General features: G+C 41.1%; 1 long non-coding RNA gene across 1 annotated transcript; it reads right to left on the reverse strand.

Annotated features, from left to right (window-relative positions):
- Positions 1-40,489: 40,489 nt before the first annotated feature.
- On the reverse strand, positions 40,490-48,810 carry LOC119541797. Its single transcript, XR_005218353.1, has 3 exons — positions 48,699-48,810; positions 46,978-47,297; positions 40,490-40,597 (listed from the first exon to the last, which is right to left on the reverse strand). It is a non-coding gene; the product is annotated as an uncharacterized LOC119541797 (long non-coding RNA).
- Between the last annotated feature and the right edge of the window lie 23,279 nt (positions 48,811-72,089).

Genomic DNA, 72,089 nt, shown 5'->3' on the forward strand with positions numbered 1-72,089 from the left:
AAGGTGGTGATTGGAAATGGAGACCGAGAGGTTGGAGTGATGCACCTACAAGCCAAAGGGCGCCGAGGATTGCTGGCCACCACCAGAAGCTAGGAGAGAGGCAAGGAACAGATCCTCCCTCAATACCTGCAGAAGACACCAATCCTGTTAACCTGTTGATTTCAGACTTCTAGCCTCCTGAAGTATGAGAGAATAGGTTCTGTTGTTTTAAGCTACCAAGTCTTTGGTAATTTGTTATAGCTGACATAGGAAACTAACACAGGGGTAAAAAAGTTAATAGTTTATAGGGCATACCATGCACCGGATGCTGTATCTAAGTGAAATTATCAATCTAAAAACCCAGTAGGCACAGAGAGGTGAAATAACTTATCCAAAGTCACAGTGCTAATAAGTGGCAGGGCTGGGATTTGAATCCAGAGTAGTCTGGTGCTGTTGTATTACTTCTGAAGAGGTAAAAAAGTTAGAGGTCATGGATCATTTGGGGCTAAGCAGGTCTAGGCCTTTCTAGACAATATTTGTTAAACATCCTAAAGTAGCTGAAGAGCTATAGTTGGAATCCATGCCTCCTTGTGAAAGCAACTGCCTTGAGTGAGCAAAAGAAGAATAGCAGAAGGTGGAAGGCTCAAGCTCACAGCTCTGCTGCAAACAGCAAGGGCTTCCCTCCTGCACAGAACCTAGGCCTTTTCTAGGAAAATCACTAGAAAAAGAAAACATGGCTGAAAACCAGCACTGGCCTAATCAGCCCTTTGCAATCTGGATTCCTTGGAAAACTTTCACATGACGTTAGGCCTTGACAATCCTACAGTTGAGATGCTTAGTGTTCTCAATAAATCACCCATAATTCATGCAGGGCTGTCTTGAATGGTTCACATTAAGCTGACGTCTAAAGCTGTGAGTCTAAAGAGATTTCAGTAAATTGGAGATGTGTCAAAAATGCTGAAGAAAGGACAAACACAAATGTGTTTGACTATTTTTCCCCAATCATAATTTATCCAGAGATCCCTGGTTTTCATATGACTCAGGAAGTGTGTTCAAGGGGTAACTAAGTAAGGAGTAATCATACTTGCACTGTTGCAAAAAAAATAAATCTCTAAGCAAAATAGAGGGCCACAGAGGGGCAGATGGCATGTCTTCTTGCCCTGCATCCCATCTCTTCCCTCTACACCACCAAGAAAGTCCCTCTGACTCTTCTTTACCTGGGGGATAGCCTGTTGTACTTAACTAGCATTCAGTAGTCACACCCAGAAATGGGCAAGCCGCTTCCTCTGCCAGGCTGTTAGTGGAGGTTGAATCAAACTAGTAAGGTGTAGAGCTGGGTTTGAGATTTGTTATCCCATTGATACTGTTGGCTGTCCTCTGGCGGTGGGCTTCAGCGTTGCTTCCTCTCCTCCCAGTGGCAGCCAAAGGCTGTCTTGAGTCTGTGCTTGATCTTAGGTGGGAGGAGTTTCTTTTCCCTCCTCCAGTGATGGCAGATTTCTGCTTGGTACGGTTCAGGATCCTGGGCCTGAGGTGGCTTTCAGTTCATATCCCAAGGGCAGAGGGATTTTGCTTCTCCCCCTGTCCCAGAAACAATGGATTTTTGCCTAGGCCCTGGGGCCAAAAGGATTTTCTCCTCCTTTCCCCAGCAGTTTAAAGCTTTTGCTTTCTAAAGAGAAGGGTCGGGGAAGCAGTAAGACTTCCTGCCTGTTCTCCTGCCCACCCAAGCCACCGTGGAAGGCTCTCTTCAGTCTCCTGCCTGCCTCTGGTCACCCAGGGGAAGCCCATGGAACAAAGGTTGTAAGCAGGTGCTTTCCCTCACTGAGTCTGGGTTTCCTGTCTCTCCCAAACCATATTAATCTTTAAGAATTTGTTAAAATTTTTGGCTGATTTTTTTCCTATGCACTTGCAGAGTGGCCACAACTTGCTCCCATGTTCCACCAAAGGCACGATGGCCCATGTGTCCTGTCTCTCCTTAGAGGGGCTTGTCCCACTCTGGAATGCAGTTTACAAGGTTGCTCTGCAACCTCAGCTCTGTAATGGGCTCAGAAAAAGTGATGATTCTATAAATTATCCAGATTTTTCTTCATCATTACATGGATCAAGGTTCTCTTAGGGCTTTCAACATTCTAACCAGAAGTGGAACTCCGTAACTGGTGTTTATACTAGTTGTAAATTAGTACTATTTCTTGGGGGACTGGGTTTGAATCTTGGCTCTAATACTCACTAGCTTTGGGACCTTTGCCAAGTTGTCTAACCTCTCTGAGACTCAGTTTCCCCAAGTCTAAAGTGAAAAGTTGGACAGGATTGTTTCAAAAGTTCCATTCACTTCTAACAGCCCATTATTTTAAGAGAGCTTGCTGGAACAATCTCACAAATTGATATATTCATAGAGTTGTCTTATTTTAATGTCGAATATGCAGTGTACCTTGTCTTGATTGGATAAAAAGTGTTTTGTTTTGCTTATTTCCCAAGATGGGGGTGGGTGAAAGGTAAAATGATTTTCCATTTTCAGATTGCTTCTTGTCATACATGAGGTGTGGGTTCTGGGAGCAGATAGAGCATGAACCTTGAGCACATCTTGAACTTACCATAGTAATTAAGGAATTACTTTAATATTTTTAATCCTTTTTAATTTTATATTTAAATTGATTTTATTTTTAGCATTTAGGGCAAGTTGTCTTGGTGCAAGATAAGGAGAAATCTGTCAACAGGGAGTTTACCATTTGCTGTTACTCCTGAGATGCTCACACTTGAAGCAGCTCTAGCAAAGCCAGGGCATGTACAGGAATGATGGAAATGAGGAGACAGTTTCCCCAAGTAGACATTTCAGCACCCCCTCCTCTGGCCTGAATGTTTTAAAAAAGGGTTTCTGTCTTGGGGGCATGCCAAACCTTGGCTCCTCCCTAAAATAAAGCAGCCCCTGTAAGCTGCTGTATAAAGAAGAATGTCTGCAGCCTTTTGGCCTAACAGAACTTTCTGTGATGGGTGTTCGTTGGGATGAGAACAGTGTTTCTGAGGAATCCCTATGAGCCTTCATCAGGGACTGCAGAGGGAGACCCAGAAATGAGAATATCAAGCAAGAGGGTACAGCAGGATTTGGAGTTTAGTTTCAGTAATGTCACTAAAAAGATGTGGAAGGTGGGAAAATCATGTCATTTATGTGTTCATTTAGTCAATGCATATTCACTGGATACCTATTATACGCTGGCACTATGCTCAGTGCCAGAGATACAGCAGTGAGCAACACAGACAAGGGCTTTGTCCTCATGAAGCTTGTAGCCTAGTTGGGAAGAAAGATATTAGATAGATGTTTACATAAAATAATAATTTAATTTATATTTGGGATAAGTACTGCTAATAAGAAGTATGGATGTTTATAACAAGGGCTCAAAACCAAGTTTGGGAATTAGAAAAGACATTCCTGATGAAGTGCAACTTCTACTTAGACTAATAGTAGAAGTAGGCCCTGAATAGATGGTGAGAGAGGAGGAAAACATATTCCAGATAGAGGAAACAGCATGTGCAAAGGCCCTGAGGCAAGAAGGAGTATGTTGAAACCAAGTTGTACAAGAGAAAATACCTACAGATATTGATGTTTGTGGAGTCCTCCCAATTAAATGGATAAATCAGCTCTAAAGTCTTCTATAAGGCCTACAAGTAGTAAGTCCTATTTATGCACACAGTCCTTCCATTCAGTGTTATGGGACCCCATTCTTAAAATAAACAGAAAACTAAGGAATCTCCAGATTTTTCAGGAAGCCCTTTAACATGAAATTCAGTGTGACAAACAGGAAATAAAGAGGAACTCAGAGGAACAATCTAATTTTCAGAGAACAGAAAGAAATTTAAAAGTAAAACAGAACTATACTGAAACTTTCAGAGAGATGAACAAAGTTATTACATCAGTAATATAAGAATGAGTTACTCTGTTAAACCCCATCTTGTCTGTTGCTACTGCTTCCTCTAGTTTAATTACTTTCCCAATCTTCAGGGATGTCTAGGCAGTGACCGCCCTAACCTGTTCATGTTGAAAAGAGGTATCAACTTTGTGAGCAAAGGGGACACATCTAGTTGATGTTCTTGAAGAGGCTATTGCCTCTGGGTTTTGGAACTTAGCTGGCATAAGAGTTTTGGGGAGGATTTAAATTTCTGATGAATAAACTTAGTGAGTGAAGCTTTTATAGAGTCTCACATAGGAACCTGGGTATTCTTTAGTGTTTTCAGGACTGCTGTTGACTTGAACTTATCATAATGTGGTCATTTGGTAAATCTAGCTGAAGCTTGCATAGGAGTAACCTCTAGGACAGCTTCTGTACTCAATTTGAGTTCTTTAGCCACTGAAACCTTATTTTGTTGCCTTTTTCCCCCCTTTAGGTCAAAAAGGCATTCTCAACCCCTCGATGACAGGATCTGGCTCATTCCTGAAATCCGTGTCCCACATCACCAGGGAGCCTCATTCATCTGAGGGATCCTGTCCCACGTCGGGGGGAGGGTGATGAATTTATTTGCTGAGGTAGGCTTAGAGAGAAAATCCACATTTGAGCAACAAAAAAGGTTCTCTGGAATTGACTCCTAGGCATAAATATAGTGGGCTTAGCCTCCCCTTTACAACCATAAGTTTCACCAGAGCAAGCCTCAAGATCAAGGGCTTGACTTTATAAAGTAGGAGGTTCTTAAGTTCACATAGCACATGTTATGTCCATGATAATCCATCCATATCCCACAAGGATTGTGAATACTGAATCGCTATATAAATTTCTTCTTCTTAGTTGCTAGGGTATTAGAATAGTTAGAAGGAAAGAATTGAAATGGCAGAACTGTAACCCAATGCATCCTTTGAAATTTGTTCTATAGCTACTTGTCAAATTGTAATTTGAAAGTTGTCACCTTTTTAATTATAGTTACATTTTACAGTAAGGAAATAACTGAAACTATGGTACTATAACTCATAACATTTTTGGAAATTTCCTATGTAACTACTTGTTAAATCATACTTTGGGAGATATTACCTTTTTGCATTTATGTTATATTTCACAATGAGGAAATAACTGAGACTGTGAAACTGTAACCCATAGTATTCTTTGAAATTTGCTCTCTAACTACTCATTAAATTGCACTTGGAAAGTTATTACTTTTATGTATATATGTTCTACAATAAAAATATGATAAAAAAGAATGAGTTACTGTAAAAAAAAAAGTTAACATTCAGAGAATAAGAAAGAAAGAGTTCTTGGATATTAAAATTATGACCGGTGAAATGAAGAAAAAATCTATAGAAGGATTGGAACTTAAAATTGAAGATATCTTCTAGAAATTAGAAAAAAGAGAAGAAGATGGAAAGTAAGAGAAAAAGATAAGGAAATAATACTATCAACACTGGGGATTCAATGATCTATAAAAGAAGGTCCAGAAAGAGACAACAGAGAGAAAGAGACAATGAAAGTAATTAAGGGAATAATATAAGAAAATATCTGAAGGTCATGTAAAAGTGATCACAATGTCGCAGGTCCTTCCATTGAGAGGTGGAGTCTATTTCTCCACTCATTGACTCTGTGCTGGTCTTGTGACTTGCTTTGGCTAATAAAATGTGGGAGAAGTTCTGAGCCTAGATCTCAAGAAGCTCTTCAGGCTTCCACTCTTGCTCATGGGACCTCTTATAACTACTGCCATTTAAACAAGTCTGGGCTAACCCTCTAGAGGATGAGGGGTCATTTGGAGCAGAAATAGATGAATCCGGTTGAGCTCAGCCTAGTCAGCTGAGCCTAGCCAGATCAGCAGAACTGCTCAGTGGAACCCAAACTACACAGCTACCAATAACTAAATTTTGGGGGTGATGTGCATGCAACAAAATCCAACTGATACAGTACATTTCTAGGTTGGAAGATTCCACTAAGAGCCCATCCCAATGAATGCAATAAAGGCCCACACAAAAGCACATCATTCTGAAATTTAAGAAAAATGTGGGATCATGAAAACATCCTAATTAAAAAAAAACCAGATCACATAATAAGGACCAGAAATGAGAATGACATTGGAATTCTTAACAGCAACGCTAGATGTTGGAAGACACTAGAGCATATCTTTAGAATTCAGAGGGAAATGATTTCTAACCTAGTTTGATCTAAACAAGATGTCTTAGTTTTCTGTTGCTGATGTAGCAAATTACTAAAAACTTAGCAGCTTAAAACAATACAAATGTGTTATCTCAGAGCTCTGTAGGTCAGAGGTCAGGCAGACTTGGCCAGGTACTCTGCTTTGAGTCTTGCAAAGCCAAAATCAAGGTGTTGGTAGAGCTGTATTCCTTTCTGGAGACTCTGGAGGAGAATCTTCTTCCAAACGCTTTCAGGTTGTTGGCCAAAGTAAGCTCTTTTCTATTGTAGGACTGAGGTCCACATCTCCTTGCTGGCTATTGGCTGGGGGCGCCAAGCTCAGCTGCTAGGGGCTTCCTGCCTTCCTGGTTTCATGACCCTCTTCCTCCATCTTCCAAGGCAGCATTGCCACATCAAGGTCTTCTCATGCTTTGCATCTCTCTAATATTCCCTTCTGCCTCATCTCTCCCCTGTTCTCAGCCAGAGAAAGTTCTCTAATTTTAAAGGATCATGTGATTATATTGGACCCTTATGAATAGTCCAAAATAATCACCCCATCTCAAGGTCTGTAATCTGAATCCCATCTGCTCAGTCCATTTAGCTATGATATGTAATATAGTCACAGGTTCTTGGGGTTTGGGTGTGGACATCTTTGAGGGGCCGTTCTTCTCTCTACCACACAAGCTATCAATCAAGTGTAAGGTTGAACAAAGACATTGTCTCAAAAATGTAGCCTCTAATCTTCCATTTCTCAGGAAGTTACTGCAGGATGAGCTCCATAAAAACAAAGAAGTAAAAAAATGAAGAAAACTTGGAATCTGGAACAGGATGATGATGATGAAAGGAAGTCTCAAGACAACAACTCTGTGGCAGATTGAGGTAACAACTGGTTCATATTAGTGCCGGAATGTACAGTGATCAGACAGAGTCATCACTAATAAAAGGAAAATGAAACAGATGGATTGTCTGATATATTTAACTATACTAAAAGGACTTTTACAATTCTTTTGGCAATTCTTAGTTATAATTCATCAGAGGTAAATAGGAAGCTAAGCATATGGAAAAGCAAAGCAATGATTAACTCCAAGAAAACCCAAAACCTGGATAGGAAAAGAAATTAAATCATCATATACTATGTGGCTTAACTTAGAATAAAATATGAATGGTCATAATAATGTAAATACAGAATAATATTTAACCAAAATTGTGATATAACTATATGAGGCAGATGGGGCGAAGAGAAGGGTGTACATGAATGAAGGAGGTGGTAGTATAAGAGAACTATCCTCACCTACCAGAGTAAGAAGAAATTTGAAATGTGTAAAATTTTTATATCAGGAAATAACAATATAAGCATGTTATTTTGAAAGATATAGCTGTGCTTGACTGTTACTTTTGTGGCCCTCAGTGAATCACCTCTTCAGGTGTTCATGCCCTTGGGTAGTTCTCTCCCCTATAATCTGCTTTAACCAATAGAATGTGGTAGAAGTGACTCAGTTGCAATTCCAGGTCTAATCCTTAGGGAGCCCTGGCATCTTCTGCTTAAAGCAAGCAGAAGAAAATTAATAAAAATAAGAGCAGATATCAATGACATTAAAAACAGGAAAATAATAAGGAAAATTAATGATGCTAAAGCTGAATTACAGTTAGAGACATCAGTATGAACTCACTAATAGCTTCATATAGAAACACTAAGGTTCCATGTAGAAATATTTATAGTTATGGGTACACATGCATGTTAGTAAACACATATCTGTCATTTTCTGTCAGTTGAGAGTGAAACCGCCACCTACTAACCCACTTTTCCACTGAAATAGTCCCTCCATTACTGGCTTGCAGAAGTTTTCATTTCCTTTGTTTGAGCTACCACCTGCTCATGTTTATTCAGAAGCAGCTTGCTTCACTGTAAGAAAAGTTAGTGTTTCCTCTCTCCCTTTGCAGCACCTGCTAAAGCTTGTTCTGGCCAGTTTTAGCCATAGGGCATGTGCAGTCAAGAGAAACCCTGACCTAAAGTCACTTTTGGCTGATAATAGTAGTAAAAGCACACCCACCTACATGCTAAACTGCTAGTTTTGAACATGTGATGCAGGACGTAGCATGATATGGAAGTGCATATGTTCCACTTTAGCCTACCCCTTAGCTCATGTCATCTCACCCCATCCTTTGCCACTCCTTCAGCCCGCCTTCCCCAAACGGTGTGAAACTCCCAGAGCCCTTCTCCTCAGGGAGAGAGATCTGAAGTTTATCTCCCTTACCTCCTGTCTCCTTGCTGAGCTGCTCACAATAAACTTTCTACCTCGAAATCCTGGTGTCATGGCATTGACTTCTGTGTGCATAGGGCAATGAGCCCGCTTTGCGTGGTAACAAGAGGGCCTAGAAGCAAATGACACCCCAATAGCAATGAACACACCTCATGCCCAGATCTTGGTTTCTCATACTATTTCCCAATAATAGAAATGAGGGAATCTTTGGAGAAAGGACTGATTCTAGGACTGGGGCAGGAAATGTACAAGATGAGACTGGAGCATCTTGTTTAGTGCCATTGAGTAAGAAAGTGCTAAAAAAATAAAATAAAATAAAACCCACAATGATGGGAGTATATTGAAAGCTTAAAGGTGTCAACTGAAAGATAATCTGAAGGCCAAAGCTGGAAAAATTTGAGCAAGAAAATAAAGTATTGTTGGACTATAACCCAAAATATAAAATAAATATCTATGGATCCATACTGATATAAATAAAGGATTGAATAAGTTAATAAATGGCAGAGAAGAGACAAATCTCCCATGCAGAATTTCAAATAATTTATGTAGCAACTCTACCCTTAAGGAAAAGGAGCCTTATTCTCCACTCCTTAAGTGTGGGCTGCATGTGGTGACTTTCTTCAAATGAGCACAGCAGTGAAAGGCAGTGAAAAAGGTAACTTTGCAGTAAAGAAACCTAACAAACACTACCTTGAGCCAGGTAATCAACATCAATATCAATGATAAGACCTATTGATAGTATGTCCCCTTGATATGATAGGATGAAAATGGCACTGTTTCTGTGTCTTCTTCCCCAAAATGCATTACCCCAGTCTAATCATGAAAAATACATCCTACAGATCCCAGTTGAAGGACAGTCTACAGAATATCTGAACAATTCTCCTCCAGATTGTTAAAGTCATCAAAAACCAGGAAAGGGAGAAATTGTCACAGTCTAGAGAAGCCTAAAGAGACATGACGAGTAAATATAAGGTGGTATCCTGGAACCAGAGAAGGACATTAAGGAAACATGGAGAGGAAGTCTGAATAAAGTATGGACTTCAGATAATAATAATGTATCAATATCAGTTCACTAATCATAACAAATTACCATGCTAATTTAAGATATTCATAAGTGAAGCTGGGTGTGAGGTATACAGGAATTTGATATACTATCTTTGCTATAATTCTGCAAATTTAAAACTATTCTAAAATTTTTAAAGTTGATTAAAGTATATAAAATGTCGGGTGTATTAAAGGATAATTATTATTTCACAAAACTCCTTTTTGTTTTGTTTCACTTAACTATAAATATATGTGTATACACACATACTGGGTCTTGATATAAAATGCATTTCTTACTGGGGATTGTGGCCAAAAAAGTTCAAAAACACTGAATTACCATGATTGCTCTTTGCTCTAGTATTTCATAAAATGGATTCACTGTTAATTGGCTATTGAGAGATGTTGAACATTCATTCATTCACTCGACAATCATACTGTGATTAACCACCATGTGCCGAGTGCTGTACTGGGGACTGCAGGGGATGTCACAGATGAACAAGACATAGGGTTTCTGCTGTTGGAAGCTGAAGCAGAAAAATAAATACACTGTCATTCTAAAGGCTGTGAAATAAGTGCTAAGTACAGGTTTTTAAAGTGCCCTGAAAACACAGAGGACAAGGGGGTACATGTTGACTCAGGGTGTGTGTCAGGAAAAGATGAATAGAGGAGCTGACATTTTAGTTAAAAACGTTAAGAATCTCTAGCGCTTACTCAGTGTTTCCTACATTGCCAGGGTCTCTATGAGGATGTTAAAGGGATTACCTTATTTTCTCCTCACAGATCCTACTGGCTAAGGGCTAGTTTTACCCCTTCTTTTCAGGAGAGCAAACTGAAGCCTAAGGAGGTGAAGGAATTGCTTAAGGATTCATAGCTATGAAGTGTGGGGTTGAGGCCTATACTAAATCATGTATCTGGGGGTTGTTTACCCCACTATACTGTCCCCCCACCCCACCCCAGCCATACTCTCTGATTGTTCCACCTTCTCTACCTTCTTCTAGACACAGAGCATGATTTAGGGTTTATGCTCCCTCAAGACATTGTCCTTTTCATTGACTTGGCTCCACCTGCTCCTTTGCACAACCTTCAGAGCCCAGATCAACTGCTGTCTCCTTTCCATAACTATTTCCCATCTTTTCCAGAAGAATTTACTTCTTGCTTTCTTTCATTGAAAAGTCTACCTCCCTCATGTCCACCCCAGCCTCTCCACTCAAGTCTGTTGTCTTTCTCTTTGTTTCTACCTCCAAATACAGTGTGTGGCGCACTGTATTTCCCAGTAAATAGGAGGGAAGAAGGGCAGAACTGTAGGGTTTCCATCCATGACGAAGGAGACAGGGATCCCAAGCTGAGGAGAACAATACAAGTAAAAGTGGAGACATGAGTGGGAGGAATTATCTGATGGCATTGGGGTATAAGTGCCCAGATGCTTGTAGCAGAAGAGATAGCTAATTATACCAGCTTGGAGCCAGACTGCAAAGCTGAGATGCTTTATCAGGAAGTTGGGTTTATTCTATAGACACTGGTGAACCATGAAGGGGTTTCAGAGTTGAAAGATGATCTGAACTGAGCAACACATTCTGATTTATTCTGTTTTATTTTCACCTCTGAAAGGGTTGGAGGACAAGAGGAAATGTGAAAACTAGTATTTATTGCATACCTATCATATTTTAGGCACTAAGAGTTTTACACAAATCCTCCCATTAATTCTCACAATAACTTGATAAAACAGGTATTTCCTCCCTTGCTATACAATTGAGAAGATGAAGCTTAGGTAGGTTAAGTAACTTATCTAAGACCAAACCACAGAGAAATGACAGATCTAGGATTCGACCCAAGTTTGTCTGTTTCCGCAGCTCATACTTTCCTTCTAAATCATCCTGTCTCCTTAAAAACTCTTGAACATCTCCCCACCTTCCTCTTGTCTGCTCCCCTTCTTCTCTTGCAAATCCTCTTTGACTTCTTCTGAAGTGGCAGCTGACTGGGAAAGGGTGACCTGAGCCTTAGCAGTAAGTACCACAGCAATGGCTTGTTTCCCTCCCTTCATCAAGGACAGGGGTACAGAGCATGGAGCAAGATCACAGGCCAGGGGGACACAGTGGTGTGTGTACGGGCCCAGAAATGCTGCATATGTCCTTGGCTCCTGGGACTCTTTCTGACTTTTTGAAGGAGACCTTCCCTCTGGCTCTTGAGTAACACAAGATAGCGAGGCTGCTGATTTTAGTGTGCTTTGTACATCTGATGGCTTGAAACTTCCTTTGGATGTAATTTTTGTTACTTTATTTCTAAAATGACTTTTTCTTTCAAGATGACAACATAAAAGGAGTTCTGTACTGAAAAAAAAAATGGCCAATTCTCTCTTTTATGAAACTGATTATTATGACTCTGGCATTCTAATTCAAACTTCTCCAAAGTTTTCAAGTAATGTATGCTTTATGTGTGCTTGTGATTAAAATATGATGTACCTTAAAAGCCATTCCAGCCTCCTGTGATGTGGTCATAAAAATTATTTCAGCATTAAATACCTCATTCCTGTCATGTCAATTGTTTGACCACTGCTAGATGAATCACTGGAGAAATGAAACGCTTAGCAAAATGTTTTTCTTTCTGATTGCAGGGCTGAGGCTTATTCGATTAAAGGATAAAGGTAAATTGATCAAATATGTGGACACTTGGAGTTTATTTTTATCACTGCTGAGCACATTTTGAAATGCAGTGATCTGATTAGATTTTCCTCTCCGTGTTTCCCTGTTAAAAAATAAAAAAAAGAAAGAAGGAAAGAAGGAATCACTGATGAGAAAGGCCTGGTGACAGAGCTACGTGGATGAATGCTTGGCCAGTTCCCCTTTTTAGTTTTCCTGAAGCTGCTACGTATCTGAAGAGCTCAAACCAGCTTCAGGAAAGCCCCCTACTAGCAGAGCAGCCAGTGGTTTTATGACAAGCTAATTTTGAAGCTTTCTTAGAGCTAATAAAAACATTTTCAGCTTTTCAGGATTACCTGCACATCCAATTTTCCATTAACCTTCCTCCTTTTAGGTAGGTCCCTGTAGCCCTACCCTCTTTTTCCACCTCTGTCTCCTTCAGTGTCCCATTACCCAGGTGGTTGAGGTTTCAGGAAAATTAGATGAGCCTGAGAGAAAGCTGAGGGACTGTGGCGGCCAAACAGAGACTGTTGGTTTTATTTTCAAATGTGTTCTTAACCTTACCCTCAGCCGGCTTCCAGGGGCTTCTCTGGCTGGGATAGTAGCCAGCTGCCTCCCCGCTCCAAAACCCCCACCATTTATTAAACTTTATTTTTTTTTTGAAATTTCATTAACAACAACATTAATAGCAAAATTGTGAGTGTTTTCTACGTGCCCAAACTGCACTGAGCCCTGACATGCCTCATCTCCTTTAATCCTCACAACAGCCCTATGAGGTATTATTATACTTACAGGTATGGGATTACTGAGGTACGGCAACTTAAGTAACTGGTTAAAGTGATAGAGCTCATATCTGAATCCCAGCCTTTCCACTCTGGGCCCTGGGTGTGTAATCACTGCATTAACCTCCCGACCACATACTATAACTGTAATATTTCATTGTTAAAATTCAAACAATACAAATTTGAGTAATGTGGGAAGTTAAATGTTCACTCCCTTCCCCAATTCTCACCCTCCAGTACATTCCAGCCTGGATGACCCAGCCCAGCTCCGTCTCCACTCAGCCTCTACTGAACAGCGAGCCTACGAAGAGGCCCAGGTTGTTCAAGGTGTGAAGCTTTTGGGAGCAGGTGGCCTCTGTGAATGGACACCCCCAGGGGATCAGGCAGACCCACACCCCTGGAAAGGTGAGGTCAGAGGCAAGTGCCTGGGAAATCCCTGGGCAGCCAGGCTGGGCAGCGCTTCTATAGGACTGTGGCCTTCACAGGGCCTTTCCTCCAGTGTCCCATCCCCCAGTCCCGCAGCGTACAACACAGGCCTCCCAGTGGCAGTGAACATCAAGTCCTTGGAGGGGAGCAGGGAGAACCTTGGAAAAATAAACTTAATCCCACCTCATCTTCTAGGCTATCCCAGATCTCCCTATTGCTGCTATTCACCACCCCACCCCCCCCCACCACACACACACTCACACATTTTGGAATTTATGGGCTTTGGGGTCAGTCCACCTGAGTTTGAATCCTGGCTCTGCCACTTATTAACTGTATGACCTTAGACATATCTCTTACTTGCTGAGCCCCAGTTTGCTCACCAGTAAATGGAATTGATGAAGCTTACATCTCAGGGATGCCTGGAGGTTGGGGTCACTAAATGCAAACAAGGCCTGCCGGACTGAGCTCATAGCAGATGATCAATAAGGATTGAAATTGAGGTGCGAATGTAGGTGATAGTGAAGGAAGGGACAACAAATTCAGCCTGAAGGTATGTGAGAAAGCCCAACTTTTTGATCCAGGAAAATGGGAATTTCTTCAAACCTTTCTTTACCCCAGGTATCTGGCAGAGGGTCCTGCCCATAGAAGGCATTTCTTAAATATTTGCTGATCAGCACTTGTGAATAGAAATAAACAATTAAAAGGTCTGGGACTAGTTATGAACTCTGGGAAGTTAAGAGACCTGGGAAAGCTGAGAAATCCTACAAAATGTCCTGAAAATCTCTAGAAGTAGAGTCAATAAACATAACCAGAGGAAATCCCTTATTGGCGTTCATAAGATGCAGGGAAGATGGGACTTTTTCAAGGACTTTCTTTTGCAAACAGCTTACAAACAAAAGAAATGGTAGATGGACATGGCAGGGCAGTGTGGAGAAACACAAAGATGATGACCGAAGAGGCCAAACTATGTATAAAAATAACAACATTTGTTGCACAATCAACCTGGGACAATGCATCAGCAAACACAGGGCTGCTCTGACAGCCAAGGACACAACCAGAGACTGCTTGCTGCAGCGAGTGGCCCAGTCCTGCCAAGGCCAATGCCAGGGAAGAAGCTTGGGGCCTGTCTCAAGTCAGCACAGAAAGGCAGCCTAAAGTGAATGAAATCCCATCCTGTTCCATCCAAAGGATATGGTGGGCTCAGAACCAGGATGGAATATTAGACTGGAATTTTTTCAGGTCCTGAATCTAACCAACTGGAGTTCTTTTTAAAGTACCATCCTATTCAAATTTCTGAATTGGAGAAGTTGCTATTAAATGGGTTTTGGTTGGTGTGGCTCCTCCTTTTGTGTAGGGCTGTCCATCCCAGCCAGACCATCTGCAACATGTGCTGCAGGCAGGCACACTCACAGAGCAAGGATTTGGATAGATTTGACCTCTTTGGGGTGATACTGCAAATGTCCTTGTAACTCTTAGTGAGCCATGAGAGAAGAGTGGAAGAGAGAGGGAGAGAAAAAATTAGAATGAGCTTGTTGTAGGGGAAGCAGCATTTGCAATGGAAACATGCCTGGGGTGGGGGAGTGGGGGTTAAAGTACACACACCTCCCTTTTTGTGCACATGGACAGGCACCTGCTGACACAAGCTTTAGCCAAGGAAATCGAGTCACATCCATGCTACCAACTTGGTTTCACTTTAATAAGAATATTCTCTTTCTTCATAAATAGAGTTTGATAGAATCCAAAGTAGAAATGTGAAGACTGAAAGACAAGCTAATAGTATAATATACTATAATCCTATTTTAGGCATATGTAATATATCCATACACATATTACAAAACTCTAGAGGGATTTATATTAAAGTGTTAACAGTGGTTACCCCTAGATGGTAGAATTAGAAATGTTTTTAATGCATCTCATTTTCCCTTATTTTTATTAAAACCTTTTTTTGGTAAGTGAACATGAATTTCTCTTGTAATTGGGAAAATATATTTAATTGTAAAAACCAATGACAAGCTGATATACGGAGCTGATTGAAATGTTTACTTCTCCAAAAAGTGTAAAAGGCAGGGTTGATTGATGCAAAGGGTTGAGGTTAAGGCAACATATTCAATAACTAATGGAAGGAAAGAAAAAATCTTCTGGATATGGTTTCTTTTAAGTGTTCAAGGTGCTGATCCATGTTTGACAATATTACATGCACAGTGGCCTTTCCAATGCAAAATTTTTCTGATGTATAAACAGAGTTTGACACAGCCTCACACGTAGACACCAGCGAAAGATTATTTTTAATTAACCATTTAGTATTCATTATTCCTACTAGTGCACAAGGCCATATAGTATCAGCTATGGGTAAACTGCTTAACATTATAGTATGTGCCCAATGAATGAATGAAGAAACCAAGATAATGTAAGACTTAGCTCTTGCCCTCAAGGAGTTCACATCTTGGTTGGAGCCATAGAATCAAGTACATGAAATGCCTGAAGGATAGCATGAAGAAGGGAATTGATGTTTATTAAGCACCTACTATGTGCACATTCTCTAAATGCCTCTTACTTAGTCCCTCAACTACCCTATGAGGTAGATATTATTTTCTCCAATGACATCTGAAGAAACCATGGTCCAGAGGTTAAATGAGTTTCCAAAGATGCTGCAGCTGGTATGGGACTGAACCAGGAAAGGAACCTAGAGCCACCTGGACCCCAAGTCAATGTTTCGTCTGCCCTACCCCAACCACCTAAGAGCCCTCCGTGCATGGTCTCTTGTAAGTGAGGACCTTACAGTGAGCATCTGTGGTATCCAGCAAGCCCTGAAAGGAGTGACCATGAAGAGGAGACTTGGCAGGGGAAGTTCCTGGGTTGATGATGCAGCCTGGCCCTTTGAATCTATCCGTCTGACTTCCATTTGCAGCCAGTAACACACGGAAGTGGGTTACACTCTTGGATTCTACTTGGTCCTCATCCCAAATTACTTACTCCAACTCCTTTTGTGCCGCACTTCTAAAGCTGTTCCAGGTCCCCTCCGCCTCTGACCCTGGGATTGACCTTCCTCTGATGGCCCCAGTTCTCCCCTCCTATCTGACAGCCCCATTTCTCTAGCTCCCACCTTTGATTACCTTCGTGGCTGTGATTCAGCCTCTCCCTCCTACTGTGCTTCCTTGAAGGGATGAATGAAATGACTTACATTAAGCCCTGAGCCCAATGTCTGGACAGAGTGAGCATTCAGTAAATGTTAGCTTGAGGGAGGAAACAGGGGGCAGTGTTAAAGACTTGAGCCCTAGAGTCCCCTGGATTTGGATTCAGATTTTTGCTCTGTCATTTGACTAGCCTTGCCTCCCCTACCCCCCACTCCCATCCCCATCTATTTTCACTAGCGTTTTGACCTTGGGTAAGATACCACACCTATCTGAGCCTCAGTAAAAACGGGATAATAATAACACCTTACTCATAGAGCAGTTGGAAAATTAAATGAGAAAATACATATGAAGCACTTAGCAAAATGGTAGTCATAGAGCAAAGGATTCAATCAACATTATCATCAGTACTAATGATATGGTAGTTGTATAGTTGCCATGGTTACAGAAATGCTGTCTGGACAACTGCAGGTCCAGTGCCCTAGAACTCGGCATAGGACCTTGTAAATAACACTCTGATTGGACTTGCTTGGCATCATGAGCAGTTGCTTGACTTTCAGAATTCCAGACTAAAACTATTGGGTGGATTCAGCATACTGGAACACAGAAGGAAGAAAGACACAATAGCAGGTTTCAGCATAGTGAGTTGTAGGACAAGGGATAACCAGTCAAGCATTGAGGGCTTTTCTGCAAAGGTGTTATAGAAGGAAAACATGTTCCATTCATTCATTTATTCAGTAAACATTTATTTTCAGCTGATGGGAATCCAAAGAGAAATAAGAGTAATCATAGCTTCCAATCCAATGTGACAAATATTTCCTAATGTGATGAACTAATACAATGTAAAATTAGCTACACCTTAATTTTTGGAGAATAGAGAAAGGGAAGTTTGATATTTGTATAAAAAGCACTTTTTAATCAGGAATTTGGGGTGCACAGGGAAAGCATTCCAGGCAGAGGGAACAGTGTGTCTGGCGGTACTGAGAAATGGAGTGGAAAGGGCTGGGTAGGGAGATGGACCTAGAAAATAATATGGGATCAGATTTGGAGGGCCCTTAATGTGAGGCTAAAGCTTACCTTTAAAATGTATTCATTAAAAAAAATTTGATAAACACATTCTCAGAAACATACTTGTATATGTGGTTTATAATGCTTGGTCTCGCATGATCTTGCACACAGAATCACTAAAAGTTGTCCTTTAATGCAGGATAAATTGCAGACTCTAAGGAGATTCCTTCAACAGTATCTCCTGTTAACTGCATCCCCCACTCCACCCAGGCGTCCCAGTTTCTTACTGTCTGCAGAACACCCAGTATACATCCATGACCTTTACCATCATACAGGCCTTTCTGATTGACCTAGAAAGCGCTCCACTCGCCTATCTTTTCTGTCCTCACTAAATATTTATAGACCATTAGATGAGGCAGGAATGGTAGATCTGAGTCACCAGATTTTTTCTATCTCCTTGCACATTCTTGAAAACAACGTTTCTCCATTTCCCTCTGTTCAGCCAATGTGGCCGCCAACATATTCCTAATGAGATGGTCCCAGACATTGGAAAGCCAGTCTTCACAAAGCCCATGCCCTGCACTCAGGTGTGTGAGGGAGGACGCACCGAGGGGCCAAGGCCTTTGACCATTCTGCTGCAGCTTTCGGATCAGGGGCTCTTTCTCCGACAAGTAGAGTCCACATTTTCAGCTGAACCAAAAGTGCCGAATTACACTGATTTTTCCATGCCCATCTTCTTACAAGATGTCCTCCTTGTCACGCTTTAGGTCAAAGGGATGTGGCAGACGATGGGAAACCAAGAAATAAAGCCCAGCCTTGAAGGTGGTCCAGGATCCATAAAAGGCTAAGGGCAGCCCCGAGTGGGCAACAGGAGGGAGAGAGGCTACATATTGTTGAGGCTGGGGTCCCTCCCAGATGCTGTCCCACACCAGCTCCTCACTGGGGCACCCATCACCCCCCTGCTGTGAGTGACGGCTGTAACATGCCATAGCTTGCCTTCTCCAGAGAATCACCCTCAGCCAAACTGCAGGGTGGGGGTAGCCAGAGGCCGTGACTGCTGGGCACAGAGCTGAAGGCCAGCCCCTTCCTTAAGGAGGGTCCAACTCTGTGCTGCAAGTCATGCTCCAGCGCTCCCAGGGGACCAGGCTGAAGCCAGTCTCCAACCAGGACCCCATCCTGGCTTAGCCCTCCTCTCTTGCCTTACCTGCCCCCCCCCCCACTCCCTCCTCCTAAGAGCGCCCCCTCAATCAACTACATTCACAAGAATCCCCGTCTTAGGCTCTGCTTCTAGAGAACCCTCACTAGGTCAGGCACCAAACAGCTGAGGACCAAATCCAGGGTCAAAGTGGGAGATACTTTTTTAAGAAAATAATTTAATTGCAAGCTGCTGTGTGTCACATGGAGCAAGAACATCCAGGGAGGAGTTTGCTAGCACTTGACCTTGAATTTTACTGATCATAGCTTCAAGAGCCACACTTCCTGTCTTAGTTTGCCATGGCTGCTATGACAAATACCACAGAATGGGCTGGTCTAACAACATAAATTTATTGTCTCAAATATTTGGAGGTTAGAAGTTTAACATCAAGGTATTGACAGAGCTTGCTTTCTCCCGGAGACTGTAGGTTTCTTCAATTCTTTGCCACATGGTGTCTTTCTTTCCTTGTGGCTCCTTCTCTGATTTCCACTGTCTTCCATCTGGCTTCTACTGACTTAAGTTCTTCTGATTCACTGCATTGAATTTCCTTTGTTTATAAGGACTCCAGTCTTACGGACTAAGGCACACTCTGATTCAGTTTGGCCTCATCTAAAGAGGATCTTCAAAGATCCTTGACTAATAATAACATCTTCAAAGTCCCTATTTACAAACTGGTTCACAGGAATGAGGATTAAGAGTTGAACGTGACTTTATGGGGGACAAGATTCAATCCCCAATACTTCACTAGCACATGTTCAGGGCCCACATGAGCTCTGCACTCAGAATTTCATGGCTTAAACATAAAAATTTTCAAATGAACATTTTCACTTAGGAAAATTTGGACTGAATGAAAAAATGGAAACAAAGCAGTTCATAGTTGCATCCTCTCAAATAAAACAAAACAAACTTCTATGAGCATTTTGGTGTATTTCTTTCAAGATTCTTATGTATATAAATTTAATTGCACTGCATATGCAATTTGGTAGTTTGATTTTTCACTTAATAATAAATGTAAGAATTTTTATAAAGTTATTAGTAACTTAACAAAAGTTACTATGCACCCTTTTTTTAGTAGTTGTATACAATTCTATCATTTGGGCATATCAATTTATTTAAATATTGCCCTACAATTATGCAGAAGGTTTTTCCTGTATTTTGGATTAAGACCTATTCCTATATTTAGGATAGATTCCCGTAAGTGAAATTACTGGGTCAAAAAATGCATATTTAAGGCCTGTAAGTTATATTGCCATATTTATTTCCCTAAGGGTTGTATACATTAACTATTTCACCAATAATGCATGTGAGTATTTATTACACTCTACCACCACTTACCTGGAGAATGATTTTGTTTTCTAATATCATAAGTAAAGTAATGTTTCAGTGTTACTTTAATTTGCTTTCCATTCTTTACTAAAAATGTTGGGCATTTTCCTTCATGTTGTTTATCAGTTGTATTTCTCTTTGTTAGTGTTTTGTGTGGGACCTTTTGCCATCCAGCTTTTGGGGTTACACATTCTGCTTATCAATGTATATGAAAATTTTATGCTCTAAAGATATTAACACTTTTGGCATATGTGTTGTAAAAATTTTCTCCCACTTTTCTTGCTCTTTATTTTTTTAGAATTCCCTTTAAACATGCAGATATATTACATTTTTGTTCATTCAAATCTATTGCTATTTTCCTTTGTGATTTATTGCTTTATTTTTTAAAAAGAAATTAAGAACCTATTTGGTTTTTAAAACGTAAATTCTAAAATGTTGGTAGATGTTGGTTTTCTTAGGATTTAAGGATGATGGCTGCTTTTTATTTTCTTCTCTTTTTTTCCTTGTTTTTTCTAAGCATCAATAATTAATTAATTGTCTGTAATAAGGGAAAACTATAATATATTTCCTAAAATTTCTTCTTTTTTAACATTAAATTTATTTCAAGGGGGAGATGAATCCTTTGAACCCTCCAAATGTTTGTCATAGGCAATGTTTCAACTAGCAATGGCTATGTGACAAATCACCCCGAAACTCCATGGCTTGATGCCATAGTCATTTCTTATTATAGCTCATGTGTCTGTGGATCATCTAGGGGTTGGCTGATCTTGGCTGGGCACTCCCACATTACAGCAGGTAGACTAAGGGCTCAGCAAGGCAGGGTTTGGCTGGGGGCTCCTGACCTGGGGCAGCTTTCCTCCGAGGGTCTCTCAGCCCTCTCCTGACACTCACCAGATAGTCCAGGCATGTCTTTCACCTGGTGATGGCAGAGGCTTGCAAGAACACAAACACACAAGGCCCTTGAAGTCTAGGCTCAGAACGAGCACAGCCTCTCTTCTGCCTCTTTGTTTCAGCCAAATCAGGTTGGGTGGGGTGGGGAAATACACTCTGCCTTTGGAGTTCCTCCAAAGGCACATGAAAGAAGAATGAAGAATTGGGGCTAGTACGCAATCAGTGTTCCAAAGGCACAAACTGATTTTTTTCTCTTTTCATGTATTTACAGGGTGAGGTCTGTTTACATCTGGTTTGGCTCATCAATAAAAAAAAATGTCTTTTTAACTACACATGGTCTATTACAAATCGATACAGGATTCTGCCTAAATATTCCATAAAAAGAAATAACAAGCATACCAAACAATTAAAGAAAAAAATATATAATAAAGCAGCCTCTGGTTCAGAGAACAGACTCCAAGCAACTTGGAGGAGGTGTGAGGTGGAAGAGCAAACTGGGGATCTCGAGAAGCCATTTATGGATCAGCAGCCATGAGACATCTCAGCACAGAAATGAATGGGCCCCAGGGAAAAGCTTTCTTTTGTGCTTTCAGACTATGAACAGCCATCAAGGAGAATGTGGGCTCTGAGCACAGCAAGTAAATTGGAACAGGCAGGTGCCATGACAAAGGCAATTCCCATGAGAGGCTTATTTACACTGGAGTCAGAGTCTGCGATGGCAGGTGTGCAGACACAAAAGAAAGAGACGCAAGAAGCGCTCAGCTCGACCCTGCTGTCACCTGCGTTCCGGTCTGGGGCAGGGTTAACTGAGATGCTGTTTCTCTCTCTACCCCTTGGGGACCTGCTGGCTGGGACACATTTAGTAAGAGTGGCTGAGATGACCATGTTAATATTCCTGTCCAAACACAAAGCACAGGCTTTTCATATGCTCCATTTCACATGAGTCTCACCATTACTATTAGAATAAATCATAACCATTATCACCTTTTATAACAAAGGAAATGGAAGCTTAGAAAGGTAGTTTAATTAAGTAGCATAGACCAGAGAAAAAATAGTTTGGGTCACAAGAATTTAAACCCTTTGCAAGTTACTTCTGTGGAAAGAAAAAGAAGCAATGTGTTTTTGCTCCAAGGATTACAGTCAAGGAAGGGCAATTTCCTTGAGGGATCATGAGCAATGGACTTTGGGATGTGAAGTAGGATGAGGACAGAGAGTGGAAGGGTGCTCCCAAGATAATCTCGGTTCCATGACCCGTTATTCCTTTTAAGGGAGAGGCTGGGGCCATACCCAGGGCCGGGAGATGAGTGGCTGAGACCAGCATGATTTCCAGGGCTGGCCATTCTCTTCTCTTCAAAGCTCTTGTTCAGAGCTGAGGTCAAAGGTCTCATCGTATTTCTTGCTGATCCTTTCAGAACACTAATGGGCTACTTGAAGAGATAGCTTGCTAAAAGCCCTAGTGCTTTTGGAAAGAGGAACTTTTAAAGAAGAGGGGTTTGTTAAGTAGGCCACTCTGGAATTCTCCAATTATATGAAAAGGGTGTTTGATACTCAAGAGGGTATTTGTCATCTGAGGGAAAGGTTAAATCAATTATTTTTTTTCTGATGATGAAAAAGATGAAGAGTCAGCTTAATTATAGGCTTCAGGTCCATGAGGGGTTGTTCTGGTGACGATGGCAACCACCTGTGCATCCTCTAGCAATCAGAAGAAAAATCAAGCTTTTGTTGAGGAAAGAAGACCTAAGAGAGGCAGGTGGAAAGATTCCTGAACTGCTCAGGCAGATTATCAGGGGGATCTCCCTGATGGGAAATCATTATGAAGGGGGAGATGGGGATTGCGGCTGGATAAGAGATAATGGAAATCTTTATTTTCATGTAAAATTTCAAGATTTAAAAGTTATTTTTATGTTAAACATTTCTTGAAGACTGTATAAGCCAAATAAAATATTTTCTGTGAGGTAACGGGCGCCCACAGACCACCAAGTTGCAATCTCTGCTGCCTTAGAGCTTCCATCTTAACATCCTACTCTTGGGGACTAAATGGAAATAGCCCTCCCTCTTCTATAAGATGGATCTTCAGAGACTGAAGATATCTGTTGTGTCCCCTCTGGACAGTTTCATCACCAGGGTAAAAATCATTAGCAATATTTTAAATTTCCTCTTGTCAAAACTTCCAGTCATGTCACTATCTTCTCTGGCCCAGGACTCCTCAAGCTACACTGTTAGAAGAAAAGAAGTCATCTACATAGTCAGGTGTATATTTACACGATATAGTTCTCATGTTTCTGAAAGAGATCTTCTGCTAAAGCCTGGATTCAAATTGCAAGGCTAAATTATTTTACAAGCCCTAAGTTAACAATTTGGATATTATTTGGATGGAGGAGCCTGTAGACACATACCTATAGGGCTTACTTTGCTTAGCAGTGTAATAGATAACATTTTAGTTGAGGAACTGACTTTTATAAAATGAGACTTACAGAAAGTTAGAGTTGAAAGGGAATTTGGGGCATCTAGCTAGCCCAGAGGTAGCAAGTCAGTTTCACATGGAGAGCTAACTCAAATGGATAGTTAATGACTCTTGCAAGTGATGTGTTGAGAAAGATTCTGAGGAGTCCTGAGGAAAGAAGACCATGAAATGGCGAAGGGGAAATGATAGCATGAGTGTCACCTATTTGCCATTCCTGATGTTTTACAGGTTGGAAAACTGAGACGAGAATAATGATTTGACGATTAAATTGAAGCCAAACTCAGACTAGACCACACATCTCCTGACTTCTCGGTTCTTTGCCTACTAGTTTAGTCATGTCCAGACAATGTTCCATGAAGTCCTACAGGTGCTTTCCAGAGAACTGCCTCAGGGATTGCTAGGAGGGTGTGCTAGGAGGTTTCAAGGACCTCATCCCCACTTCAACCAAGAAGCCATTCCTCCTTTTCTTCTTCTTTTGAGTTTTGATTAAGAATTTGTTGGATGAAATTCATTGGTTAAAGAAGCAATAAAGAATTAGTGCATTTTACTACACTTCTTCCCATATTTTAAAATTGATTAATTAATTCTGTTGTCTTTTTCTCAGCAATTACCATTTGGAAGTCATTGTGCTAGGCAGTCTTGGGAATTAAAGAAATGAATCCACTCTCAAAGAAAAGAGCTTGTGAATCGACAGAAAGCCAGACATATACATAATTATCTATTGCAAAATAATAGGTAAGTGCTATAATTTAATTGAGGGACCATAGTGGAAGGAGTTGTAGCTTGGCTGCTAGGAATTAAGGAATGTTTCATGGAGGAGGCAGCCTTTGAACTGGGCCTTGAAGGATGCACATCTTTCCAAAGATGTGTAGGATCACAGGCTGGAGATGGAAAAAGAGCTTAGAGACCTTGACAACCAAACTGCTCATTTTACAGATGAACACACTGAAGCTCACAGAGGAGAAATGACTTGTCTGTGTTGATTGGGGGTTTCTTGGCTCAGAGTCCACTGGAATGGCATTGTAGGACAAGGAAACTGCAGGAAGAAAGAAAGGTAGAGATGTAGAAAATGGACAGTGGGAATGGGCAGACAATGGTGCACTGCACTGAGAGTCTAAGGAAACCGAAAACGTCCCACATCTCAGCCTTGATTCGCAAGGTTGTATTTCCTGATGCCTGTCACATGCCTTGGATGAATTTGCTCTTAGGAGACATGAATGCAATGGATTAATCTGTAATTTGAATGGATTTAGTAACTTAAAACTGCTACCATTAATGGGGTGGCAAATACATCTTGAATCTTATTAATAGGAATTCTTACCAGATATAACCAAGTTTTATAAATAAAATGGTTGGAAGTTGGAATAAGACCAAGATAGAGAGTGTTGATTGGTGACACAAAGAGCCCTTTCCTACCACTATCTTCCCTGCTGCCTCAACCTAGAAAATCTGCAAGTGGTAAATAGTCTGCTTACCAGCCACTATTGCAGTTAAGGTTGGCAAAAGACCCAGCTGTGACAAATGATACAGAAAGAGGAGTTGGCTAGGGGGTTTCCACTTGAATTAAAATGATAAAATCTAGCCCTTTGACCCTACCCCTGTTGGTATGATGATGTAAAGTCTGGAGCAGCCAGGCTGTTGTGAGGCAACAGTCACAAGATGAAAAGCAAAGAACAAAGGATGATAGAGCTTGAGACTTTAAAGACTTCATTAAATAGCAATGCTAAGACCTATACCTTTAGGTATTCCATTATGTGAAAAAAATAATCTCCCTCTTTTTTTAGGCCACTGTAAAAATAAAACCCCAAATCTCAGTCACTTGATGCCATAATTGCTGATATCTTGCTCAACAAAATCCATTGAAGTTTCCTTAGATGGGCACTCTCTAGGAGGGTGATATCCTATTGGTGACTCAGGGATCCTCCTTCCATCTTGGGATATTGCCATCTTCAACTTGTGGACTCCCAGCTCATCACTAAGAAAATGAGGTTGTGAAGAAAGCCTCCTTAACCTTCTTGGCTGGGTAGTGACAGCCATCATCTCACTACATATTCCAATGGGTAGATAAACATAAAGCTCTACTTGAATGCAAGGCTGCTGAAGCTACTCAGCAACTCTCCACTGTGGAAGTGGAGCCAAAATCTTTGGTGGTCAGTTAGCAGTCTCTTCCATAGTCATTCTTAGTAGATTTTCTGTTACTTGCAGCAAAAAACCTTCCTTATGTAAACCTTCCTTATGTAATCTTTATGAAACACTTATACTGCCCAAACTTCATTTAGAACATGACCTGGAGTCAGATGGCCTCCACAGGAAATGGAAGCCACTTTCCTTACCATTTTGTTAGGAAGGTAAGAGGCATATGTTCGTGTGGACTTAGTAACAATATGAATAGTGAGTTAATTCAAAGGAAGGGGAATCTCAAGGTGAATAAGACTTTAGCAGAGACGGCTTCTTGGGCAGAGCCCATAAGAAAGTGAAGGGAAGCATCTTGTACTTTTCATGAGAACTTTTGCTTTTTTAGAACAAATATATTCATTCCATATTATTATTCATCCCACAAACAGTATTATTCATTCGATAAGCATTCACTGAGCATGGTATAAGCGAAAAGTACTGGGCTAAGGATTTCAGATATTAAATGGATAAGATACAATCCCTGCCCTTGAAGCACTCAAAGTGTAAGGTGATAGATACAGAAACCAAGAACTTCTCTGTTGCTAAAACCATAGGAAGATAGAGGAAGGAGTAGGGGAGGGCATTAAAACAGAGGGAACTTAGTGAGATGGGCCTTGGAGGATGTTTAGGAATTTGTCAATGATGGAAGGGAAGGAGGGTTTGGGGGGAAAGGAAATGAGATCATCAGCCTCACAGCTGGTGCAGCAGCTCAATCGTCATCATCAAGGATCTCACATCATTTCACTCTGCCGTGCTCAGTGTGTCCGTAACAGACAGAAAATGCACCTTCTTTTCTCATACTTCTTTCTTATCAAGAAGAAAAAAGTCTTTCCCTAAAGCCTATGGTCTTAGTTTGCCAGGTCTGCTATAATGAATATCAGAGACTGGTTGGCTTAAACAATAGGAATTTCTTGTCTCACAGTTTTGGAGGCTAGAAGTCTAAAACCAAGGTGTCAGCAGGGCCATGGTTTCTCCAAAGTCTGTAGGGTTCTGGTGGTGGTTTACAGACAGTCCAGAACTCAACCGCAGTCTCCAGCCATGCCCTCTGTCTCCTCCTGTCTCCTCCTACTGTGTCCCAATTTCTTCTGCTTATGAGGACTCCAGTCCTATTACATTAAGGCCCACCCTGATTCCGTTTGGCCTTCTCTTAATGTGATCTTCAAAGATCTTATTTACAAATGAGTTTCCATCCACAGGCCTGGGTGTTAGGACTTAAACATATCTCTGTGGGGAACAGGATTTGATCCATAACACCTGGTAGACTTTCTCTTATATCTCAATTGGCCAGAATTGGGTTACCTGTCTACTCTTAGTTCAAAAAAGGAATGAGATCACCATAATTGGCTTAGAACAATAATAGTTTATCCCCTTTGTCTGGGCATATTATGACTAGAATGTAGATTGGCTTCTGCTGGCATGGCAGAGGAGAAGAATTGCTTGTGAGTAGGCAACCCACAGTAAATGCCACAAACATCATGCTAAAACTTTTTGGACTTCATCCTAAAGCAATGGGATGTCACTGAACAGTTTTTAAGCAGAAGGTGGTCATGTCTAACTTATATTTTAAACTTGGAAGCTGTATGAGAGCTGCATTAGAAGGGACTTGGGGAGAAGGCCAAGAAAAGAGATCTGTTAGCAAGTTACTGAAACCATCCAGACATGGGAAGATAAGGATTTGAACTAGGACTGTGATTATAGATGTATGAAGGAAGTGATGGATTTGAAAAAAATTTTCAGTGTGAGAAGTGATAGGACATTTATCTCACCTTATCTGAATGAAAACTGCAATGCACAGGGTAGGTTGTGATTGTTTTCACTTGTTAATGAGAAATAGCTGCACAGATAGTAGAGGTGGCAGGTCCAAGTTTCTCTGGCTTGTTAGAGGCCTCTCTGTCAGCTGCCAAACATTACCTGTCTAACAAAGCTAAACACAAAGCAGCTCCGTGCTACTGGAGTAGGATTTCTCTCATCTCTTGGCTCTTTGACATATTGAACACCAGCTGGCTTGCTCTCCTGCCCCACTGCCCCCGCATCTACCTGGCGCCAGGTGGGTGTCAGCTGGGCAGAAAGCCCTCGTTCTTTATAATCAGGCAGCTTTAGGGATGATGATGGCAGAGGGATGTGTTGATTAATCAAATCTACCCTCAGCAGAGATGAACAGTAATGTAGACTTGAGAGAGAGAATACCAGGCTGACAATTCGTTTCTACCCATGGGAATAAGTCTTGCATTAATTTACGTGTGGCTTGCAAGCAAAACCTGATAATCTTCCAAAGATCTCAGATGTAGATTTCCTAGTGGGAAATCTAGTTTGGGATGATGCATTCACTTGGAGAGCCAAGAAAGGGGCTATGAGGGAACCATTTGGTGAATAGTGGCTTTGGTGCCATTGCTGAGTGAGAAGAGTAGGGGAAGGAACTAGCATGCTCTATATCTGTATCATAGCACCCTATAATTTTCCTCTATAGGTCTTATCTCATATGGAAATTAATTATTCATAAATGTGATTATAAGTTTTGATGCATACCCTCCATGCTGGTATAAGCGATGCCTGATTTGCTCTCCATTCTATTTCTGGATCCCATCATAGTACATGACACATAGTATATGCTCAATAAATATTTGTTGAATTATTTTATTGAGTGATTACTCTGTGCCAGTTGCTTTATCTACATCATCTCTTTGAATCCTTCCCAAATTTCTATAATGCATGTTGTATTATATCTGTTTTACACATAACGATCCTGAGGTTCAGTGCTGTATATTGAGTTAACTGAGGTCATGCATTTAGTGCGTGGCAGAGCTGGGACTTGAACCCTACCTAGGTTGTCTCCAGAACGTATGCTTTTTCAGCTCTAAATGCTCTTTGAATTTTTATTTCATGTAATGACATTTTTCAATACCAAGAATCTCAATATTAGTTTAGTTCCAGTTCTCACTTTTTAGGTGAGAGGCTGTATGTTCAGAAAGGCCAAGCAACTTGGCCAAGGTCACAAAGTAAATTAATGCTACAGTTAAATTTAGCCCAGTGTTTTTCAAATTGGACCTTGAATTTCCTTTCAGGTAAGGCAGCCACAAATTCAGAATGAGCCAGGCTCCCTGAGAGTTGAATTTAACCTATATCTACAGCATTGCTGGATATCTGCATAGCAGAAAGGCATGACAAATCTCATCCAATATCAGTTTCAAAATCTGCACGGTTGTTTTCTGGTTCTCAGCTTTAACTGGTGCAGCCTGCCTTTCTGACTGAGGGACAGGCAAGCCTCAAGCTTTTGGAAAGCCGCTGCAAGTTTGCTGTTGAAAACTTCCAGGTTTGGATGTAATCTAGCCTCTGGTAAAGTACTTAAGCTAATAAAGGCCTGACGCTTCCTCCAGACTCCCTACAAGCGCCTGGCTGGCTAGGTGCACACAAACCCACAGGAGAAAACTGTGTCCATGGCCCGGCCGGCCTCACACATGTGATCCTGCCTAGGGCACCGCAACCACGGCCAGGACCCTGGGACTGACCCATCCCCAGCCTCCCCTGCCACCTCCCTCCCCAGCATTCTAGCCTAGCCTCTTCATTGAAAACCAAATTTCAACCTGGACGTCTATCACCTGCATGTGGTTAAATTTGCAAGTCAGCTAAACACATTGAGAAGGGCCCAGGTTCAAGTTCTGTTGGTTTGCTCCTTCTGCTCTTCTGCCAGGGGGAGAGATGTGAGTAATACTCAGCTCCTGCCCCTGGGTCCTCACAGTTGAGGAGAAGGGGTCACATCCCAAGGCCCAGTGAAATCTGTCCTCCTCTGTGGGCTTGTGTCGCCCTCTAGTTGGAAGAACTGACTGCCTCAGTCCACACAAGACAACCTCCAGAGGACCAGGCAGCATCTCTTTCAGCAGCTCTCCTTTAATTTAAAAAAAAAAAAAAAAATTCTCTCCTGGAAGCCCAAACAAAATAAATATCCCTTGAGGTCTCATTGGCCTGACTTGAGACACATGTCCATTTTTGAGCTAATCCCAGGGACTGGGAGTCAGCCTAAGACAATTGCCTCAGGCTGGATTTCCTTTAAAAAAAAAAAAAAAAAAAAGATATATTTTACTTGCAACCAAAAAAGCCCTAACTTGCTGATGAAAGCCACTTTCATTTTCAATTGCAGATTTCTGCTAGGGCATGGTTGCTTTATTTAATTGATGTTTTCCCTTTTTCATCATCATCATCATTATTAGGAAGGCGGATGTTCGAAACAAATTAACCATGAAGGGCAGAATGAGTGAATCTATGGTAACTGAATGTGGACTTCTTGCTGCTTGTGTGTTTCTAAATTTCTCATTTCCACCCTGCACTCTGAGGGACAAATCTGACAGGAAGCCAAAGTAATTAAGATACCCTCCCAGGACAGCAGTTTAAATTCGTGTGAGGCAAATTGTCTTGTACGGGCCTGCCCGGCTGCACGTGTGGGCTGATCGGGGCCTGCCAAAGGTGGCCCAAAGGTGCCGCCCTCTGGGGCAGCCACTGTCCCTCGGTGCCCAGCAGCCTCCTTGGATTGTTCACTGCTGGTGACTCACACAGTGTGATGGGGTTACAACCGTGGGTCACTTCTCTGTACCAAAGAGGGAAGGGAACACTTCTCTTTTGTGCTTTTCAGGGTGCTGGGGTTTTTGAGGAGCCAAGGTAGGGTCTGACAATCCCTGCCTTGGCAAGGGCAGGACAGAGGCAGAGAGGGAATTCAGGCCCTTGGGGAAAGCCCCTCCGCCCCCCACCCCACCCCTCAGCTCCCTCCTTATACGCACCTTTGTTATGACAAATATTCCCAATGGGAGGACTTGCCCCACTGTGTTTTCGTGGCTAAGCCCAATGTTGGTATAAATTGAATTTTAACTCACCACTTGTTTTTAAATGCTCAGGATCCTAGAGATTAATAGGAAGTCCATTAGAGCTCCTGGACGGGCTCCTGTAAAGTACCATTTCCTGACCTACGAAGTAGGGCTTGGCGTCAGAAGCCCTGAGTCTGAGTGGTTTCCCCTATTTCCTTACTCAGTGACTTTAGGCAAGGCTATTCTACTTTCTGGGCCTCAGTTTCCCTATTTGTGAAATAAAAATAACACTCTTTCCCACTTAAGAATTCCGTGAGACAACATACCATAAAGGCCTATGGGTTACTATTTTCATTCTTCTGAGAGGCTACTTTTCTCCCAAGTCTGTTTTCTCACTTGTAAAATGGAAATGATAAGATCTGCCTTAGTTGTTGTAGAGTGAACAAGATAAGGAATGTGCAAGCCTTTTGCAAACTGTAAATATAGCCTGACGCACACCTGCACAATGGCTTCCAGGAGGACGCTCCAAGGGGACCGACCCGAGGCACGAGGTGGTAAGGAGCAGCAAGGAGCTCGCGATGTGTCAGTCTCACCAGGAAACTAGATGCTCTGTTTTCTCCTAAAGCCAACTTACACTGTAAAGAGTCTCTGTTGAAAACCAAATCTTGAGAGCCATTTTCTCCTGGGCTTATTCAAGTGCAGCTGAGGGGACGCTACAAAAGACTCCCACGTTGAGCCCTCTTCTCAGGGGTTTTTTGAGCTCCAAAGTCAGCTGAGGTTTGTTAAAGATGTTATCTTTATTTTCCTAAAGAAAAAAAAAAAAAGAACAGAATTATTAAAAATTCAAGTCAGAGTTTCCCCTCCCTTCAAGACTTCCTGTCCGTAACTGAAGCCATCTTCCTAAAATTAGCAGAGCATGCCTTTTTGCCACAAAACAACAATCCCTTTAAAAAAGGGCTATTTCCTTTTTGGACAAGGATTTGTGTAAGAGAATTGGACAGGGGAAAGAATATGAGCCTCCATCCAGGTTTAGCAATAACTTCCCCATTAATCCAAACCCTGCCTGTTATTGGGATTATACTTGAATAACTTAAGGCAAGGCTCTTTAAAGGCAAAAACTTGAAACCAGATGTTTTAATTCAGTGCATCTCAAGCTTGAGGATGCACCAGAATCTTCTGGGTTGGGTGGGGGGCTTGTGAAGACACAGATTGCTGGGTTCCAGCCCCAGAGTGTATGGTTTAGTAGGTCTGGGTCAGTGCCTGAGAATGTACATTTCTAACAAATCCAGGGACCACATTTTGGGACCACAGCACTATGTTAACAGCTTTGGCCCACAAAGAACTTTTGGAGACATCATTTTGGCCAGAATGGCTGTGACTGACGGTGGATTTCCTGTCTCCTGCTCTTGGATGGCCCAACTCCGCGGTCTGGGCATTTGCATGTGACTCTGGTGTGGCCACTTCAGTCCATGCAGAGAATGCTGGAGTTACTTCTCCAGCTAGACTCCTTGTGTCTTTGCTTTTATTATACACCACAGGATGCTTTGACTTTTCTTTCCTGTTAGGAGACTGGATGGGAATCATAGGGGAAAACAACAATGTTTGGCATCAATCAGGTGGATTGAGTATGAAACTTGCCACCTTTGTTTACTAGGTGTGTGATCTTGAGCAAGTGAAATAATCTTTTTGAGTCTGTTTACTTGTCAGATATGAATCATGATAATACTTTATTGTGGTGGTTTATAATCTGGCTAAGGTCTTTCCCCATTTCCAAATCTATTTCTCCCTGGCAGGACCCCTTCTCAGGACATGGTGCCTTCACCCAATCAGCTGCCCAAAGACCCTTGGGAGAAATTTTTGTCATCCCCCTCCCTCTCACTTCCTACATCTAATCAATCGCCATGTCCTCTCCATCCTACTTCCAAAAGGTATCTTGGACCTTAACACTTCTGTCCATCTCCATAGCTCCTTCCTTCCCCAGATCAAGCCAGCATTAACCTTCAACACAATTAACAAAATAAATTTGGGCATCCCTCACCAGGTCCCATTTCATGTAGGTTAAAAGATACAATCCTTAACATGACCTATAAAGGGCCTGCAGTCTCCTGGCCCTGCCTCTTACTAATGAGCTCCTTTCTTGACTCTCTGAGCTTTACCCGCAGGAGACTTCCTTAGGATCCTTGGATGTGCCAAGTGCTTTCCTGACTCAGGGCCCTCACACATACTGTTCCCTGTGCCATGTATGCTTCTCCCCTTTGCTTTTTCAGATATACCCCCACTCCTGTTCCTGTGCTTGAATCCTTCTTTCCCCAGATCCCTCCCTTACTCTGTTTAGGTCTTTGCTCACCGGTCACTTTCTTGGTGAGGCCCTCCCTAACCACCCTATCTAAAATATCACCCCTAACCCCATCGCTCTCAGTCCCCTCACCTCGCTTGATTTTTTGTATAGTCATTGTCATTAACTAACATATCATTTACATATTTTCTTATTGTTGGTCTCCTCCATTAGATGGCAAGTTCCATGAGGGCAGCGATTTTGTCCACCTTGCTAACTGGCATATCCCCAGGACCTGGAATAGTATTTGGTACATGGTTGCAGCTCACTAAATAATAGTCCAATGAATGAATGAATGAATGAATGAATGGGCACATGTTTATACATGACAATGATGTTAGTGTGTATCTCTGTTAAAAAGTATTTTGACAGGATATCTAATTTTGAATAATTTCTCAGATACCCAATCCCTTTGTGATTCCCAAAGAAGAGATGCTTAAAGCATACTTCGGTACTTTGGCATTATCCCCAAACCCTTATCTGGGCTCATTTTATCTGATGGGCAGCCTCAGATGACCTGTGATCTTGAAGACTCCTTTTGCTTACACTGGACACATGCCCCTGCTTGCAGCATGGTATGCTCGTGACCCTCAGTGTGCCTGGTTCCCAATTAGCTCTTGTTTAGCGGAGGTGAATCCCTCAGGTATGAAAGTTGTCCCTATCCCCACTCTCTCTGACTGCACCTGACAATTTGGGGTTGACTTCCATGACAAAGAAGTAATGCAAAGAGGAAAATGCTCAGATCAAAAGCTGTTTTGCTTTTACCATTAGAGCCAAAGCATGATTTTGAGTCATGGACTCATGCTAGAATGTCTCCATTTCAGGGAAATCTGGGGAAACACTGGACAAGCATATCACGTGCCTCATGATCTAGGCAATGGCTGGACCCACCCAAAGGTAGCCAGGGCATAGACTTGTCAGAAGCCCACAAGTGAGGTGGCCAATCACTCTGGGGAATTCAAATTGAAAAACACAGAGAAAATTAGGTTGACAGTAAAAGCTGGGGCTGATGCAAAAAAAATAGTATCGATGAGATAGAGTAGGATGCATAAGGAGTCATAACCAAGCTGGATCTAAGAGGCATCTTATACTAGGCAGAAACCAAGGTTTCAGTGGAAAGAGAAAGGAGGAGGTAACTAGTTTGCACTGAGTGAAATGAGACACGCAAATAGAAGCAGAGATGCAGACTGTAACTGAATCACATCAATTGATGAACTCTAGGAAGCAGATCTAGAAACTCTGCTACTGAGGTCCATCTAACATTCTGTTAGTTAAAAGAGACTAGGTTATGCTGCAGCAATAAACAACCCCCAAAGTTCAGTGGCCTAAAGCCATAAAGGTTTGATTTTTCCTCATACTGTTCCACTGAGGGTCCAGGCTATTCTCCATGGTAGATGTCCTCCAACTGAGGTTTTGGCCTTGTACCACCATTGTCTCTGGGCAGGTGTTTTATGTTGGGTCCCTAAAAGCAGAGCCTGAGATGTGGATTTTTGTGGAAGTGAATGATTGAGGGAGTTCTCTCTGGAGAAAGGGGGCAAGGGAAACAGTTTAGGGCAGCAGAAGAAAATTAAGCAGGCATGGGGCGCTGCTGTTGACTAGTTTCAGTCTGATCCCATGGGGTGCTCTGGAGAATGAATTACACCACAGAGTCGGTCATTCCATGCTGACTGTCCCTCAGGGTGGGGAGACTGTGCAAGCCCTCTGGGAGAAGTGTTCAGAAAGGGGAGCTGTGAGCCACTAGTAGCCAACACATATGATACCTGGGGGAGGTGGCACAAGCCTGGGAGGGAAAACTGGCCAGGGCACTAACGTCCTCTACAGTATGGGAAGACCTTCTGGAGAATATGCATTGGCAAATTAATACTTCTACACAGACAAGACACATTTCACTTCTTCTCATATTTTGTTGACTGAAGCAATCACATGGCCTTGCCTAACCTTAAGGAGGTGGAAAAGTACAGAAGTACAATCTACCCCAAGTCTCTGGAAGGGGAAGAACTGGAAATATTGATGAGCAGCTTTAATCTCTTCTGCAAGAGCTATCCTGGATCTTATTCTAGTATCTCTGAATCCCGACAATACTGGGGTCCCTGTTTTTTGTAATTTCCACCTGAATTTTGATTCTTTTATTAATGTTCACACCAAAGCTCTAGTACTTGAGTTCCTTGCAACTGGAAGAACTTAAATAAAGCATAGAAAATGTATCCCTTGAAAGGTACCTACGATTTACTAAGAAAGAAAGACATAAGTAAATATCCATAAATATAATATAATGCTTACATTTAAAAATCAAGGGAATATTAATTGAAAAAACAAAAAGGATACAGGACTAATTGTACATAAAACTACACATATCCATCTCATGTATGTGAAAATAAATAAGACTAGAAAAAAATAATTGAAGATGCTAATGGTGGTTATTCTGTTGGTGATAGGTTAAAGATGATTTTTATATTATTTTAGTACAATCTTGCCTATGTACTTTGCATAATGAATTTGTTTACTATTATTCTCAGGAGAAAAAGAAAGAAAAAATGTAATATAATAAAAATGTAAAAGAAAATATGGGTGGAGATTTTAAGGTTACTCTTTAGAAAATGTGGCTAGATTTTTAACCCAAGGAGAAATGGAAAAGTTTTGGCTTGTATTTCTCAGGGAAGGAAATTGTGGAGTGAGAAAGTTGATTCTGAGTTGGAGGTATGTGCAGGTGGTTCTAAAATTTGATTGTGACTTCTCTCCTCAGCTCAATATTAAAGCTGCATAGAGTAGAATCATCACTTTATTTTGTAAGTGCAAACATGACTACCACCTCTGGCCTTCTCTCTTATTTCTGGCCACCAAAGAGCTTCTCCAAGATAACTGACATCCAAACGTCAGGTTTAGTTGTTAAGGTAAACTCAACTGTCCATTTTTATAACTTTCGTTCTTTATCTCCATCCACCCCCAGTTTTCTCTCCCTCTCCATTTTCTCTTTTCTTGTTTCCCTTCTATCCCTTCATTTCTTCTCACATCTTCCTTGCCTCCTTTACTTTTCCTCCTCCAACAAACACTCGGTGGCTGTCTTCAGTGAGCTGAAAGAGAGCTTCCAGTAATTTAACCTCCTGATGTGCTGGGACTGATACCAGCAGACTTGTTAAAATATCGTATTTTATTTACTATTTCATACCTTTATCCTCTCTCTTTTTACAGAGAGGATTTTAGTCCTGAAAACATTAAATACACGAGGGGGCGGTAAAAATCACTATGTATCTGAATACCAATATATTTGCTAAATATGTTTGCTGTTTCTGTAGTAAGGCAATAAAAGAAGCTGTTTTAAATTTAGTTAGTTTCATTTATGATCCCTGATGGCTTACTATTATTCATAAATCACGAAAGGCATAAAATTAGTAATAAAAGCAAAAAAAAAAAAAAAAAAAAATTGGGGTAAGAAAACAAAAGGAAGCCAAGACTGACGTTGAAAAAATTGCATAACAAAAAGAGCTTTCCATTGCTATGACTGACTACAGACTCAGCTCTAAATTTTTAGTGGCTAACACAAAATGGGAAAAAAAAAGACAATTACACAATTTGCCATGGCAGCCTGATACGGGGTGTGATGGCAAATGCTACATACCTGTTGCCTCCTTGAATCTAGGCTGATGTCAACACAGCAAAACTCAAGGCCATAAAAGCCATTCTGTGGAGCCCTCATTGTGTGCAGTCCAGGTACCCAGCCTCCTGCTAATCTGGCTTAATGTGCAACAGATTTCAGAACTGGAGGGAAAAATAGTGTTCAAATGTATCTCCCTGGTGAGTTATGTTGCCCTGAAGACTGAATTACCTATTTAGTTTTTTCATCCATTAAAACTCATTAGGCACCAACTATATATCAGATGTTGTCATAAGTGCTGTAGCAACTGAATCACTTCTTGATGAACAAGAACATGAGATTCAGTAGTGACTTCTCAACAAAAGAGAGCAAGGTCATTGTAGGCATTTATGCATGCACCCGACCATCTATCCCATCATTTATTTTCTCAGCAAATATTTATTGAAATCCTTTTATGTGCCAGGCACCATGCTAAATTTTGGGATTAGAAAGATGAATAAGTCAAGGTTCTTGCCTTCAAAGAGTCACTGCCTAGCAAGGGAGAAAGACCATGTTCAGCTCCCTGCTACACTGAAGCTATGTGCCAAGAATTATGGGTGATCAAAGGAGAGGAAAATGGACAAATCAGCTATTTTTCCAGTAATCAGTCCTGGGGGCAGGAACTTCCTGCACCAGTAACTTTCCTGAATTAGAGTGTCGATGATAGTGAAGAGGAAAGTTAAAGTGTACGCAGGTTTAGAATGAATGAGAGGTGGCTTTAAGTGCCAAAATTAACATCATGGGCTCTGGGGATGGATCTGGGCTTGAGGATGCCTCTGCCCCTCAGTAGACAGGGGACTTCTGGATGGTCCTAAGCTACCACGTGGAGCCATAAGGACCAAGAGAGCTAATGCTTCCCCAGTATTCAGTGCAGTGCTTGATTCACAGTGCCTGCTCAATAAATTCTGTATTTGCTTTTATAATTCATTCACATCCATTGACTGTATTGTATCTTGTGTATTGTTTAACAATTAAAGGGGGTTTAGATACCAAATGGATGTGTTGAGCCCAGGAAAACAGACATAGACTTGATCATAGAAGGACCAGAGCCCAGGGGAAGAACAATGGGTAAGCGTGGATAGTGTTGTGGGTCAGACAGAACTGCTAGAGCATTGTGAGCTGAAGGCTCACTGTCCTCTATCTGGAGAGTTGGGGCCTGTCCTGCTCAGAACAATGCTTTTGAAGAGCAGTAATGGCCTATCATCCTCAGGTTTACTTTCAACTGTAGCCTAATGGACCTACTTTGGTCATTTATATCCCTAATATTGATCTCCTTGGGGAAAATGAGGCAGCTCAGCATAAATATCTTTGACATGGATAAATTTTGGAGACTGCTACTACTCTTTACAAAGCTTTCTGAATTGTTTTTAGGAAGTGTACCTTTCATATTGATATAATAATATTAATAATTATATCTAGTGGCTCTGTGATAGCAACCATATGATGTGCTTTAGTTACATTATTTCAGTTAATCCTCCCAGTGTCCCTATGAAGGAGGTATTGATAGAAGAGGAAACTGAGACCCAGGGATGTTAAATCATTTGTTCAAATTCATGCAGCTGGTGAACTGTGGCACTGGGATTGAATTTAGGCTGCTTTAGGTAATAATTAGGCCTTTGTGTAACTAGTTCTTACCTTTTTCCATATTTTCATATTTCTATATTTCTAAGTGTAAACATGCTTATGAAGCTTGGTACTATGCCTGATACGTGGAGGTGCTCAATAAATGATAGCTGTTGTCAGCGGTACTCTACAAATCTGCGATTGGGTTTTTATATATTCCCTAGCCATAGACACCATATTATGGTGGTTGAGTACATGGACTCAGGAGCCAGAGTTTCCTGGATACAAATCTCAGCTCTGTATCAGTCAGGATTTTCCAGAGAAGCAGCATTAATAGGATACATACCTGCATCCATGCATGTATGCATGTATCCATATATATACATATTAAGAAAATTATTTTAAGGAATTGGCTCATGGGGGCTAGCAAGTACAAAATCTGTAGGGCAGGATGACAGGCAGGAATCTCAGGCAGGATTTCTTCTTCCTTCTGCTCTGGGAAACCTTGGCTTTTGCCCGTAATCCCTTCAACTAATTGGAAGAGGCCCATTCACATTTTCAAGGGTAATCCCCTTTACTTAAAGTCAAATGATTATAGATGTTAATCACATCTACAAAATACCTTCACAGCAACATGTAGACTAGTGTTTGACCAAACTACTGAGCACCATAGCCTAGCCAAGTTGACACATAAAAATAACCATGCAGCCACGAATCACATATGTGAACTGGGGTGAGTTCACTCAGCACCCTCATCTGTAAATTAGAGATAACAATACTTAACTAAGCGATGATTAATCAAGTCAATATATGTCCAGTACTTAAAACAAAATTCAGCATGTAGAAAGTTCTATGTAAGTGTGTGCCAATGTAAAGATTATAATCAGTGCTAGACAAAGGTGTGGGAAACCAAGCTTCTTAAAGCAGATAAAACAGATGGTCCTTTGGTGGCCAATGCAAGTTGGGGGGCGGGGGTGAAGTTGTTGATCCTAGTTGGTCTCCCACATGTTCTGGCTCAAGGTTTGAGAAATTAGAGTGTGCCGTTGTGTTTTCAGTCGTGTGGGAGGTGCTCAGTAACACACTTCAGTCTGCACCACCACCACCACCACCCCATGGGAAAGAGATGTATCAGGCCAACCATGCAGGTCACTGGGTACAGATGTCCCTAGCCTTTGAAGACCTGAGCTGATGGGGATTGAAAGGACGGGCATCCCACTGGGCAACAGTTCAGCTGAAAGTTCACATTGCGGCACATATGAGAACTTCCTGACCAGCCGCCCCAGTGTCAAAGGGGCCTGAACCTCTGCTTGTCTCCAGCCCTGACACGGAATTGTGAGCCGTGCTCATGCTCGCAAAACAGCACCAGGCATCAATGGGCTGATTATATCAAAACATCTGAAGACAAAGCAAAATGGAACTTCAAAAGGCTTAGAAAGGCCTGGAATCCTCTTTCAGAAGTCAGCAAGCTCAGTTGTTGCTAAAATTCTCATATTGGGCTCATTTTGGCTTTGGAATTACAGCTCATATGGCAAATGAAATCTTTAAGGCATTTAAACTTTGGATAAATCTGTTTCACCCACCTTTTTCATGGAAAAACTTTCCCATTTGAATGTCACTTCTACATTTTCATTGCAGCATTCATGTTACTTTCATTAATATGTGTGTGTGTATTTATACACATATATTTTTCCTCTCAATATGGAAGGAAGGGGTCGAGATTTGGAAGCCTTGATACATGTTTTTTTTATTATATAGAGGATTGCATGTTCCTTGGCCTTTGAAAAGGAAATACTTTCTAGCTATTTAGCTTGGCAGTATAGAAGAAAGAATCTTCTGAAAAAAATTTTTTAAGGAAGGAAAAGATTTTGTGAAATGGGTTTTAATAGAGGCACTTAGAGAAATATAACTCAATTGAAAATATTTTCTCATTTCCTGCCTATTTATTCTTTTGAAAATTTATATTGAATTTAATTTTTACACATGGATGTATGCTATTCGCTGTTTAGGGAATGGGATCAAGAGGCTATTCTGAAGCAAACAGGTTTTTAAAAAGCTTTTGTTTTAAAATATAGTGTACATACAGAGAATCATACAAAACAAATGGATAGACTAGTTAATTATAAGGCTAATTCCCATGTAATCACCACTCAGATCAAGAAATAGAATTTGGCCAGAGGTCTCAGGAACCCCTCACTTACGCACCTTGCCTTCCTCAAAAAATAACAACTATCTTGACTTTTATGGTAATCACTTCCTTATGTTTCTTTATGATTTTGTTACCCAAATGTACATCCTTAGGCACTACAGTTCATGTTTGTCCACTTTTTAAAATTTGATAAGTTTTAATTCTCTTTTAACTCCCGGTTTTCACTTCATCCCTTAATTTTCCTTATAATTTATCTGTTGAAGGTCCTGGGTGATTTGACCTGGAAATTTCCTTCTATCTGGATTTTGCTAGTTGTGTACTCATGGTGCAGTTCAACAGGTTCCTCTGTCCTCCGCATTGTCTGAAAATCTTCAGTTTGCTCCAGAGACTGATAAAACTTAGACTGTCATTTTGGCAGGACCATAGAGGGTTGCGTGCTGTTTCATTAGAGGGCATAAGTCTGGTGTTTCTCTTTTCATGATGTTAGCCGCCACCAATACTTATTTTATAGAACCATTAATTCATTGGAAGTTTAAAAATGGTGACATTCTAATTTCATATTTCATTTTCATTTATTTAGCTGGAAGAATTTTGTAAAGAGATGTTTTGCTCACCTACTATTTGATTATCCAGCACAGTTCATATAGAAAAGGTTGGACAAATGCTTGATTCCTCTCCTTTATTTGTGAGTTTTCAAGATAATGAATTGGCTCCTTATCAACCTGTAAAGGAAACAAATTAGATTTTTAAATATATATATTTTTAAATATATATATTTTTAAATATATATATTTTTAAATATATATATTTTTAAATATATATATATATATATATATATATATATATATATATATATATAAGTTTATGGATTTAATTCCATTGTATTTCTTGTCTTTAATGAAACTAAACTTTTCTCATCTTTAATCAGTGGAAACCTCTATAGGTTGGTAGCTGAGTTCTTTCAACCTGACCCTAATAGACTTTGACTGACTTCTTTAATGTCTAGTAGGGTAAGATGTTCCCAGGAGCATCTTGTATACTTACTGCCCAGAACTTGGGATCAGCCATTTCTCCAAGGAGCTCTGGTTTCTTATTGTTGGAAATGATATTTGAGAATCACAATTTGAGCATACAGATACATATCACTGCTAGACTGGTCATTGTTTTTAGAAAATTTAATGGATAGAACTGGAAATTATATATATACATCCTTATAAGTTGATAATAGTATTTCTAATATAAAATCAGGGCTGAAAGATTTTTATTTAATTCCTTCCATATTATTCTCTCCTATCTTCCATACCAAACACCTTGGTTCTCAAGGACACAGGGGATGAGAGAATTAAAATATTCCATACTTACTCATTTTTTATACTATGTCACACATCACAGTCAGAATAACAATAGTAATACTGTCTCCATCAATTATGATTACTAAAAATATTTTTTAATTGGACATAGAAAGCCACAAGAGAATTTCACTTCTACCCTTATGACAAGAAAAAGCTGTATAGTCTACAAAATCATGTGTGTGTGTATATATATATATATATATATATATATATATTTTTTTTTTTTTTTTTTTTTTTTTTTTTCAGTGTGTTAAAGAACCAAGATCTCAAGGCAAGCCAAGGTCTCAGGTAAACTGAATTCCAAAGATTAACAAGCTCCTCTGAGAAGAAATGGGATGCACAAATCATTTTACCTTTGTCAGAACATGGGAGGAAGAGGGGGCAGCCATAAAAGTAGGTAAGAACAACTAAAACTTTAACAAATTCTTACATTTCAATTGTGGGCTAACGTGATAATGTAAACTTTCTGGGAGTATCAGACACAGGGGAAGTCTGTATATACTTAACAGCTCTTTTACATGGACCGCCACTGAGTGCTCTTGACAAAGATTGGGGAGAGGGAGAAGCCCCAACAGAGTGCTCCCCTGCTGCACAGGTGATGAGGGCCTGCTAAAGTCTGAAGCAACATGGGGGGAGGTGCAGAAATGCTAAGAAAGGCAGATTTAAAAAAAAAAAAAAAACTAGACCATTTATGCTTAATGTAATTATCAATATGGTTGTGTTTGAACCTACCCTTTTAGATGTTATTTCATTTTCTTCTGGTGTAAAATGTGATCAGGAAGTCTGGATAATCTAATTTTCTTTCCTTAATATGTAACTAGGTTTTTTTCTGCATGCCCAAGATATTTTGTACTTTTTCTTTAAAATCTTGTAATTGTACTAGAATGTTTCTTGGTATTGTTCAGTCTGGGTTGAAATTCCCAGATACACAATATACTCTTTCAATATACAGTCTCAAATGTTATTTAATTTCAGGAAAGTTTACTTGAATTACAATTTTTAGTATTTGTTCTGTTCCCTTACTTTGGTTTTCTTCTCGAGATATTCACATATTGGAACATCTTAACTTAATTCAATATTTGTCATATTCTCTTGAATACTTTCCAGGCTCCATTTCTTTTTTATTTTTTTAAAATTTCTTCCTTTCACTTCTATTTCTTGGTTTGTTTATTTGTTCTTACGTTGCTTAAAGTTTAGTCCTCATTTCTAAAATGATTTATTCTTTTATTTTGAATTATTATTCATGAGCTCTGTTTTGGAATTATTCTAATTCTGATTTTATTTTATTTTTTTTTCTATCATGTCTTGTATCATTTTCTTAATGTCTTTTACTAATTTTGAAACAATAGATTACAGTTTTGATCTGTCTCATGGTCATGTCTTTCTGTGTTACTTTCATTGCCCATATGAATGTTTCATGCTCTTTAGTCTCTTGTTCTTAAAGCAACTTTGCATGGATTTGACTGCCATAGTTTTCTATTGCTTATTTTTATGTGATATTGGTTTCTGCTAATTTTTGGAAGGTGGATTGTCTCAAGAAACATTTTCAACTTCACAGAGCTTACTCTTCTGTGGTTTTCATGTAGTGCTAAAAACATGAAGCTTTCTTTCTGATATTTCCTGGTTTTGTTTTGCTCTTCTTTTATCTGGACCTTCTTTCTCTTCATCACTGTTGTCCTTATTCCCCTAAATTTTATTCTTTTCCAAGCAATATTTCCTCAGTGTGGGGCTCTGTCCTGGAAGGGAGAACTGGCTGTAAGTTTCAAGATTTCACCGGGACTAGGCTGCTCCGGCACCTTCAGTTCTCACTGTGAGCCTCTTTAACTCGCCCCTTTTCCAGCCGTTCTCAGATGTCCCTCTGCACCTCTCAGTGAATGCTCGTTGGCCATTGGGGGTTCTGTTCCCAGATCCTTCACTCACCTGTTTGTTTCCTTGGCTTCTCTAGCACAGATGCTGAGAAAATGCAGGTCTTTGGGTTATTGGTATTTTGCCCCCATTACACAGCATTTTCAGGTTTGAGGGGACACCTTGCCACCCAAGTTTTTGCAAATGTAGCCCATAGATTTTGGTTTTTCTATCTTTAACTTTGTGGCAATTTCAGAAGAACTCAAAACAATGCTTCTGCTGCCACCATCTTCTCAGAAATCCTTGTCTATTGTTTCTTAAAAAGCTGCTGGATAATTCCTTGAGATCCTTTGTCTTTATGAACATATTTGATTGAATTTCACATTCCTATTTTTTGGTCTATTTTGTCCACCTTTCTGGAGGATGCCTCCTTCATTATACATTCCCTGAGCCCCTTCAAATGTGCATCAGGTAGTGGGGGTGCAAAGATCAACAAGGTGACATGATGAGGACACAGCCTAGGAGTCTGGGCCATGAGGAAGAAGGTTCAAAGAAGAGAACACCTCAGTTTTCACAGACCAAGCAGCCGTGCCTTTTTCTGAATACTACAGAACAGGCTCTTACATTCCTGTTTTATTTATTTGCTTTTTGATCATGATTTTGGATTTTCTTGGGACATTGTCTAAAAGTCTAGATGCTGCAGTGAATGGCTGCATGCCATAGCCACCACCATCATCTTTATTATAACAATGTTTGCGTGTGCAGAGGGTTAATCACCATAAAAATGTGCTTTCACATTCTTACATTCTTTCTACATAATAATCCTGTGAAACGGTTTTATTGTAGGTGAGGAAGAGAAGTGACTTGCCCAGATGACCCTATTTAGTATGCAACAGAGCCAGGACCCAAAGTTCTTGTTCTTTCCACCATAGCCTGCTGCCTCTGTTGTATTTTAGAATTAGTTTTGGGAGATTTGCAGTAGATCTCAGCCCACGAGTTTTTAAAGACTCACGATGACAGACACTAGTAATTAACTAACCTAATACTTACTCCCGTTTTCTTTTTCTCTCTCTTGAGATATTACAGACACTGGATTGGGTGAAATGTCACTTTCCCCCTTGCAGACGGTGGTTCTGTGACACAGCTCTGTCTAGGAGATGCAAGAAGTCTATTCAGGCCTTCTATAAAATCTCTTGATTTTGTGATATTAAGGGCAAATGTGGATAGTCTCCTTACATATGGACTTCATGGCTGGTGCCTGGGCAGCCATATTACAACTATGAGGAACAGACCGAGAGAATCACGGAGATGCTAGTCCTGAACAAAGGTTTCTGTTTGAGAAAATACAAAAACAAACCAAAAAAAAAAAAAAAAAAAAAACCCTCTATTTGTTTAATCCATCATTAGTTAAGTTTACTGAAATTAATGGCCAGAAGTGTTGCTAACTGATACATTTGCCTTTGATATACAAAAGAAAATCCTAGACTTTTTCAACTTTCCTCATTCTAAGCAGTAAATGGTTAAAAACATTATCTTAACTATAAAAAGTGACTCTGATGCAATTAGAGCTGGAGTTCTACTTTTGAAGGACCCACTTTTTAAAAATTTTGCAATGTTTAACTTTAAATTAACTCCACTCAAGACAGGCTAGCAGCTACTGTATTTGAGCAATCATTATTCATGCAGTTTCTGTTTACTAAAGCATTAGCAGAAACATATACTGAAATATATACTGCCATATAATAGATTCCAGATGTGTTGTTATATTTTTTAAGGAAAAAAAGATATTTGGTGGAATGAGTAACCAGCGAGCATTTTCTGTCAATTTGATTGGGCTTGGTGGTATCTCATCCGGGTGAAAAGAAACCAAACTTGGTGTTAAAATGCACCAGGATTAAGATCTGATTCACCTTGTTTAAACTGAACAAATGATCACTGAGTCTTCCTCAGGACCAGACACTTATACCAGTGTTATGTCCTCCCAACAGCCCTACATCTTTGTGTTTGTTATCCCAGGGTTATAGGCAATTAAATGAAGGCTTCTGGGCTGCAGGCAGTCTGGACCATGGGGGAGTGGAGCTGGGATTCAATCCTGGCATGCACTAATTTAAGGTCCACATGATTACTGCTTTCTAATATTTCAAAAGCAATTATGATGTCTATAAACAGAAGGGGGGAAAAGCACTGCTTTTGGCAGAGGTTGTTCTTTTCTAGAATGGAGAAGGCTTTTTTTCTGGAGGCACCAGTGATTGAACCAATGAGTGGACATTATCAAAAGACAGGTTTTTATTCCACATAGTCATCTAGCAAATATCTATTTTCTTCTAGTTGTGTATTGGGCAACATGGTGAGTGGATCCCTGGATGAAATAGGTAAAAATAAGATTCTTCCCTATCCTGGAAGGAAAAAAAGAATCTCACTGTGAAAATGACGTAGATACATATAAAATGATTGTACACCATTATTTGTGGGTAGTCCCTGATTTTTGGCATGTTCTGAATGATTGAGATTGCCAATTAGCCCTTTCTATATAATTGAATGGGCAGGGAAAGAGATCAATGTCTACTCAGAGATATTCCATCAACCCGTTTTTCAAACCCTGGCACAATAGCTTATTTGGATTTAGAAGCCATACACACATGCCTTAGGGGCAGTCACAACAGGGAGCTAACAGCAAGGCCTGCTGCAATCTTCCAAGCACGGGCCAGGGGCAGATATACATGCCTTATTCCTTGGACTATTTTCTCTTTTCAGATATGCCTGTAGGACTCTTTGGATTTGGAGTGTATCACCCTTCCTATGGACTTAGTTCCTGAGTCCTGTGAAAGGACTTGTTGAGTGGGTAGATAATAGTCATTCTAGGATGGTTATAAATTTTCAAGCAAGATAGTAGCTGCCTGCTGGCAAATTCTCTAGATGCTATAGTGTGGATACTGCTTAAAATTTAATCCAAGTTGATACCCTCCGCCTACTCCACACCTGGGATAGCTAGATCCCACACAGAAAAAATCCAACACAGCTAGAATGCTACTCATTTTACTCTCCATGAAATATTTAAAATGTCCCATAGCTCTCAGGAAGCTTGGAGATTGTGTTTAAAAGGAGTAGATAGAATGAGGCTATAAATTACTTTCACCTTGATGGGCTTAGGCCCAAGGCATCCAAAGTTTTTAGCAACATGGGGATGGGAGAGTTTGGGAAAAACCCAACTCCATAAAACAGTCTGGAGTAGGGATACTAACCCTACTACAAAAGTCTGGCCTCTGCAAGGATATTCAGGCCTGGCAGACATAATGATTTTAATCCCAATTTTGGGAGCTGTCAGTGTGGATATTACCCAATAAGAAGGTGAAAAACAATTGAGGTAAAGCCCAATTCTTTGCTCAGGAATTGGAGAGACAGGGCCCAAGACTCAACCTGATATAATACTGAATTGTTTCTAATCTTCAGGAAAAGAGAGAAATAGGCAGTGGAGCAGGGTCCTATTGAGGCTGGTTTGGGCGACTGGGACACTAAGCAGCCCAAAGGTTCACAATTAAAGATGGGGTGTTTAGAGAGAAGACAGGTCCGATGATCTGTGCCTACTTGGGTCCTGGAAGAGCTAAGATTTGGACATCAGGGCTCCCCCCGAGCACAGAAGCCCTTGGTCCACTTGGCAACAAAGGAGAATTAGATGCACACTGAGAAACTGTGCTCATGCCCCCAGTCTGGGCATGGGAGCCTGACTCAATTCAGAGCCTACTCACAGGAGATGGGGGCTACTACTACAGCCTCCTCCTAAAGGAAGTGGCCTATGAAATCCTGCTCCTGCCCACCACCTTTAGGCTCCAGGTTTGAGTCCATCAACTAGAAATGGGCCTCCAGCCCCTCTACACATTGCATGACCTCAGTTCTGACCAATTTACCTCCGCTGCCGTGGATTCCACTTCTTCCTTCTTTCTGCCCCACTGATTCATCTGCCTGCTGTGTCTCACCTCATCCTACAGGCTCCTTGCCCAGTGCCACTTCTCCAGCTTTGAGGTTTGCTTCTGTAGTCAATAAGTTCAGATACCAACTAGCCACACCCTTCAGTTGCCCTAGGTAAGCCTGGTGAGCTCACCTCAGCACAAACCCCCACAGGCGGCAGCTATGCCAGGTGTGCCCAGGCCCAGGTACAAGATCCAGACAAGGACTGGGTGGGCTGAAGTCTGCAGGTGGGCAACGTCAGTGAGCCAGCAGCAAGATACTGGAGGAGAGAGAGGGTAACAGGGAGAGGCTGGGTCTGCTTTCTTCAGTTCAGGGGCCCACAAAATTTTGCCAGCAAATTACTGATTTTTACTTTTCTGAAGGACCCTGAGGTTAGGGATTGTTGTTCGATCCAGAACCAAGAGAGATGGAGGATGCATCAGTCAGGGAGCTGGCAGGGAGGGGACTTAAATAAAGGAATGTTTAATAAAGGAATGAACAGTTAAGGGAAGGCACAAAGGACAATGCAGTCGATCCCCTGGAGTCTTACAATAGTAAGACTCTGCCATCACACCTTAGGGAAGGAGAAAGTGTGGTTCTATGAATGTGGAAACAGAAAAGCTGGGAGGAGAAGGTGACCTTTAGAGGGATGCTACCAGCCCAAGGTGGCTTGGAAGGGAGGATACTGGGCGAAAAATAAACTGACTGCATTCTCTTCTCTCCCATCTCCTGCTAGTGCCTCCAAATGGCTGTAATCAGGAGGAAACCAGAGGGCAAAGAATACCAGGGACGAGGAAGCCCATTGGTGGAGACCACTCAGAGCAGAGTGGAGAAGGTGGGGAGTAGGTCTCCTGCGGGAAGTGACTAGTCCATCAGACCGAGGCACTGGTGAGCCAGGAGGCTAGAGAGAAGGTGTCATCTGTCAGTCTGTGTCCACGGTCCCATAGAATGGGGATTCCTGATTTGGGCCGTTGAAGCAGGGAATATGATTTTGGAATTGTCCAATCACAAAATATGGCCCAAAGAAGACTTATTTCTGCTTTACAAGATGAGACATCACTCTCTGGATCAGAAATTATTGACTATATCCTAGTCAAGCACTGCTATATGCCAAGCACTAGACTAATTTCAGGCACCCACTTTGAACCTGGCACTATGCTCTAGTGGATATCCTTGGAGGGTTGCTCTTTCTAAATGGTCAAAAGTCACACCTGGAAATGACCAAGGAAAGTTCAAAGTGAGTGAGGGTGCAGTACTAATTATTAACACATGTAGCACCTCCTCAGTTTACGATGTGCCAGAGGGGTGGTCGTCAAGGCAGAATCCAGCCTCTAGGGAAGAAGAGAGTTAAATAGCAGAGCAGGGTCCTATTGAGGCTGGCTGGGGTAGTTGGGACACTAAGCAGCACAAAGGCTCAGAATTTTTATATTATATTACATAGTTAATATAATTTATATTACAAGGTAGTATAATATTTATATTACACAGGGTGTTTATATAGAAGGCAATCCTGTGGGCTGGTCACACTGGTAACCCAGGAGAGCTAAGAGTTGGACATCAGGGAAGTCCTTGGTTGAGTCAGCAACAAAGGAGAATCATGGGATCTACATGGTCTACAAAGCTTTTCTCCCTCTGCATCCAAAGTAGTAATTCTGTGATTGATGGGCCAGGCAATTATCACCTGTAATTCTCCAGGTGGATGGTGTTTCCTATTTCCAACAGAGGTCCTGGCAAACAAAACAGGTCCCGGCCAACAGAATAGGCACACCACCATCTCTTTTGGCTCGGTAGGCGTTGCAAAGATGTGAGGCTGGAAGAGACCAGAACATTATGAGATGGATGGATCAGACTCTTCATGAAGTATTTTGAGTTGGCTCTTTAAAAAGCCCTGGAATGAGAGGTGACAAGAACCTTGGCTCTATCCAGGGCTAGATTTCCCACACAATTTTCTAGATTCTTTTGGATAGATAGGGGAAGGAGCACTGATGATAGAGCCTGTGTTGCTGTCTACACTGAGTCAGGGCCCTTAATAACACATTCTTCAAGGGAATCCATTCTGCAGACACTGCATAAAAAATCCTTTCTGCTGTATTTCTGGCCTTCAGGGGCCTACATGCTGTGCTTCCATCAATGACTGCTCAGACTTGATTTCTCTCCAACCTGTTGCCTCATAAGTGGGCTTTACCTCCCTGTAGCCTCTTTGGGGTTGATCTGCTTGGGCTGGGGCCCTGGATGCTCCTTCAGCTCTCCATTAGCTCCAGCTCACCTAAGACCTGCAACCCAACCTTCCTCCCGAATCTGGTCCAGGACTGGGGCTCGAGTTCCCACATGATTATAAGGAGAATCTGGTTAACAGTGTAGTCCCTAACTGATAGCTATGCCACTTATTGTGCCCAGGGCAAAGTGTTATATAAACATTATTTCATATTATCCCATGGCAACTCTGTGAAGTAAGAAGGGGTCATTATGCTGTTTTTCAAATGAGGAAAAGAAAGGTAACACTAGTTTACCCAGAGCCAGGTAGCCAGTAAGTGGAAAAGCCAGAATCCAAATTCATCTTTGCATCAGAAGCATGCCACCTTCCTGCCTCCTAACTTGGAATGCTGGCAGGACCCACAGGTAAGGTTTTGCAGACTAGCTGCTCCAAATAAGGGTGGTCATCTTTTGTTTCATAAAAAAATTATTTTCTCTTTTTTGCTAATTATTGAAGAATAGAGATAAATAAGGATTGGCTGTCTCTTCTGTCACTGTCAGAGTTTGCAATGGACTTTGAGCATTCATTCTTTATCCTCTGCTTCCTAGATCAAAGGAAATGAAGGAACCTTCACCAGCTGATGTTTTGGGATCCTGGGCAATTCATTTGGCACAGGAATAAAGTTAGGACAAGGTTGGAACAAAACGTCCTCAGACAAAATGAGCTGTCTCACCCACCCCCCACCTCCCCCCACACCTTTAGACATACTTGCTAATTTCAGCTGCACATGGGACATGAGAACTTGTCATCCCAAGGAACATGGAAACACCCAAGTCAACTTCCTTCCTCAGCTGCACGTGTGTGTCTGCTTGAGGAGCCAGGCAGAGAGAGCAGTGGTGTTTCCCAGCTCTGTCGCCGAGCCCCAGGCCTCTCCTGCTGAGGAGAGCTGAGGAGCTGTCTCACAGCAGATGGCACCAGATGCACTGACACTCTGCTTCCCTGTGCCAGCTGCAACCATCCTACAAACCCTTCCCATAACCCACCAGCATCACCAAATGATACTGCAGGGAAATTAAACAGAGTGCTCCTGCTGCATCCCTGTGGACCCTCAGATCTTCCCACTCACTTTTGGAAATTCTGGGGCAGCCCCAAGGTAGAAGCAGTTTTAGCCATGAAAATAGCTTAAGCCTACAGCATATGTCTTCCAGCTTGGGAGTTGCACCAGGGAGTTATTTTTATAGCCTTCGATTTTGCCTCGGGGACCAAGGATTGAAACTAGCTTAAGGATTTACATGAAACAAATTTGCAATCCTCAGCTGAAATCTCGGAACAGGTGAGCTGACATCTGGAGTACCTAATCACTTTGAGGAATTAAGTGCTCTCTCATCTTTTTTTAAACCATGATGTCTGAAAGAGGAAGAGGAAACCAACAGAGTTTTGATGATGCTTACGAGACAGTTTCCTGCCTACATTTTAAAATAGTTCCGCTGAAACCTTAGGCTGCTAGTTTTGGGAACTACACTATAAATGTGAACTGCAGTAACAGTGCTTGGTGTTTATGTCAAAGCTTCTCCTCAATAGTGATCGCCAGGTGCTTTCCAAACTGTCTATTTTGTCCTCAGTGGGCTTGGTTCAGCCCAGAGTTTCACTATATTACAGCGAGGTCATCTTTTCGATGTCTTTAATTCCCCTTCACCACATCTTTTTTTTTTTTTTTAGAATATGAACATGTTTATTAAAGAAAATTCAGAAAATAGAGACAAGCAAAAATTAAGATAATTTGCAATCCCGTCACCTAGAGAGAAATACAGTTGCATATATAGATAGATAGATAGATAGATAGATAGATAGATATATTTTGCATTTTTTCTTTTTTCTGTGTGAACATGTATATGCATGTGTTTGTGTGTTTAAGGCACATACTTAAAAAAAAAAATGTATTTGTCTTAGTTTACCAGAGCTGTTATGACAAATAGCACACACTGGTTGGCTTAAATACTAGGAATCTATTGTCTCATAATTTTGGAGACTAGAAGTCCAAAATCAAGGCCACACTCTCTCCCGGAATCTGAAGTGATCCAGTGATGGCTTTTGGGCAGTCGTCCCTCATAGGTGATCTGTCTCTTCCTGTCTCCTCCTCTGATTTCTACCCCTGTGTCCAAATTCCTTTGTGTATAAGGACTTCAGTCATACTAGATTAAGGCCCACCATCCTTCAGCTTGACCCCACCTTAACTGATTGCATCTTCCCAGGTCCTATTTACAAATGGGTTTACTTCCACAGAATAGGGGTAAGGACTTGAATATGCCTTTTGTGGGGTCCATCCCATATATACTTTTTTTTTACTTTAACTATCTAAATCTCTCTCTATGTATACACAATTCCTCATACTCCTTCTACTCAGAGTGTGGAGATGAACCTGCATCAGCAGCATCACAGGGGAGCTGGTCCAAAATGCAGCATCTCAGGCCCCATCCTAGACCTGCTGAATTACAGTCCACATTTTAACAAGCTCTCAGAGGATCTGTATACGTCCACTGTAGTTTGAGGAACATCATCTTTAAGCATCTTTTTTTTTTTTTTTTTACTCCACTTTTTTTTTTTTTTTTTTTTTTTTTGTTGGAACTTACATTCTTTTTTTTTTTTTTTTTTTTTTTAAATTCAGTTTTATTGAAATATATTCACAAACCCTACAGTCATCCATGGTATACAATCAACTGTTCACAGTATGATCATATAGTTATGCGTTCATCACCACAATCTATTTCTGAACATTTTCCTTACATCAGAAAGGATCAGAATAAGAATAAAAAATAAAAGTGAAAAGAGAATACCCAAACCATCCCCCATCCCACCCTATTTGTCATTTAGTTTTTACTCCCATTTTTCTACTGATTTTTTTTCAATTTTTTAACTTTGTTTATCAAAAAATTAAAAACAAACAGGCAAACAACAACCAAAAAAACCCCACAACATTTCAAACAAAGCAATGGATTAAGGAAAACAAATAACCTAAAATAACTACTTTGCTTCCAATATGTTCCTACCATACCCCAAGAAAATTAATAAACCATGTCCAAACAGAGGAGTAAGAAAAACAAATAATCTAAAATAACTACATTGCTTCCAACATGTTCCTACCATACCCCAAGAAAATTAACAACCCCTAAGAAAACAAAGGAATAAGAGAAAAAAAAAACCTAAAATAACTCTATTGCTTCCAACATGATCTTACTATATCCAAGAAAGTTTACAAACCCTAATCATTCCTGAGCATTCCCATAACATTGAGATTACCCTCCATGGTTTATCTGTTCTTATTAGATTATCATTCCCCCTCCACTAATTGGTATCTCTAGGTCCCCTACATTCTACACTATAAAACATTGTACATTTTTCACAGAATTCACATTAGTGGTAACATACAATATCTCTCTTTTTGTGCCTGGCTTATTTTGCTCAGCATTATGTCTTTTTTTTTTTTTTTTTTTTTTTTTTTAATCTTCATTTTATTGAGATATATTCATATACCACGCAGTCATACAAAACAAATCGTACTTTCGATTGTTCACAGTACCATTACATAGTTGTACATTCATCACCCAAATCAATCCCTGACACCTTCATTAGCACACACACAAGAATAACAAGAATAATAATTAGAGTGAAAAAGAGCAATTGAAGTAAAAAAGAACACTGGGTACCTTTGTCTGTTTGTTTCCTTCCCCTATTTTTCTACTCATCCATCCATAAACTAGACAAAGTGGAGTGTGGTCCTTATGGCTTTCCCAATCCCCTTGTCACCCCTCTTAAGCTACATTTTTATACAACTGTCTTCGAGATTCATGGGTTCTGGGTTGTAGTTTGATAGTTTCAGGTATCCACCACCAGCTACCCCAATTCTTTAGAACCTAAAAAGGGTTGTCTAAATTGTGCGTAAGAGTGCCCACCAGAGTGACCTCTCGGCTCCTTTTGGATTCTCTCTGCCACTGAAGCTTATTTCATTTCCTTTCACATCCCCCTTTTGGTCAAGAAGATGTTCTCCGTCCCATGATGCCAGGTCTACATTCCTCCCCGGGAGTCATATTCCACGTTGCCAGGGAGATTCACTCCCCTGGGTGTCTGATCCCATGTAGGGGGGAGGGCAGTGATTTCACCTTTCAAGTTGGCTTAGCCAGAGAGACAGGGCCACATCTGAGCAACAAAGAGGCATTTGGGAGGAGGCTCTTAGGCACAACCATAGGGAGGCCTAGCCTCTCCTTTGCAGCAACCGTCTTCCCAAGGGTAAAACCTGTGGTAGAGGGCTCAGCCCATCAAACCACCAGTCCCCTATGTCTGTGGTCATGTTAGCAACCATGGAGGTGGGGTAGGCGAATACCCCTGCATTCTCCACAGGCTCCTCAAGGGGGCACTGCATCTTTTTTTTTTCCTTGTTGTTTTTTTTTTTTTTTTTTAACATTCCCTTCTTTTTAAATCAACTGTATGAAAAAAAAGTTAAAAAGAAAACAAACATACAATAAAAGAACATTTTAAAGAGACCATAACAAGGGAGTAAGAAAAAGACAACTAACCTAAGATAACTGCTTAACTTCCAACATGTTCCTACTTTACCCCAAGAAAGTTACCTAATATAGCACCATTTCTGTGAACTTGCTCCTACTATATCCATCAGAAATTAACAGACCATAGTCATTCCTGGGCATCCCCAGAACGTTAAATAGCTTATCTGTTCTTCTTGGATTATTGTTCCCCCTTCCTTAATTGCTCTCTATTGCTAGTTCCCCTACATTCTACATTATAAGCCATTTGTTTTACATTTTTCAAAGTTCACATTAGTGGTAGCATATAATATTTCTCTTTTTGTGCCTGGCTTATTTCGCTTAGCATTATGTCTTCAAGGTTCATCCATGTTGTCATATGTTTCACGAGATCGTTCCTTCTTACTGCCGCGTAGTATTCCATCGTGTGTATATACCACATTTTATTTATCCACTCATCTGTTGAAGGACATTTGGGTTGTTTCCATCTCTTGGCAATTGTGAATAATGCTGCTATGAACATTGGCGTGCAGATATCTGTTCGTGTCACTGCTTTCCGATCTTCCGGGTATATACCGAGAAGTGCAATCGCTGGGTCGAATGGGAACTCTATATCTAGTTTTCTAAGGAACTGCCAGACTGACTTCCAGAGTGGCTGAACCATTATACAGTCCCACCAACAGTGAATAAGAGTCCCAATTTCTCCACATCCCCTCCAGTATTTGTAGTTTCCTGTTTGTTTAATGGCAGCCATTCTAACCGGTGTTAGATGGTGTCTCATTGTGGTCTTAATTTGCATCTCTCTAATAGCTAGTGAAGCTGAACATTTTTTCATGTGTTTCTTGGCCATTTGTATTTCCTCTTCAGAGAACTGTCTTTTCATATCTTTTGCCCATTTTATAATTGGGCCGACTGTACTATTGTCATTGAGTTGTAGGATTTCTTTATATATGCAAGATATCAGTCTTTTGTCAGATACATGGTTTCCAAAAATTTTTTCCCATTGAGTTGGCTGCCTCTTTACCTTTTTGAGAAATTCCTTTGAGGTGCAGAAACTTCTAAGCTTGAGGAGTTCCCATTTATCTATTTTCTCTTTTGTTGCTTGTGCTTTGGGTGTAAAGTCTAGGAAGTGGCCGCCTAATACAAGGTCTTGAAGATGTTTTCCTACATTATCTTCTAGGAGTTTTATGGTACTTTCTTTTATATTGAGATCTTTGGTCCATTTTGAGTTAATTTTTGTGTAGGGTGTGAGGTAGGGGTCCTCTTTCATTCTTTTGGATATGGATATCCAACTCTCCCAGCCCCATTTGTTGAAAAGACTATTATGACTCAGTTCAGTGACTTTGGGGGCCTTATCAAAGATCAGTCGGCCATAGATCTGAGGGTCTTTCTCCGAATTCTCAATTCGATTCCATTGATCTATATGTCTATCTTTGTGCCAGTACCATGCTGTTTTGGCAACTGTGGCTTTATAATAAGCTTCAAAGTCAGGGAGTGTAAGTCCTCCCACTTCGTTTTTCTTTTTTAGAGTGTCTTTAGCAATTCGAGGCATCTTCCCTTTCCAAATAAATTTGATAACTAGCTTTTCCAAGTCTGCAAAGTAGGTTGTTGGAATTTTGATTGGGATTGCATTGAATCTGTAGATGAGTTTGGGTAGAATTGACATCTTAATGACATTTAGTCTTCCTATCCATGAACATGGAGTATTTTTCCATCTTTTAAGGTCCCCTTCTATTTCTTTTAGTAGAGTTATGTAGTTTTCTTTGTATAGGTCTTTTACATCTTTGGTTAAGTTTATTCCTAGGTACTTGATTTTTTTAGTTGCTATTGAAAATGGTATCTTTTTCTTGAGTGTCTCTTCAGTTTGTTCATTTCTAGCATATAGAAACATTACTGACTTATGTGCATTAACCTTGTATCCCGCTACTTTGCTAAATTTGTTGATTAGCTCTAGTAGCTGTATCGTCGATTTCTCAGGGTTTTCTAGATATAAGATCATATCATCTGCAAACAACGACAGTTTTACTTCTTCTTTTCCAATTTGGATGCCTTTTATTTCTTTGTCTTGCTGGATTGCCCTGGCTAGCACTTCCAGCACAATGTTGAATAACAGTGGTGACAGCGGGCATCCTTGTCTTGTTCCTGATCTTAGAGGGAAGGCTTTCAGTCTGTCTCCATTGAGTACTATGCTGGCTGTGGGTTTTTCGTATATGCTCTTTATCATGTTGAGGAAGTTTCCGTCAATTCCTACCTTTTGAAGTGTTTTTATCAAAAAGGGATGTTGGATTTTGTCAAATGTTTTTTCAGCATCTATTGAGATGATCAATTGATTTTTCCCTTTTGACTTGTTAATGTGTTGTAATACATTGATTGATTTTCTTATGTTGAACCATCCTTGCATGCCTGGAATAAACCCCACTTGGTCATGGTGTATGATTTTTTTAATGTGTCTTTGGATTCGATTTGCAAGTATTTTGTTGAGGATTTTTGCATCTATATTCATTAGGGAGATTGGCCGGTAGTTTTCCTTTTTTGTAACATCTTTGCCTGGTTTGGGTATTAGATTGATGTTAGCTTCATAAAATGAGTTAGGTAGTGTTCCATTTTCTTCAATGTTTTGAAAGAGTTTGAGTAAGATTGGTGTCAGTTCTTTCTGGAAAGTTTGGTAGAATTCCCCTGTGAAGTCATCTGGCCCTGGGCATTTATTTGTGGGAAGATTTTTGATGACTGATTGGATCTCTTTGCTTGTGATGGGTTGGTTGAGGTCTTCTATTTCTTCTCTGGTCAGTCTAGGTTGTTCTTATGTTTCCAGGAAATTGTCCATTTCCTCTACATTATCCAGTTTGTTGCCATACAGTTGTTCATAGTATCCTCTTATAATTTTTTTAATTTCTTCAGGATCTGCAGTTATGTCACCTTTTTCATTCATTATTTTGTTTATATGGGTCTTCTCTCTTTTTGATTTTGTCAGTCTAGCTAGGGGCTTGTCAATCTTGTTGATCTTCTCAAAGAACCAACTTTTGGTGATACTTATCCTCTCTATTGTTTTTTTGTTCTCTATGTCATTTATTTCTGCTTTAATCCTTGTTATTTCTTTTCTTCTACTTGGTTTAGGATTGGTTTGCTGTTCATTTTCTAGCTTCTTCAGTTGATCCATTAGTTCTTTGATTTTGGCTCTTTCTTCCTTTTTAATATATGCGTTTAGTGCTATAAATTTCCCCCTTAGCACTGCTTTTGCTGCATCCCATAGGTTTTGGTATGTTGTGTTCTCATTTTCATTCGTCTCTATATATTTAGCAATTTCTCTTGCTATTTCTTCTTTAACCCACTGATTGTTTAGGAGTGTGTTGTTTAACCTCCAGGTATTTGTGAATTTTCTAAGTCTCTGATGGTTATTGACTTCTAATTGTATTCCATTGTGGTCAGAGAATGTGCTTTGAATAATTTCAATCTTTTTAAATTTATTGAGGCTTGTTTTATGTCCCAGCATATGATCTATTCTGGAGAAAGTTCCATGAGCACTAGAAAAGTATGTGTATCCTGGTAATTTGGGATGTAATGTCCTGTATATGTCTGTTAAATCTAATTCATTTATCAGATTGTTTAGGTTTTCAATTTCCTTATTGGTCTTCTGTCTGGTTGATCTATCTATAGGAGAGAGTGATGTGTTGAAGTCTCCCACAATTATTGTGGAAACATCAATTGCTTCCTTTAGTTTTGCCAGTGTTTCTCTCATGTATTTTGTGGCACCTTGGTTGGGTGCATAGACATTTACGATTGTTATTTCTTCTTGCTGAATTGCCCCTTTTATTAGTACGTAGTGGCCTTCTTTGTCTCTCAAAACATCCCTGCATTTGAAGTCTATTTTATCTGAGATTAATATTGCTACACCTGCTTTCTTTTGGCTGTAGCTTGCATGAAATATTTTTTTCCATCCTTTCCCTTTCAGTTTCTTTGGGTCCCTGTGTCTAAGATGAGTCTCTTGTATGCAACATATTGATGGTTCATTTTTTTTGATCCATTCTGCGAATCTATATCTTTTAATTGGGGAGTTTAATCCATTTACATTCAACGTTATAACCGTGAAGGCATTTCTTGAATCGGCCATCTTATCCTTTGGTTTATGTTTGTCATATTTTTCCCCTCTGTCTATTAATATCCTTTATTGTACCCATACCGAATCTCTTTAGTACTGAACCTTTCTCCAAGTCTCTCTGTCCTTTCTTTGTTTCTCTGTCTGTAGGGCTCCCTTGAGTATCTCCAGTAGGGCAGGTCTCTTGTTAGCAAATTCTCTCAGCATTTGTTTGTCTGTGAAAAATTTAAGCTCTCCCTCAAATTTGAAGGAGAGCTTTGCTGGATAAAGTATTCTTGGCTGGAAATTTTTCTCACTCAGAATTTTAAATATATGGTGCCACTGCCTTCTCGCCTCCATGGTGGCTGCTGAGTAGTCACTACTTAGTCTTATGCTGTTTCCTTTGTATGTGGTGAATTGCTTTTCTCTTGCTGCTTTCAGAACTTGCTCCTTCTCTTCTGTGTTTGATAGTGTGATCAGTATATGTCTCGGAGTGGGTTTATTTGGATTTATTCTATTTGGAGTTCGCTGAGCATTTATGATTTGTGTATTTATGTTGTTTAGAAGATTTGGGAAGTTTTCCCCAACAATTTCTTTGAATACTCTTCCTAGACCTTTACCCTTTTCTTCCCCTTCTGGGACACCAATGAGTCTTATATTTGGACGTTTCATATTATCTATCATATCCCTGAGGTCCATTTTGATTTTTTCAATTTTTTTCCCCATTCTTTCTTTTATGCTTTCATTTTCCATTCTGTCATCTTCGAGGTCACTGATTCGTTGTTCAACTTCCTCTAGTCTTGTACTATGAGTGTCCAGAATCTTTTTAATTTGGTCAACAGTTTCTTTAATTTCCACAAGATCATCCATTTTTTTATTTAGTCTTGCAATGTCTTCTTTATGCTCTTCTAGGGTCTTCTTGATTTCCTTTATCTCCTGTACTATGGTCTCATTGTTCATCTTTAGTTCTTTGAGTAGCTGCTCTAGGTGCTGTGTCTCTTCTGGTCTTTTGATTTGGGTGCTTGGGCTTGGGTTATCCATATCGTCTGTTTTTTTCATATGCTTTATAATTTTCTGTTGTTTTTGGCCTCGTGGCATTTGCTGAACTTGATAGGGTTCTTTTAGGATTTGTAGACCAATTGAAGTCCTTATCTCTAATTTATCAGATCTACAGCTTCGTGGAGTACACTTTCTCTAACTAACCAGCAGGTGGCGTCCACAAGCCACCTGTTCTCCACAAGCCAGTTCTCCCCTGCTTAGCCTTTTTGGTGAGTGGGGGAGTGAGTCTTGTGGGGTCCAATTGGTGTACCAAGCTTGCGTGTGTAGTTGGTGTTGCCTGCCCTGTATATGGGGCATGTTTCTGGGCAGTCAGGGAGGGGGGGGTGGCTCTAACAATCAAATCTCCCTGGTGATCCTAGAGTTTTAAAGCTGCTGCAATAGTCTAATCCTTCAGTTCAGTCCTGCCACAGTTTGTCTCTGCCACTGACCCACAAGTCCTTGGTATTGGTGTATGGCTCCTGAGACTTGCAAGTGGGCCCCTCTTCCAGGCCGTGCACCCCGGGTCCTCTGTTGAGGGATGACTGTGCTATGTCACAGGTGAGTGCCATCCCCCCAGGGCAGTTCTGGGCTGCTGGGCTGTGTAGGGAGGCTCCCAGTCTGCTGAAATGATGGTTGAATGGGGCTTTGTTAATTCACACTGCTCTACCTTCCCAACTCTGGGACAATCAGCTGAGGTTGCAGGGAAGGCTAATGTCCACGCCCAGTTTTGTGGTGTGTGCCTGTTATTTGAAGCACTTCCGTCACACTGGGTTGTCTGGGGCAGTTCTGGGCTATGATGCTGGCGATGGGCAGGAGTGTTTCCTGTCCACCAGGATGATGTCTGTGAGCGGACACCCCCCTTTTCTTGGGAAGTTGTGGTGTTTAGTGAATTTTCTCAGCCACTGGATTATTGCGTTTTGTCTCAGAGCTCTCCTAGTTCTGCTCTTGACTTGACCTGCCCAAGTAGCAAGTCTTTGAAGCTTTCTGTATTGGGCTTCTTAGAGTAATTGTTTTAGAAAAAGAAAAAAGGATTAAAAAAAAAAAAAAAAAAGGGCCCTCCTCAGAGATCTAATGGGTTATTGAAATGCTAAGAGACAAAGCAACCAGGGCCATTAAGGAAAGGTCCACAGGGCAGAGAGATCAGCTTTTCTTCGGGATTTGCATATGCGCCTCAGGGCCCTTCCCCTTTCTATGTTCACCAGAATTCCAAAAATCCTCCGCTTTTATTTTGGAGTTTTCCGTGTTGTTTTTTTTCTATGCCTGTCTCCTCTCTGCTGGGCTGGCTGCTTTCAGATTCTCTGGTGTCTGGTCTCAGTCTATCTATGGTTGGAGTTTGAATCAGTAGAATGAGTTTCTGATAAGGGCTGCCATTGCAGTTCTCCCTTCTCCTTCCCGGAGCTGACAGCCCCTCCTCCCCCGGGACTGAGCCTGGCAGGGAGGGGCGCGGGTCCCCTGGCCGCAAAAACCTACAGATTTCGCTGATCTTAGCAGTTCCACGCTCCCATGAGTGTTGCATGAAGCATGCCCAAAGTCAGACCGCTCTGTGGTGTCCAGTCCATGCAGCTCCTGGCTTTCTACCTACTTTCCTGGAGGAGTAACTAAAACATACAGCTCACCAGTCTGCCATCTTGCCCCGCCTCCCCTTCACCACATCTTAAAGGGAGTTATCTGCTCTGCAAGTATTCTTTCCATTTCTCCCTTCCTTATTCTCTCTTCTTACCTTCCACCCCACTTTTTGGTCCTTAACCTCACTCCCTCCCCCAGCCACCCACCCAAATCCAAAGTGGTGGATGGGCAGGTGTAGCGTAGGGAGTATGGGGGGCAGTTTTGGAGGAAGGATAATGTTGCGGTTGTGAAGAAGGGGATGACTTTCTTTCTCTACCTGAAGTCCTGATAAAACAATAGACTTCACCGGATCCAGGCTTCAGTTGTTTCATCTCTAAAATAGGGGCTTGGACTTGAGGCCCTCTGGGGCTCCTATCAGCTCTGACATTGACCATTAGACGAGCACACCATGACTCACTTTTGGATCATCAAGATGGAAGCTTATTGCATTTCCTTTGCCCCAAACACTTCCCACCCACCTGCAAACCTGCTGTAAAATGAGTGCTTCCTCCTCTCAAAATAGCCTTTTTTTTCCTATCATGGAAAATCAACAAAAAAAGACACTTACGCCATGATTTTACCCTGCTTTAGACTGGAAATCTGTGGAGATACTTTTGTTGTCACAATGATTGGGGGATCCCATTTTCATTTAGATGGAGGGAGCTCAGGAATGCAAAAAATCTGCAATGCTCAGAACAGTGTCCTAGCATATTAATAGACACAACAAATATCTGTTTATTGAATGAGTGGAAGCGTGGCTGTAGTTTCTCTTTCCAAGGTCTCTCTTCTTGGGGTGTAACTTGCTATTCCTCTGACCTGCAGGTGGGTCATGCACACACACAAGTAGGGCCATTTCCTCAAATAAGAATAACTGTCTGGGTTATTCCTTATCCTCCTTTTCTGAACTGTAGCCTTCTCAGGGGCAGGGACTATGATCCATGTGGTCGTCATTAAGGCCATTCACAAATAATTCCAGCTCTCCTCCCTCTGGGCATAAGATGAGATTGAATTTTCCACTCTTTTTGACATTAGTCATGGTCAAATGACTTGCACTGGCCAGTGAAATATGATTGGGAGTGATGCATATCATTTCTGGGGGAGGCTTAAAAGCCAATGTTCAACTCACCATGGTCTTTTCCTTCTGCTGCTGTGATCATGGGTCCTCGTAAGAAGATGGCACCTGTGGGTGACTGAGTGCCACCAATGAGCAGAGTCCCCCTGCTGGGTTGTGTTGGACACGTAACATCAAAGTTACTTGGGCAGGCTATTAAATAGAATGTGAGTGAGGAATACTCTATTGTTTGTTAAGCCACTGAGTTGTGGGGGTTGTTTGTTATCCCTGCCCAACTTTGCTTAACCTAACTTCCATAGTCTAATCAGGAGCTTTTGAGGGAAGCCAATAAAAGGTACCCCACATCCCCATCCAATATCTGAACAAAATGAGAAGTAAGATGAAGGCCAGACTGTTCGCTCTATTATTAATTTAACCCAGACTTAAATTTAACACTGACCTAAAACGTATAGCTTGACCTGGGTATGTGATCTAGCCCAGCTAGAGTGGGATTCTTGGTTGGCAAAGTAATGCCAAAGAGCACCAGAGTTGGGGGGGGAGACAGGTGTGCCCAAGAGATCCTTTGCACATATTGCTCTTTCCAAATTGACCAATTAACCTGCACTCAACCTCTCCAAGGGCAGAATGGGTGAAGGGGTGAGGAGGAGTCAACAATTTCACACACCTGGACTCCTTTGACATAAAGAAAACAGCAGGAGTGAGGAAGCAGTCCCCGCTCCCAAGAGCCCACATCTGATTCACCTCTGTACCCTCACCACCCAGTGCTGGAGTTGGTTCTTGGAAAGCACTCATGAGATAAAACAATCTTTTTTTGTGACACTTCTTGCATTGTTTTGTTTTGCTTTTGTGTCATGCCATCCTTTAGTCCATGTGCCTCTTTTCTGCCCACTCCACCCCACTTTGTCAGCTTCACTGGCAGGAAGAATTTCTGAGTATCCTTGACTTCACCCTGCATTGTACCAGGCTCACAGAGGCTGCCTAATGGGGTGATGGCAAATTGAACTCTGGGTTTATTTTTGTCTACTGTGTTTCTCACATGCAGACAGGCCTGAGAAATAAGAATGTGGTAAAGCAGAGACTAGTTAGACAAATGGTACAGGGCTGACAACTATCTCATCAGGTAAAACCCAGCCACTGCGGTAATGGCCATTGGTCCCTGCAGTTCTAAAAGGGTAGTTGAGTTAGTCCGCAAAGGAGGAAAATGAATGCCAAGGGAGCCAGGCCAAATGTGCACAACTCTGCCAGTAGAAGCCAAAGTGGCCTTTTGAAAGATTAATGGGGCATTTGGCTCTCAGCTTCTTAACAAGAGAGAAGGGAAAAAGCTTTTTGAAAAATAGCAGCAGCTTCTGGCAGGGATTCCTGCGGAGGGGTTGCAGGCTGCAGGATGGCCCTGCAGCATTTTTTCTTTTTTCCCACGGTCTCTCACCATCCTCCTTCTCTTGCTTCCTCTTCTCATTTCTCCTTTGGTGTTTTGGCCTCTGAAAATGATTTCTGCCTTTCCTTTCATTTGCCCTGTCACCTGATCTTCATGTACTCATTTATCAGGAGAAAAGACATGCTGTATAGTGGAAAGACACAGACTTCGGAATGCATCCTGGACTTTAAGCTCAACTCTGCAACTTTCTAAAATGTGTGTAGTGGACTTCAATTGTGTTTTCCCCCTTCTTTTGGGGATAGCACCCCTCGTTTTCATTGGGAAATGTCCCTCCCTATGGAAGGTGAGGATGTCAATCATACGGTGCCAGCTGCCCCATCACAGCAGGGGTCGTGTGATCAGAACAACCTGCTTGACAAGTGATTTGTCCAAGCCAACTGAGCCAATCAGGGGCCTTTTGGCTACAAGCTGGAAGGACTATAGCAGCCTTTGGCTATGGGGAGCCATCTTTCCTCCCCATGGAGAGATACTTCCGAAAGATGAAGCAACATAGAATAAAGTGGAGCCAAAGGTCACATGCATAGGACACGTAGACCCAAGAAAGAAGCCTGAGCACCCCCAGACCCTATACTTTTCCATCACATGAACCACCATGTTTGTTTTTTATTTTTTGCCTGAACTAGTTGGAATTTGTTTTCAATCACTTGTAATCAGTAGAGCCTTAACGATCACACTGGATGACTTTAAGCAAGTCATTTCACTATTTGGAACCTCAGTTTTCTCAACTAAAAATGATCTCACTGACACTCCTTCATGTCCCCGCTCTAAGTAGTGTGCTCCCCTTTCCTTAGTATCAGCATACTTTCTTGTGATCATTTCTAGACTTGATTTTTCTCCTACTAGACTGAAAGCCGAGGGTGTCGTATTCATCTTAGTGTTTTCCACACTTACCCTGGGGCACAGGAAGGGCTCAATGATTTTGATTCACTTCCATTTTCTCTTTCTTCCCTCTTCTTTCAGGAATCTAATTATAGCCTCATGCTCTTAACTCTTACTTCTCTTCTATTTCCTTTCTTTTCAGGGCCAAGTTTCCAGCCAGTTTCTCCTAGTCCTCCTGCAGGTAAGTTTATTTTTTTGCCTGGATACTTGGTGTACATACAATATTTATATTCAATAGTAAGTGTGTACTAAAGTAGCTCAGTAAAGAAAGTCTGTTCCAACTATCTTTGAGGGGAGAGGCAACTGACCAACTGTGCCCACAAGTGGCTCATTGCTACGACTAGTGCGGAGCTTGAATGCCCAGGAATAATTGATAATGCAAGAATTAGGTCCACCCAAAGGTGATTTCAGCTTGGCATTACACAGTGACAGCCCATGACACCAGTCACATGCAGACTCTATCTGCCCCCACCTCAAGCCTGGCTGGGGCCATCTTCCTCAAAAGGGACATTTTTGATATTCCAGTTACCCTGAGCCTTTCTCTTACTCCCTATACCAGCCCCTTCTCCTAGCTTTCAAGGTTGGGTAAATGGCACTACCATTCTCCTAGGCACCAGGCTCCTCACCTGGCCATCATGTTAGACTCCTTTACTTTGTTCTCAAGTCATGGATATTCCACTCAAATCCATGTCTTCTTTTGCTGCCACCAACCTAATTCAGAACCCTTGCTTTTCACCTGTGTTGTTTCAGGGGCCCTCTATCTGCTTCCTTTCCCTCTCGTATCTTTCCCATTCAGACCAGCCCTTCACTCCCTCATTCAAGAACTTCCAGTGACTCCCTACTACCAAAAGAATTAAATTAAAACACTTCACTCCAGAATCCACTTCAGAATTCAAGGTTCTCCACAAAATAACTCTCAGTCAAGTCTCAGGCTGCACTTTCACTTTGCTCCAGCCAAACTACACCCTATCCCTTCCTGATCTGCTCCTCTTTGGTCTACTGATACTTTTGCATTAAATACCCTCTTCCCTGTTAGAAACCAAAGTATCTTCCAATGACTAATTCAGATGCCATAGATACTATCCTCCTTCCAGTCACCTTGACGCTGTAGAATTAACACACAGATGAGAAAACATTCTTGTTGATTTAAGTTTTCTCAAGTTGGGTGAATTTGATGGCTGATTCTGTTTTACCAGCTTGGATTCCAGATGGCATTTCATTGTCTTCAAACATTAAAGCCACCCTCAAAAGATGAAGAATTTCCATCTCTAAGGGTTTTCCAGAATAGAAGCTAGTGTTTAGTGAACTCTTCTTCTGTGCCAGGCTAAGAGTCTAATGTGTTATCTCATTTACTCTTTGCAATCACCTTATGAGGTGGGTGCTATTGTAATCTTCATGTAGGTAAGAAATGAGGTCTAGAGAAGTTAGCTTATTTACTCTGAGTAACATTGATAGCAGCAGGCAGTTCTGAGTCTAAAGACCATGCTTCCTACCCAAAATGTGCTAAAATTATCATACACATAAGGAATAAGAACAGTTATCATAGATGTTGTCTTTAGCTGTTTGGAAGAACAAAACTCTTAGCCTCTGAGGAGGACCACTTTCCCATCCTCAAGAACTGGCAGAAAATCTTTCTCAAAACTCCAGATAAGATTTAAAGGATTGCAATAACCAGGGCAAGTGCTGAGTCAAGATAAAGGCTATTTAAAAGTGGTAGAATCTTGTGGCACCTTGGCTGGCCATCCCCCATCCCTTCACTGGCTGGTGCAGAGCTGGCCCAGCTCCCAGTGTGGGTCCCTGGTCCTGGATCCAGAGGGAGCAGAGTAAACCTCATGCACATACTGGGAACATGGATGTCAGGCAAAATCTCTCTGGTGGCAACTTGAGGGACTTCTACATGCTGTAGAAGGCAGCTCGTGGAGCTCTCATATAGAATACTGTGGGACAGCAGTTGTGCTGCCTGGGCAAGGGATTGCTGGCTTCAGGACATACAGTGCAGTGCCAAGGACCATGAGGAAACTGTTTTGTAGGGAAGAGGGTACATTCGTACCCATGTTGTATGTACCCCAGAAAAACATGTTCTTAATCTAATCCATTTCTGTGGTTATAAACCCACTGTAAGTAGGATCTTTAGATGTGGCTACTTCAGTTAAGGTGTGAACAACCTCAGACAGGATGAGTTTTAATCCCCCTACTGGATTCCTTTGTAAACTGAATGAAGGTGCGGTGGGGAGAGAAAGCCATAGAAGCAAGAAGCTGGGAAAAAAAAAAAAAAACCTTGAAGAGAAGGGAGAGACCAGCAGAAGCTGTCATGTTCCTTGCCATGTGGCAGAGGATTCAAGGATTGTCAGCAGCCAGTGTTCAGGAAGAAAGCATCACTTTGATGATGCCTTGATTGGAACATTTTCCCCGACTCTTAACTATAAGAGAACAAATTCCCATTGCTTAAACCAAACCATTTAATGGTCTTGCTTTAAGTAGCCTAGTAAACTAAACCACATATAAATGGAGAAATTCCTAGGCCACACATATAGGCCCAAGACAAGAGATATGCACACAAAGGATCTGGGAGGCCCCTAAGCTTTGGCCTGGAGCTATTCTCCAAACTCATTGTATGGATATGCTGTGAAAGAGAGCACTTGCACAGGTCAATCTGCAAGACTGAGATTATTGGCTCCTGGCATTCAAGGAAAGTTCTGTCAAAACACCAGCTGGGCAGAACCTAAGATGGTGGCTAAGTGAGACAGGTCAAAAAAACACCTCCATGAAAAATACTAGATAAAAACCAGAAAATGACCCAGAACACCAGTTTCAGCAATGCACCAGCTGGACAAGGTCTGCTAAAGCCACAGGGACTGTGCACTTGGTGGAACTGGGAGTCTGCATTCTGAAACGAGTGAGTAAGCTGGCTGAAAGTCCCGCAGCCATGCTGTGGGTTGGGGAAACCAGGGGTTGGTATTTGGAGATGGACTAATTCTTTAAAAAAAAAAAAAAAAAACCCAGGAGCAGCTGCAGTTATGACGGTGAGAGCCGTGAAGTGAAGTATGGCAGGAGCTGGCTGTGCCAACCTCTTGGTGTCTGGCATGGAGGATAGACTGCTGCTGATTGCTTCAAGGCCAGGGGGGCAGAGGGGAAAGCCAAAAGGAGAAAGAAACCACTCTGCTTGCAGCCGGCTCCCCAGCAGGCTGGAGATACTCCTGCCCAGGGCCATACCCACAGCCCAGAGCTGTGCCAGGAAACCCAGAGTGACGGGGAGTGTATCCCACGGCACCGCGCACATGCCACAATATCGGCCATGGACAGTGGCCTTAGGTGCACACACAGCTAGTTGTCCCGGAGCTGGGAAGGCGGAGCTGTGCGAAAGGCGGGGGGGGAGTTGAGATACCCCATTCAGCCATCTTTGCATCAGGCTGGGAGCGCCCCTGCACAGCCCGGCGGCCTGGGCCTTCCCTTGAAGGACGGCATGCACTTGTGATGTAGCACAGCCTTCCCTCAGCAGAGGTTCTGGATGATCACAGCTGAGAAGGGGGGCCTGCTCAGAAAACCCAAGGATGCTATGTCAATGCTGGGTTCTTGTGGGTCAGTGGCAGAGAAAATCTGGGGCAAAACTGAAATGAAGGCTTAGACTCTTTCAACAGCTTTGAATCTCCAGGAACACCTGGGAGGTTTGATTATTAAAGCTGCCCTGCCTCCCTAACCACCCAGACGCACGCCCCACATTCAGGGCAGACAGCACCAACAGCACACCCAAACTGAGTTCACCTATTGAACCCCATAAGAATCATTTCCCCACACACCACAAAGACAAAGTTGAGGAGAACTGTCTTAAGGGGAATAGGTGACTCGCAGATGCCGTCTGCTGGTTAGTTAGAGAAAGTGTATGCCACCAAGTTGTAGATCTGAAAAATTAGATTGCTATTTTTTACAACTTGAAAGAACCCTATCAAGCAAAGCAAATGCCAAGAGGCCAAAAACAACAGAAAATCTTAAAGCGTATGATGAAGCCAGACGATATGGAGAACCCAATCCCAAACACCCAAATCAAAATATCAGAAGAGACACAGTACTTGGCGCAGTTAATCAAAGGACTAAAATCAAAGAATGAGAGCATGGCACAGGATATAAAAGACATAAAGAAGACCCCAGAGGAGCATAAAGAAGAAATTGCAAGAGTAAATAAAAAAATAGAAGATCTAATGGAAAAAAAAGAAACTGTGGGCCAAATTAAAAAGACTCTGGGTACTCATAGTACAAGATTAGAGGAAGTTGAACAACTCAGCCTCCTCAAGGACCAAAGAACAGAAAATGAAAGAACAAAAGAAAGAATGGAGAAAAAAATAAAAAAAATTGAAATGGATCTCAGGGATATGATAGATAAAATAAAACATCCACATTTAAGACTCACTCGTGTCCCAGAAGGGGAAGAGAAGGGTAAAGGTCTAGAAAGAGTATTCAAAGAATTGTTGGGGAAAACTTCCCCAACTTTCTACACAATATAAATACACAAATCGTAAATGCCCAGCGAACTCCAAATAGAATAAATCCAAATAAACCCACTCCAAGACATATTCTGATCAGACTGTCAAATACTGAAGAGAAGGACCAAGTTCTGAAAGCAGCAAGAGAAAAGCAATTCACCACATACAAAGGAAACAATATAAGACTAAGTAGTGACTACTCAGCGGCCACCATGGAGGTGAGAAGGCAGTGGCATGACATATTTAAAATTCTGAGAGAGAAAAATTTCCAACCAAGAATAAATCATCCAGCAAAACTCTCCTACAAATTTGAGGAGAGCTTAAATTTTTCACAGACAAACAAATGCTGAAAGATTTTGCCAATCGAAGACCTGCCCTACTTCAGATACTAAAGGGAGCCCTATCAACAGAGAAACAAAGAAAGGAGAGAGAGATATAGAGAATTTTAACAGACATGAATAGAACCTTACATCCCAAATCACCAGGGCACACATTTTTCTCTAGTGATCACGGATCTTTCTCCAGAATAGACCATATACTGGGACATAAAACAAGCCTCAATAAATTAAAAAAAAAAACAAAACAAAACAATTGAATATATTCAAAACACATTCTCTGACCACAATGGAATACAAATAGAAGTCAATAATTTTTTATTTGTAACTCCACTATTTACTTCCTACATGGTATAAAATAAACACTCTAATGACAAATCAGTGGTTTTGGACTCAACGTTAAAATATGTAATTTTTGACAAGAACAATCTAAAGGTGGGAGAATGGAGGAGTATATGAACATAGTTTATGTGTCCTATTGAAGTTAAGTTGGTATCAAAGAAAAACAAGATTGTTATGGATTTAAGAGGTTAATTTTAAGCCCCACAGTAAACACAGAAATTATCAGAGAGTATAACCATAGAGATGAAAAGCAGAGTATGGGTTACGAGAAGTGGGGGAAGGGGCAATGGGGAGTTAAGAAATGAGTGTAGGGTTGCTGTTTGGGCTGAAGGGAAACTTCTAGCAATGGATGGTGGGAAGGTGATAGCATTACAGCATTCTAAATGTGATTAATCCCACTAATGGAATGCTAGGGAGGATGTGGAATGGGAAGATTTAGGCTCTATGTATGTTTCCTCAATTAAAAAAAAAAAAAACAGTCTAAATAGATGACAATTGAATGCCAAGGATGATCCTGGACAGGATCTGAGGATGGAGGACAGGAGGCTCAAAGGGACACAGTTGAGACATAAGAAAAAAAAAAAAAAAAGGAAATACGGAATGTAAGCTTTGTATCAATGTTGAATTTCTTGTATTTCTTAGCTGCGCTTAATGGGATTGCATAAAAGAATGTTCTTGTTCATGGGAAGTGTATATGTGAATTATAGTGTTTGTTCAAGGATGTGTGCAGCTTGCTCTCACATGTTCAGAAGACAGAGCAATAGATGATGGATGATAGATAGGGAGGGAGGGAGGGAGGGTAAGAAATAGCTGTGTGACAGCATGTTGAAGTTGGTGGATCAGGGTATCGGGGGAGGGGGGTCAGGGTATGCTGGAGTTCTGCGTATGGGGTTTGTATTGTTTTTGCGACTATTCCTATAACTTTGAATTTATTTCAAAACAAAGTTAAAAAAAAAAAAACACTAGCTGGATACAAGCTTAAGAAACAAATGCCTCAGAATCTAAATGCTAATGATAACACATTAAAATATCAAAATACCCAGGTTTCAGCAAAACATTACAAAACACATAAAGAAACTTAGCCCAGGCAAAGGAGAAGATTAAAACATTAGAAACCATCAATGAGTAGGACTACATTTGGGGCATATCAGACAAAGATTTTTTAAAAATGGTCTTCAGTATGCTCAAACAGCTAATGGAAAATATGGACAAAAGATTAAGGGAAATCAGGAATGTGAAAGAGGGATGCAAAGAGATACATTATGAAAAGGAACTTAACAAGCTGAAAACCACAGTAACAGAAAAAAAAATTCCCAAGGGGCATTCAAAAGCAGAGTGGAGTTGGCAGAAGAAAGAATCAGTGAACTTGAAGATAAGACAGTTGACATCATCTAGTTATAGGAGTGGAAAGAAAAAAGTACATAAAAAGAGTGAACAGAGCTTTTCACTGTGGGACACCATCCAGCTTACCAATATACTCACTATGTGAGTCCCAGAAGGAGAAGAAAGAGAGAAAGGAACAGAGAGAATATTCAAAAAAATGATGACTGGAATTTTATTGCCATTTAATGCAATTTAATAATATGCAATTAAAAATAAATTTAATGCCATAAAGGCATGAATATACACATACAAGATTCTCAACGGATTCCAACAGGATAAACCCAAATAGACCCATACTGTGCTATGTTATAATCAAACTGTCAAATACCAGACATAAAGAAAGAATTCTGAAAGCCTCAAGAGAGAAGCAACATGTCACATACAGGGAGCCTCAATAAAAATTAAGTGCCATTTTCTCATCAGAGATAATGGAGGCAGCAGGCAGCTGGATAACATATTTAAAATGCTGAAAAAAAACACTGCCAACCAAGAATCCTATATCTACCAAAACTGCCCTTTATGTATGAGGGAAAGATTAAGACATTCCCAGATGAACAAAATCTGAGGGAGTTCATAACCACTGGACTGGCCCTAAGAGTTCTGCAGGTTGAAAGGAAAATCTACTAGACAATAGATCAAAGTCACATGAAGCAATAAAGATCTCTGGTTAGAGTAATGGCATGAGTAAATATAAATGCAGTAATATTGTATTTCTGGTTTATAACTCCACTTTTTACTTCCTATAGGATCTAAGACAATGAGTGGTTTTGGATTCATAATGTATGAATATGTAATTTGTGACAAAAACTACACGTTGGTGGGGAGGCAGAGGGTATAGAAACATAGTTTGTGTAGACTACTGAAGTTAAGTTGGTTTCAAGGCAAGTAAGATTTAGGTTGTTAAATTTAAGCCCAGGTAACCAGAAAGAAAACATCAGAGAATGTGTAAGCTCATAGAGACAGAAATTAGAGTACATGTTTCCAGTGGCAGGAGGCAGGGGGATAGCAGGGGGAAGGGTGGTGTATAATGGGGAGTTAATGAATAATGGGTGTAGGGTTTCTATTTGAGGAGGTGGGAAAGTTTTAGTAATGGAAAGTGGTGAGGGTGAAACACTGTGAACGTGATTAGTTCCACTGAATGGTATCCTTGGGAGTGGTTAAGATGGGAAAGTTTATGTTGTATGTATGTCCCCACCATTAAAAACAAAAGAAAGAAAGAAAGAGCAATTAAAGAAATGATGACAATTAAATGCAAAATGTTAACCTGCACTGGATCTAACAAGAGAGGAGAAAAGGTTCAGAAGGGCACTATTGGGAAATAAGGAAAAATTAGAATACAGACTTTAAGCTTTATATCAATATTAAATTTCTTTAACTTGATAGCTGCACTTAGGGTGACCACGTAAGTGACTATCCTGTTCTTAGGAAATATACATGGCATTATTAAGTATTCAAGAAGCACGATGCATACAACCAACACTGACGTCTTACAAAAATTGATAGATAATACAAATATGGGAAAATGTTAAAATTGGTGGATCTTGGTATCTGGGAGCTAGGGATATGTTGGAATTCTGTGTATGGAGTTTGTATTATTTTTGTGACTGTTCTGTATCTTTGAAAGTATTTCAAAGGACGTTAAATTTTAAAAAGGCTATGTAAACTGTAGAGTATCACACAAATGGTAAGTGGTGGTATTAA

Source organism: Choloepus didactylus, chromosome 8 (genome assembly GCF_015220235.1).
Source record: "Choloepus didactylus isolate mChoDid1 chromosome 8, mChoDid1.pri, whole genome shotgun sequence".
Lineage (NCBI taxonomy): Eukaryota > Metazoa > Chordata > Mammalia > Pilosa > Megalonychidae > Choloepus > Choloepus didactylus.